Source organism: Humulus lupulus, chromosome 4, assembly GCF_963169125.1.
Source record: "Humulus lupulus chromosome 4, drHumLupu1.1, whole genome shotgun sequence".
In the NCBI taxonomy this organism is placed as follows: domain Eukaryota; kingdom Viridiplantae; phylum Streptophyta; class Magnoliopsida; order Rosales; family Cannabaceae; genus Humulus; species Humulus lupulus.
In genome coordinates, this window is record NC_084796.1 from 10670552 (window position 1) to 10742640 (window position 72089).

Genomic DNA, 72089 nt, shown 5'->3' on the forward strand with positions numbered 1-72089 from the left:
TTTAGGCAAGCTGACTTTGGACCAAGAAGCTCTATGTAAGTGACTTCGGGTTCCATTTTAATAAATTAATTAAAATTAATATTAAATATATTTTTTGTTAATGAAATTAAATATTAATTAGCTATTTTCTAATTATGACATGGACTAGTTAAACTTAAATGTGTTAATATGGTAATTAAAACTAATTAAACTTATTTTTAAATTTAATTAAATTAATTTTTATAATTTAGAACATATTATTAATTATTTTTTCTGATTTTAAATAATATTAAAATTATTTTTAAAAAAATTAATATGAAATGGACTAATAAGATCATGACATCTGACATTCTAATTAGTCAAATTATAACATCTGATGTTTAATTCATGTATAAAAAAATATGATATATAAATGTATAAAACAAAAAATATTATGTATTTATATCATAAATACTCCTTATTAATAATAGTTGCTATTAAATTTATACTTTGCAAAAACATAATTTAACAAAGGAGTACCTTCCCAATTTTGAACCATAAACCAATAAGTGCTACATTTCCCTATTTTCTTTCCCATTGACCGAAGTCAACAAGGAGCATCAACTCCTTTTATCTTTTCTTTCTTTGTTCCCGCCTCCTCTCTTTAATGTAATATATAAAAAAGTAGGCTTCTTTTCTTTTCCAGTCTCCACTAGCTCCACTTCTCTTCTTTTATCATATATTAAGCATTCTCCACTAGAAGGGTGGCTGGCTGGCTTTTTAGTAATGAGTTTTTCTCTGCGCCTGCCTCCTAGCTGATGTTGTGCTAGCGCGTTCGATGAGGCGCTAAGCACATGATTAAAACTTTGAGATGCTTTAATCCCTATCAATTTATCTCAAAATTTACCATTTAAGCCACTACAAAAATACACATAATTTAAGTAAATTACTTAAGAATATTTGGGCCAAATGTTTTTTGATGCTTTCATGTTGTTACACTTGTATCCTCAATCATCTTTCTTGATAACACTAGTTCTTAATATTTTCACTTTGTTGCGCTTGTATATTTGACGAATTTTTTCAATATTTTCACCTTGATGCATTTATATACTCAATCTTAATTTTTTTTTTAAAAGTCATTAATATTATGTTTCAAGTGTGATCTTAATTATTAATGGATAAATAAACAAAACTTACAAAATAAAAATCAGTATGTTGATTTAGTAATTTATAATTTAAGGGATATTTGCTTCAAAATCCAAAACTTTTTAGGATGGGTGACACTTGTGAATAAATAAATAAAATTGGTGGAAAATACCCAACCCTCAATATTTTATTAAGACATATGTTATTGGACCAAACCTTAATCCACACTATACAAGGCAATGATCAAATGACTGAAGTGAAACTTGACAGGGTGCCTTTTGTTGAAAAAGAAGGCACAGACATTAAAACGAAAAAAAAAAAAAAGCAGAGGAAAAAGAAAGCAAACAAAAAAGGCAGAACTCATTCTCATTTGTATTTGAGATTTTTCTATAAGCATATCTTCTTGTCCATCGAAGAATCTCCTAACTCAATTCTTTTCTGATTTATATGTGTAAAATTATTATAGATCATGTCAGGAGGAGCCTCATCATTACTACCAATCTTTAGTATTTTCACTATCTATGTTCTGTGGTTCGTTGTTATTAATGCTTCTTCAATAAGAGCCAAGAATAGAACTCAGCCCGTTACAGCTCCCTCTGAAGGTCTCCTTCTCTATCTCTGTCTCTCAATTTATGCTAATTGAGAGCTCAAAACTTTGACTAATTTTTCACTGAAAAAACAAAAAGTTGTGGAGATCAAGTATAGTATTGCAACTTTTTTAGCAACGAAGAAAAAGGGAAGCAAGAAAGTTGTATACATAAGAAGAGTATTTTGAAGCTGTTTTTTTCCCTCTAATTCTACTATGTGATTTCTCATATATGTAAACTGTGATCACAAAACTCACAGCAAAACGTTTCTTTTTTTATAATAATTTTGGTTTGGTTGAGATGCATGCAGTGAGAGCTTTGAACTCTATCTTTGAGCAATGGATGATAAAGGCCAACACTCAGCAATGGAACATAAGTGGGGAACCATGCAGTGGTGCCGCCGTAGACAACTCCATCAGCATCAAAGCCGGCTCATTCAACCCCTTTATCAAATGCGACTGCACTTTCAACCATGGGTCTCTCTGCCACATTACTAAACTGTACGTACATATTTCTGTATGATCAGATTATTTTTCTTCTGCCAACCCACTCTCCTTCCCCATTTTGTGATTTGTGAATATGATTGTTCTTCCTTCTTGCACTAGCTTGGGCATGGAAATATTTGCTATTTTGATCTCCTCCCTTCAACCATAATTGTTTGGAACGCTGTCTCCAAAAGGCCTCTCTTTGTGCCAACACTTCAAGTAACTTCTTTTGGGCGTCTCCTTCCTTTACTTCGTCTCATTCCTTTAAAATTTCTTGTAATCTTTTTTCCCCAATCGGTCAGCACCCCACTACAATACTCAATCTTCTGACTTGTGCTTAACCCACTACATATCTCCCAACTCTCTCTGAAAATTTGCCTCCACATAGGTTCATTCACTCAAGCATTCTCAAATCTAACCCTTTAACAAAACCCAAAAACTTGATCATAGATGGGCTCTAAAAGAAGAGGACAATGATCCGAGGAAGATACCTCCAAATTGTAGAGTTTAGCTGATTTGAATGCTTCCAACCACTGATGTGTAGCCAGCACTCTATCAATCCTTTCTTCCACCCATCTATATGTGCCTCTTCTTCTTTCTTCCATGCCTACAAATGTCAATCATTCAATGCCTCTTGAAATCCCTGAATCAACCAATTCGGATAGGGCTGTCCTCCCTTCTTATCTTCCTAACTCACCACATTATTCAAGTCACCAACCATACACCAGATCGTAGAAGAATTGTCCACTAAGCTCCTCATCAAGTTCCATGTATTCCTCCTCAACTCTCTATTTGGTTTCTCCATGTATGCTCGTCTGTCTCCATTCTCTCATCCCATTCACACTTACCATTACATCAATGTGATTGTTAGAGAAACTGAGTAGTCTTGCTTCATTTTGGTGTCGCCATAGCATTGCTAAGCCTCCACTTCTCCCCTACGCATCAACATAATATTAATAGCCTCCTTCAAAACCCAATTGTATTCGAATTCTCTCAACTTTAGCTCTGTCACATAAAGTTTCACAAAGAAACACTAAACTAGGCTTCTTTTGGACTACAATTTCCTTAAGGATATGCACGTTTGTTTTGGTAGTTTATTGCTATCATGGCCCATATACACATCCTCCTCCTCCTCGGCCAGCTCAATCACTTCTTCGTAGTCCTCCTTTTTGTCTCCAATATTACCAACTCATCATTTTGAAAGGCATCATCTGTTCCCACCAGAATAGCAACTGATGACTTTTCATTCAAAATGCTATTAACTCCCCCAGTCGGCTACACTAACGATACCATTCTCCACAAATTTCTCGCTCCCATTACTGCTAGTTAAATTCAAGGGAATTTATTTTTTGGTACCTATGTTTTTGCAAATATCATTTTAGTGCTTGTAAATTTTAAAATCATACATATCTGTTACCTTAAATTTTAATTTGATAAATATAAGTTTGTCAATATGACAAAATTGTCGTCAGTTATATGTAATTAAATAATTAAATATAAATTTGAAACTCATATAATTGAGAGTATTTTGATTAAATTTGTAAAATTTTATTAATTAAATTTAAATTTAGAGATTAAATATGTACGATTTTATACTACAGATACTAAATATGTACAATTTTAAAATACAAAATAACAAATAAATATTATTATAAACATAAGTTAACAAAATGATACTAGATAAAAACAGGTATAGTTACCTACCCTAAATTCAATCCCACTCCTTGCACGTCTCTGTTGGTTTTCATATTGGGCATGGGATCCTCCTATCTTTCGATCATACCTCCATCATTAGTCGAAGCTTCGACTGTCGATCCACTTCTCAACCACTTTCAGCTGATAAGTAGATGTTTCCTTCTTGGTGTTGCTCTCATCCATACTCCATACTAGGGCTGTGCAAAATTTTTTACAACCCACCCAATCCGAATAAACCGCCCAAACTAACCCGAAAAAACCGCCAAAAAACGCAACCCGAATAAATCGACCAAAATTTAAACCGCCCAATTGTAACATTGGGCGGGTTAAAAATAATTATCAACCCGCCCAATATAACCCAACCCGTCCAATTAAGAATTTATTATTTTTAATATATTCAAATAAATATATAAATTAATTAAGTTTTGTTTTAATTTTTTCATTATAAATTTAAAATATTGTTTTAAGCTTAAAAATATAAACTTCACACTATTAGTACTAGTATTTAAAAGAAAAAAATTACAAAAATGTTAAAAAAAAAAAATACCACTTTTGTTTTGGCGGGTTGACCCGCCCAACCCGACCAACCCACTGAAAAAAAATACAATTTCGGTTACCCGCCCAAATTATTGGACGGGTTAAAAATTTTTTTTTCTTAATTGGGCAAGTTACGGGTCACTTTTGTTAACCCGATTATGACATTGGACGGGTAAAAATGTCTTGTAACCCGACCAATCCACCCAATGCTCAGCCCTACTCCATACGGATTCTCAATCAATTCCATTAGTTTGTCAAACAGTTTCTCACAATACCTCTCAGAGTGGCCGATAATACCACAGATGAAGCAAAAAGTAGGACACCTTTCATATTTGAAATTCACCCAGAACCAATCCAATCCCTTGCTTTCTTAATCTTCATTTTTCTTTTCAAAGGATTATCAATGTTAATAGACACCCTCACCCTTAAGTAATCTGATTCAAACTCCAATAAAATTATTTTTATCTGATTCAAGAAATGTACCATGGTTCCTTATATCCATTTTTTTTTAAATAAATAAGATCTTCGAATGGTTAAAAACTACTCCTAAATTATGTACATTACTGATACGTGAAAAAAAATATGACATGTATAATTTAAATTAAAATATTAATTTAAAAATAAAAAACATAAAAGAATATATTTAAAATCAAATAAAAATATAAATTTTAGAAAAGCTTACATTAATCCAAACTTTTTTTCTTTTTTCTCCTTCCTTCTTAGTGTCTCTTATTATCCTTCTGTTCGACCTTGCCCAGATCTCAACCATACCCTACCAAATTCTAACACTATTTCACCTAAAAAAAACCCTCAGACCTTAGTTCTGCTTCCCCAACCGCATCTCCAATAAGTCACTTATAATATTTATTACACATATGTACTTTTATTAAAGAAAAATATGCTATAATAATTAATGATATATCGAATATTTTAGATAAATCAATAATAATGAATTAATTTATCTAAATATTTAATAAAATAAAGAAATTATACTATAAAATGATAAAACATTATAAAAAATATATTTATATAATTAAAATTAAAATTATTTATAAAACACAAATGTACATAAAATAGGAATGTGGCGAAAATTATTAAGTAGTTATATTTGTAGTAGTAATTTTTGTTATCTAATCTGGTGTAAACTTGTGGCACCATTAATTGTGTATTAACAACAAGAACCAATTGCGCACCAAGAACCAACTACTCATTTAAGTGCTACAAACATGATTATAACACTGTCCCTTTATTTTAACCAAAACACAAGCCCCTTCAGAATTTTGTAATAGAAGATTTAAAGTGGCATTTACCTGTTATATATTATATCCCACTTTGATTTTGTGATTTAATTTTGGTTTTCAAAATGCAGCAAAGTTTATGCAATGAATGTTGTTGGTCCAATTCCAGAAGAGCTATGGACTCTGACCTTCCTCTCCTTTCTGTATGTGTTTATTGGACCTTTCATGGTTATCATCACCTCTTCACAGCTTTATACTTGGTTTATTCTGTCTGTTGCAGGAGTTTGAGCCACAATTTCTTGACAGGTTCTCTTTCTCCATCAATTAGAAATCTCACTAACCTGCAACACTTGTAAGCATACTAATAATATATGAGCTTGGAATTTAAAAGATTTAGTATTATATGTTAAAAATATTTCACTCTACTTGTTCATTTACGCCTAAATAGGCACTTAGGCATAAATGCATTGTCAGGAGAGCTCCCAAAGGAATTGGGACTACTTACTGAGCTATCATCATTGTAAGTTGTAGGCATTCTTTTATTAATTTTTTTCTTTATGAAATTTTCATTGGCCAATTCAATCATATTATTGTCTTCTCTTTTATAGTTTATGATATTATATTAATATTAATCCTTGGAAATAATTTTGTATATAGGTTTTTTCTAGAAAACAATTTCTCTGGTCCGCTGCCGCCGGAGCTAGGGAATTTAAACAAATTAAAAATACTGTACGCTTGTATTATTATGTCTTGTTTCGTTTCATTTTCTGATAGTAATTCCTGAATCCTTTGCTCTTCACTGTTTTTTATTTGATATAGTAGTTTTCCCAGTTCTGGAGTGAGTGGCAAAATTCCTTCAACATTTGAAAATCTCCGAAGCTTGAAACTATTGTAAACTATTTCTTTTTCTTCTATCTCTCATGATATAAGAAGCAAAAAAGTTTAGTTCTTTGCTAATGACATCTCTGTTTAACAGATATGCATCAGATAATGAACTCACAGGCAAGATACCTGACTTTATAGGAAGTTGGTCAAATCTTAATGTCTTGTAAGACAAGTTGAACAGATTTGTGTATTTTGATAACATTGCAACATATCTATATCTATATATTAACAATAGTTAGCTACTACTTGTTTATGTTAATGCAGGGTATTTCAAGGAAACTCTTTTCAAGGGCCTATACCATCAACATTTGCGAATCTAACTTCTTTAGTAGAATTGTGAGTAACAGGGCTCAATACAAATCTATCTACACATTTTTAAAGCTAATAATCTTAAGTGTGAACTATACATATGTAGGCGGTTGAGTGATATCTCTAATACAAGTTCTTCTCTCGCATTTATCATCAATATGAAGTCTCTATCAACCTTGTAAGTAACAAGTGTTTCAGCACATAATCATATGTAATCTTTTGGATTATAATCAAACATTTCATAACATAACCTGCAGAGAACTGAGGAATAACGATGTTATTGGCTCAATTCCATCGAATATTGGCGAACTCACAGAGTTGAAATATCTGTAAGTTCATATTAAGGTACTCAATACTACCCAAACTGCACTATTTTCTAAACTATAAAATTGTACTTTTTTCTTTATAGGGATTTAAGCTTCAACAAGTTAAATGGGCAGATCCCAGACTCTCTTTTTAACATGAATTCACTTCGAACTTTGTAATATATCCTTGTCTCTCTTTGATTTTATCATATGATATGGTTCATGATAGTATAGTATTAAAGCAAGTAATTTTGTTTCGTTACTCAGGTTTCTTGGAAACAATAGCCTAAATGGTACCTTGACTAGGACGAAAAGTGCACCTCTTCTCACTATGTAAGTTAATATATTTGATATTTTAGCAAGATCTTAAATTAACACTCATACTTTTATGCTTGCAGAGATCTATCATACAATAATTTAGTGGGGATCATTCCTTCTTGGGTCTACAATCAACAAAATTTACACATGTATTAATTTCTTTGATATATCTCAACCTTCACATCAATTTTTGTGTTATGTTTTGTAATAGTTATTCATGCTTGTTTTACCACAAACTACAACTAGCCTTAATTTTATACTTTCCTTTTTTGATGCAGTAACTTGGCTGGCAACAATTTTGTGATAGATAATTCAAACAATAGGTATTTTTTCGCAATTATTTTTATAGAATAATTCACACATTGTTGCTCTTGGTTATTGCAGAGCAATATGGATAAGTGAATACTGAACACTAGCTAGTTGAAATTTATTATTTGTTTGTTATCAGTACTCTTCTTTCAGGGTTGAACTGCCTTCAGAAAAGTTTCCCATGTAATCGAGACCATCCTCTCTGTAAGTATAATTGAGACAATTTGTTTATTTTCTTTGCTTTGATTCAAATGACTTATTTTTCTTTCTTCTGCAGATTATAACTTTGGGATAAACTCTGGTGGTAAACAAATGACATCTTCTAATGGGCTTGTGTATGAGGAGGATGATCAACCTCTTGGTCCAGCTACTCATTTCGTCACCAGCTCCAGAAGATGGGCAGTGAGCAATGTTGGAATTTTCGCATGGACTAATAATCTTAGCACTTCATCATCTCAATTCACAAGTACTTTTGACACGGAGCTTTTCCTGACTGCAAGGATTTCTGCTTCATCGTTGAGATACTATGGTCTGGGGCTTGAGAATGGTAACTACACTGTCAAACTCCAATTTGCAGAAATTGCTTTGGAAAATTCTCTCACGTGGAAAAGTACTGGCAGACGTGTATTTGATATTTATATCCAAGTAATGAGCACCTAATTGTCCTAAGATTTCTCTCTCATAATTCTCTTTTGTAACTTAAACTAATGTTCCATCAATTGAGTTTTTCTTGTTTTTTTGTATACCTTTTCATGACTATTTGTGGTGTGAATTTATGACAGGGAAATCGCGTAATACAGAATTTTGACATAAAAAAAGAGGCAGGTGGGATTTCTTTTAGGGCAGTCCAGAAGGAATTTAAGGCTCGGGTTTCACAGAACTACCTTGAAATCCATCTTTTTTGGGCTGGAAAAGGAACTTGTTGCATACCAATAGTTGGTAATTATGGACCTTCCATTTCAGCAATCAGTGCTACTCCAGGTAACAACATGGTCTGATAATTTCTAGAAGCAAATGCATGGTGGCCTAACACTTGCAAGTGATAATTATCTAGTTTATTGCAAATTTGGACTATTACAAAGATATTGTATTATTAGATTTGTAAAAAAGAAAGAATTGAACTGAAAGAATGTATTGTATTGACTTAGCTGATTAAAGAAGGACCAGCTCCTTATATACAAAGAGTAGAGTTAGTTAGTAACAATCGAATCAATAGAAGTTGTTAAGCTACTGAAATAATAGACTTAACAACTTAACAAACTAATACTACCACTAATAACTAACACTGTAGCTACTCCTTAACAGCCCCCTCAAACTCAGTGTGGATAAGGAAACCACAATGAGTTTGTCCTTCAAGTTTGAGAATCGAGTGCTTGATATGGGCTTGGTTAGGCAGTCGGCTACTTGATCAAGGGCGGGAACATGCTTGACCAAAAGCTGATGCTGTAGCACTTTGTCCCGAACAAAGTAGAGACCAATTTCTATGTGCTTGGTGAGGGCATGGAGGATTAGATTCGCAGCAAGCATAGCCAAGCTAAGATTGTCACACCAAACTGTTGGTAGCTCTTGAAGAAGCATACGAAGCTCATTGAGTAAGGATTGGATCCAAGTCAACTCAATCACAACATTGGCTAAACACATTGGCTAATCTTTTAAACTCAGCTTATGTTAATGACTGAGAAATGATACTTTGTGTCTTAGATTGCCAAGCTATAAGATTGCCACCAAAATAGACACAAAAACCAATTGTGGATCTGCAGTCATCCGCATCGGAAGCCCAATCAGCATCACTAACGGCTTCAAGTTTTAGACTCAAAGACCATTGCATATGAATTCTGTGGTCTAATGTTCCAGCAAGATATCTCAGTATCTTTTTTACAACAATCCAGTGAGAAGAAAGAGGATTGTGCATAAATTGAGCTACCTTGACACAGTATGCAATCTCAGGCCGTGTGACCATGACATATTGCAGAGCACCAACAATAGACCTATACAATGTGGCATCTTTGACAGGATCAGTGCCATAGTTGGACAGCTTCAAACCATCATTCATAGGAGTACCAATAGGTTTAGCATTCTGCATTCGAGCTCTACAAAGAAGATCTTGAATATACTTCCTCTGTGACAGATGAAAACCAGTAGAGGTTGCAGTCACATGGATGCCCAAAAAATAGTTGACATGGCCCAAATCTTTTAGAGCAAACGAGGAATTCAGATCAGAAACAAGTTGAGAGATAAACATGTTAGAGTTGCCCATTATCAAAATATCATCAACATAGACAAGAATATAAGTGCAATGGGTGGATGTAGCACAAACAACAAGAGACAAATGAGCCTTAGTGGATACAAAACCATAGCTGGACAAGGCAGTGGAGAGCTTCTCAAACCAAGCGCATGGAGCTTGTTTGAGACCATATAGTGCTTTGTGTAATTGAAAAACTTTAGTTTGATGTAGCTTATCTTCAAACCCCAGCGGTTGAGCCATATAGACTTCCTCTTGCAAATCACCATTGAGGAACACATTATTCACATATATTTTTCGAATACACCAACCTTTAGATAGTGCAATTATCAGAATAGCCCAAATTGTAATAGGCTTTACAACTAGACTAAAGGTTTCATTGTAGTCAAAACCTTGTTGTTGTTGTTGGAACCCTTTAGCAACATGTCGGGCATTGTGCTTTTGGATGGTCCCATCGGGATGCTCCTTGACTTTATAGACTCATTTGTAACCAATAGGAGTTCTCCCAAAAGGTAAATCCACCAAAGACCAAGTAGAATTCTTGTGTAAGGCATTAAACTCAGCAGTCATTGATAGTAGATAAGAAATTGGAAATTAATGGATGTTGGGCAACATCATTATCATGTTGAGACAAAGGTGTAGTAATTGGTGATGTATAGGAATTTTGGGTCGTGCGAGGTAGAGAGGATATAGAGGCTACGGGAGACTGAGGAGAGGTTGGAGTTGGTGATGTAGAAAAGAAAGTGGTGGCTGTAGGGTGAGGTTGGAGAGATGGGTGGATAGAGGACAGTATTGGGGGCTTGGTTGAAGGTAATTTGGGTGGTGAAGGCTATGGAGGTGAGGAAGGTGGGACAGTTAGTGAGGCAAAAGGAAAGGAATCTTCCTGAAATAGGACATCTCGGGAGAGATATAGGCGTCCTTCCTTTGAGAGACAAATGGTGAACCTTAGTCACAACCATAATAACGAATAAAGGCTTCCAGACCGAGTCCCAGCCTCCAGGACCTCAAATTCTACTAAAGCAGGTAGTAGATGTTAGAGTTATTATTTAAGGGCTTTTTAGTTTTTTCTTAATTATTGTTATTTTATATCTTTTGCCTTATATAAAAGGCTTGGCTTATTAGTTTTGTAACCTAGAATACTTTCTCTCTATTTTGTAATACACTATAGCCTCCATTTTCTCTCTTCATCTTTTTGCTATCTCTATTTGAGTTTTATGGATTATGTCTTTGCATAATTATCAGTAGAATCCTTCCCGAGCCCTTAGGTTTGAGTCCCCGCAATTCAAAACCTCATTTGATCACTTTCCCTAATTAGAGTCGAGACCCACCCTTGAAGAGCCACGACACGCCTCTAGGCAGAGAGCCCTGAACCAGCAAGGCACAGGACACGCGCCGCAGCGCCAACGCCTCTGAGTTCATGCGGGCTGCAGCGCTCCAAGAACTGCGCCACTGCGCAACCGCGCAAACCCAAAATTACAGTGTTTTCCAGTGATTTTCTCTGAACCAAAACCCCTAAAATCAGTCCCCAAACTTCAACCAAGCCTTGAATTAAGTTCTAAACTCAAAATAACACATTATAAGTAGCATATAAACGTTAAGAACCAAGCTAAAATTTCACCACAACTCAAAATACAAACCTTGAGTTCAAAACTGAAGAGCACTATAACTACACTAGGAATTCACCAAAACAGAGTTTAAATCCTGACCTGAATTGAGTAATTACGACCCTAAGCAACACCTCCAAGCTTCTAATCAAGTAATCTCCTCCAAATCAATCAAAGAACTTCACCACAAAGAAAGGGAGAAAGAGGGAAACGAGAGAGAGAAAAGGAGTTGTTATGTTTAGTGTTATCTAATTTCTGAAGCTTCTAATGGACTAAGTCAATTCCATGGGCATGAAATGACCAAAACGTCCCTTGCCTAAACCTTAGCTCTTTAATGCCCTCAAGGGCAAATGGTCTTTTGCCACCATTCCCCACTAATCCTCAATTAACACCAAATAACTTCCCATTACCTAATAAATTCCAGTAATGTGCTAAATTACCAAAATACCCCTAGGTTCACCCCGAGTAGTATATTTAAACTCATTGTGATTTTTTCACTAATTTGCTCACTAGGATTGTCTCATGCCGAATAACTCAAATATATCCACATAATAATGTGGTCTAAATCACAAAGCACATATATTTACAAATACACCATCAAAGGGTCAAAATTACGAAAATACACTTCTATTAAGAAACTGACTCACATGCATACTTAATATACCTAAACATGCTACAATAGTCATATGATAATATAACTCACATCATTCATTTAATTATAAAAATGCACATAATATACATTTATGCCCCCATTAGCACACTAATCAAGGTGCTAAGCTTGATTACAAATTAATTTTAAGTCGTGAATCATGCTAATAATTATAATAAGATCTCATAAATAAATTCAACGGAAAAATGCAAAAAAAAAAAAAAAAGGATTGTAATTATTGATAAGGCACACTAAGTGCATGATTGGAAGATAAGGCGATTTTCAATTATTGAATGTTCATCAACATAGTTGTTTATCCAAGTTATCATTTTTGAATTATCTACTTCTCAATTTTCTACTAGTGTTACATAATCAGTTTTGTCATTTACAAGTTTATTCACAATTCTAGAAACATAACTCCACATCAACATTTTGATTTTCCGAAAACTTTTCATTACATAACTAGTTCAATACAAATAATACTTATTTTCATCTATTACATTGATGGATTGAACGTTAATCATCCCTATCACTAGCTATTTCAAAAAACAAACATGCTTCCAAATGCCAAATCGACAAACTGGAAACTCAAATTGCCAAATATGATAAAACCCAATTCAAACACAATACCAAAAGGCTTGTTTAGAGAAAAATTATATCTATTTGATGATCTTGTAGCTATGATTAAACTAACCATTGTAATATCATGATAATTATTCAACAATTTGAAGAGAAAGCAAAAAGAGATGAAGAGAAAAAAAGAAGAAGAAGCTAATTTGTTGCAAATTTAGGTTAATACAAACAAAACATCCTATATATATATACCAAAGTTATATCATAAAAAATAGCCTATAATGGGAAAAACTAAATCAACATTCCAAAGAGCTAGTATTTATTCTAACAATAAGAACTGATTTTTGATCTCGTGTAAGTATATAATGTAGTTGAATATTGTTGTTTTGATACAGATTTCACACCCACTGTCAGTAACATTCCTCCAACATTAATCAATAAGAAGAATCCTCCAACTTTAAGTAATAAGAAGAATCATACGAGTTTGATTGTGGAGATCACTGTTGGGGCTGTCATCTTAAGCTTTTTGTCTATTTTAGTGGCCTTCTATGTTATCCAGAGAAGAAATAAATTGCAAATGAGTGATGATGACGGTAAGCATTTTTCTATATGCTGCAAATTAGTTGTTGCATGAAAGATAAATGCAATAGGAAAGCTTATATGATTGTTATATTTTCAGAGTTCTTAGGTATGGATGTTAAACCATTCACTTTTGGTTATGATGAACTAAAGATGGCCACAAATGATTTCGATTCTTCTAATAAGTTGGGAGAGGGAGGATTCGGAGCTGTCTACAAGGTATGTAGTTGCATTATCTATCGACTTCGTAACAACTTGCAGGCCAAACGATTATCATTTTTGAATATGCAATAATATTCCTTTGACTTTACATTTTACATTTGACACAACTAATAGGGAACACTTGAAGATGGAAGAGTTATTGCAGTGAAGCAATTGTCTCTGACTTCTAACCAAGGAAAGAACCAGTTTGTGGCTGAAATTGCCACAATATCGGTTGTGCAACATCGTAACCTAGTCAAATTATATGGATGTTGTATTGAGGGAGAGAAACGGCTTCTTGTTTACGAGTATATGGAGAACAAGAGTCTTGATCAAGCATTATTTGGTATAAGAAAATTCCATTGTTGCTTATTATAAGACCATAGCTAACTAAACATAGCTAATAAATGGTTGATTAAATTATCAGGTAACCAAAGCTTGATTCTGAATTGGTCAACACGGTTTGACATTTGCTTGGGCATAGCAAGAGGTCTAGCTTACCTCCATGAAGATTCACGACTTCGAATTGTGCATAGAGATGTCAAATCTAGTAACATTCTTCTTGACTCTGATCTCATTCCCAAAATATCAGACTTTGGTTTGGCCAAATTGTATGATGATAAAAAGACTCATATAATTACAAGAGTAGCAGGAACTATGTAAGATTTTCTGTGATGATCGGACTTTAATTTTTATTTATACTTCTCATCATGTATATCAATAAAAAATTCTTCACTAATATTTCATTGTTATTGTAGTGGTTATCTTGCACCTGAATACGCCATGTTTGGTCACCTTACTGAGAAAACAGATGTCTTCGCTTTTGGAGTAGTGGCATTAGAAATCGTTACTGGCAGACCAAATTATTATGACTCAAGCTTAGATGAAGGAAAGACCTATCTTCTTGACTTGGTGGGTACTAAAATTAGATTTTTTTTCTATAAAAGACTCAAGTATCTTCTAATGTCTCATGTCATGCTAAATGGATTCTAATCTTAGCTTTCAAAAGTTTCGTAGCATAAACTTTTATTACCAACTACATTTTCCCCTAACAAACACAATGTCATTATTATTTATGCTCACCAGGCTTGGAATCTACATGAAGAAGACCGTGAAATCGAACTGGTTGATTCAAAACTATCAGAATTCATTGAGGAAGAAGTGAGAAGAATCATACGAGTAGCTTTTTTATGCACTCGAACATCACCTTCAGCTCGACCATCGATGTCCAAAGTGGTGGCAATTCTTTCAGGAGATATTGATATGGACACTGAGGTTTCAAGGCCTGGTTACTTGGTTGAGTGGAAATTCAACGATGTCAACAGCTTAATGAGTCGGATTGCACAAGGGACTGATCCTACCTTATATTCATCCCATACAAGTATAAGCATGGAGGCAGATGCAATGCTATCACCAGGCGATAGGGAAACTCATCCAATGCTTCAAAACAGAAATAGTGATTGAAGTTGATAAAAGATGGTTAGTGTTTGTCTAATATGATAAGAAAATTAGGACCCCCTTGTTATGTATCCATGCTTGTAGTGTGTGAGATGTTCTATATTTTTTAGCAGTATATATAATTTAGGTTCTTGAAGAGAATTGTATAACATTTATACTTTTTGTTTACAAAACATTTTTTTTTGTTTCTCCATAAATATATACATATTTATATTTACAAAAACACCATAGATAAAAGAAATATATTCTTTAAATTAAAAAATCGTAATACTGGAAAATTTCTCTTTATTAATTGATATTGCATTAATGAAAAATAAATATCGTAAATTTAAAGAATGTAAATGGAAGAGCCTTTTCATTCTTGTTTTGTTGTTCAGTTTTTTTTTTTCAAAAAAACTTCCAATGTTGCGATGGTGTTTTAGCCTTAATTTTGTAGTTTTATTTTTAAATTCCAACAAATTTTTTTTTTGAGTAATATGGACATATATTGTACGCCCAACGTCACTATAGTTGCTTCCTGGAATGACGACTGGTCCTACAAACCAACACGAGTCTTTCCAGCTTGCTTTGTCCTCACTCGCACGCTTTCTAAGAAAACTTCTCAAGAGGCCACCTGTAATATCCAACATTTTCATAATACAAATTTTTATTATAAATCAGAGTTTTAATACGTAAAATGTACAAAGTTTACAAATTTAAGAAATACTAATGGAAAAATAGTATTTAAAATATGATTTTATATTGTTAATGAGATTAAAGAGAGAGAAACTTGAGTAGTCAAGTATTGGACTCAAATGTCATATAATTTTAATTGGGGATTTTTATAAAATTAAGAAAGTTTTGCTAAATGGCTTATTTGAAAAGAATTTTAGTATTTTGGATCCAAGTGTAATAAAAAAAAAAGGCTCCAGCCTTTTAACCAAGCCTCTGTCTCCTCAGAAATTTTTTTCTTCTCTCTCTCGCGTGCGTGCGTCTGCTCGACCAACGAACATCCACCGGGAATCACCACTTATAGCCATGCGCCGGACCGTTAGATTCAGAGGCCTCCGAACTATCGACCACGCGAGAATCTAGAGCTCACTCACCGATTAAACACCTCAACTGGTCGATTTAAGTTCGGCCACGCCGCGACTTCAAAGTTGCGATTCAGCCACCTCGGGCATCCGTTTGTCAATCCGTCACCACCATCATGTTCCTCGTGTTGTGGGCTTCAAAACCCAATAACTTGTTCCTACATCTACCATAGTTGAGTGGTGGGCCCACCACGAGCCACCGCGATCCACCATAGACCAACGGTCGAAACTTAGTGTTCGAGGTTTCGAAGTACGTTTTGAGTCTCAGAAAATCATTGTTTGACTTGTTGTGGAACCCGATCATTGTGGTATAAATTATTTGACCTATATTGTTATTGATTAGAGTAATTGTTATTATGTGTATTGATAGTATATAATTATATATTCTTGATATATTGAATATTTTTCTGTAATTATAGTGGCTGTCTGGGATTATATGTATTTCTGATACAGGTTTTGATTTTGGGTTTGTCCATTTTATAGCCGTTGTGCTGTCCAATTTTCTAGAAAATATTAGATATTAAATAAATTATAAAAAAAATACATATTTAATTTATTTTCTATTAATATGGAAATTATTATGATTAAGTAATTTTAATTATTATTGTTATTATTTTGTTAAGTAAATCAAGAGTATAGTTTCATATATATATATATATATGAAAAGTGTGATTTATAGTAAACTTATTATTTAACAATTATTATTATATATTAATATTTTTGTTAATATTTGAATATTAAAATAATATCAAATATTAGTTTCTTACAGTTATTGATATTTGTAAGACCAGTAAATTTTGGAGAAAGTATATTTATTATATTACTGGAATTGATATTATGACTAATTAATAATAATATAAATATTTATATTTATATTATTATCATTATATTGATTATTACAATTTTATGTTAAAAATATGATTTCTTTTATAAAATGACTATTTGAATATATACATTCTGTTATCCCCATTTCCTGCATGGGCTAGGGGCCTTCGTCTTGGCCCACTGTCAGGGGGCCAGCTCAGCACGTGGGCCCGGCCCAAGGTCTCTTGGTATGGAGAGTGCCCAAGGGGAAGGGTATGGACTGGGGACTCAAGACTGGGCCCATTGGAGGGGTCCAGGACGTCCCTCCGGGTCCGCCCTCAGCGAGGATAGTCCGGGCGGCGTGCAGAGCATTCCAACCACTGCGGGCCACGCGTCCCTGTCCCGGACCACTGACGCTGTCCGGGCCGATGGTAAACGAAGCGGGACAAAGGTAAATGGACCCGGATCATCTCAACCCTAATTGAAGGGGCCAGGCGTCCAGGGCCTTGACGCCGCCTCGCTCCATGTGGGAGTTGTCCCCCACTTTTCACCTACAGAAGAGGTCATCTCGGGATTGTACGCCAATGTGTCAGGTCTGCGCAGCTAAGTACTCTGACTGGTCTTGTCTCCTGAATCTGCCTCGTGACTCGAAGTGGCCAGGCCAAAAGCGTCGTTTTGTCGGGCGAGATATAGCTCTAAGGTCAACCTGTTGGGCCTTAGCTGGTTTTGGATTTATGTATTTTGTACCTTTTTGTATTGGACCTCCACTAGAAAGGCCCCTTGTATCTATTTCTCCGATGGGCCCGGATCGGACCCGGTCCAGACCCGATATTCCCATCAACTTATAAATATAAGCTACAGAACACTGTAAACGAGGTCTCTCCTTTTCAGAAAAAAGAGAGGAACTCTGTAAAAATATAAAGAAAAAACTCCATTGTAAAAGCTTCTTCAAGCTCTAATAACATGGACTCGTGGACTAAGGCTAGTTAACGCCCCAACCATGTAAAAATCCCGTGTTGATTTTCTGCTTTCATTATTATCATCAATAAACATTATTTATCGATAGAGTTGCCGAAAATCTCGGTTAACAGTTTGGTGCTTTCATTGAGAGCTGAAGGAAGCTAGTGCCAACGTCAGGCCCTTACTACGATGGTGAACACACGACACACCACCTTCGACCCTACCAATCCAGAGCAAGGCAACGGAGACCCGCTGCCTTCTCAACATATTCCTCAGGACCCGCCCGAGGACGTGCCTCCTCAGACATCTCACCAAGATGAGTCGCAAGACTACGAGGGTGAGACAAAGTACGAGGTGGAAAACGAAGAAGAGTATTATGAGGAGGAGAATGAGGAAGAGTACCACGACAAAGCAGCAGATCCCAGGACCCCCCGCGCCGATCAGCAGGATTCGGAGGTGACTAGACTGAGGCAACAAGTCCTGGATCATGAAACCAGGATCGCTGAGCAGGCGGAGGCGCATCGCCGGATGCAAGAGTCTCTCCAAGCCCTGCAGGCTCTCATGGTCGCGCAGGGTCCGGCAGCCAACCCCACAGTTGGCCCACTTCCAGAAACGCAGTAACCCGCTCTCCAAGAGCAAGCCGAGGTCCCCAGAGGTGCCAGCCTGGTCCGTCCCCCGGAGCCTTTTGCCGAATCGGACAAGGAGCGACGAAAGACCCGGGAGAAGACCACCCCCGTCGAGAAAACCGGGGCACGTTCACAGCCGTTACCTAGGAAAGAGAAGGTGCGCCCCGTCCCAGGACGAGGCCACCCGATCGATCCGCAGGGGACGCGGCCACGGAATGGACATCCCCAGCACGCCTCAGGGCCAAACGGGCGGGAAAGGTCTTTGCACCCAAGTGCCTCGGTCAACAAGAACCGTCGAGAACGGCCTCGCCGCGAGGATCGTCACGCTCTCAGTTCAGGGGATGACACTTCCCGGATAGATTTACGCGATGGACTGAACGCTCGGAAAGAGCGAGCCCGCAAGGAAAAAATCCTCCCTCGAGACGGCGACCTCAGGAACGACATCAACGACAGGAGGAGCGAGAGAATCCCCCTGGAGGATAGCACGGCCAAGCTGCTCATGGAGCAGATGGCCGCATTAAAAAAGGTCACTGATCGCCTGGTCCGCAAGCAAGAAGGCGCGGACACTGACTCCGACGAAGAGGATAAAGAGCGGTGCGCGAGGCACATTCTGGACGCCGTATTGTCCAAGGGGTTCAAGATGCCGAGCCTCACTGCCTATACTGGAAATACCGATCCCAGGGACCATTTGTCCCAGTACAACTGACTCATGACAGTAGCTCATGTCAGCGACGACGGCAAGTGCCTCTGCTTCTCGATCACTTTGGGCGGTCCCGCCGAAGAGTGGTGGAAGAGGCTTAAACCGGGGTCCATCCAATCCTGGTCTAGGCTGCAGTCAGCGTTTCGAAAGCAGTTCGTGGCCGCAATGAGGATGGATATGCAAATTAGCGCTCTCGCCAATATTAAGCAACTACCCACGGAGACATTGAGAGCCTACATCCAGCGCTTTACCGAAGAAGCCTCCAAGACGAAAGTCGACGATGGACAGCGCCTGGTGGCACTGTAGTCCAGGATCCGGGCCGGGTCCTCCCTTTGGGACGACATGCAGCGCAGCAAGGCCGCCACCTTGGAAGAATTCATCAAGAGGGCCCAAGGATTCATCAACTGGGAGGAAGCTCAGATCCAGGCCTTCGGGTGGCCCCCAGCTCCTCACCCCGCCTCTCAGATGATGCCGGGATGTGCTAGACAGTTCCCGGCCCAGTCCTATGCCGCGCCCCTCATTGCCTAGGGATCGACCATCACGCCCGGAGTCAGCTACACCCCTACGGTATACGGCCCTGCCACTTCGGGATACGCCCCGGCCCAGTCAACCCACTTCTCCGGTTATGGCGTCGCGCCGGCAGGACACAGCATGGCCCCCGTCGTGGCCCAGCAGTCACAAACGGGAGTGACTGAGGCAAGCGTGAATCCCTCCCGGGGGAAGCGATCAGGCAAGGGCCAGAACTGGCCCAAGCTGGCCAAAAAGGGGAAGAGGGGCTACGAGCCCTAGTATTTGGAATACACCAACTTGGTGGACACCCGGGAAAACAACTATCTGGCGACAGAAAGGGCGGTCCACTACCGGAAGCCTGGCCCCATGTTTAAAGGGGGAAGAAATCCGAGAGACACCAGCAAAAGGTGCGCCTATCACAAAGACGTGGGCCACACCACCGACGAGTACCGGCAGCTCAAAGACGAGATTGAAAATCTCATCAAGCTGGGGCACCTCCACCAGTGGGTAAGAATGCCCGTGGGAGTTCCGGGCATGTCAACAAGCCCCGGGCAATCCACAGCCCCGGTAACGACTCGGGCATACCCCCCCAGGGAGGGTATGCACAGGGACCTCCAGCGCAGGCCCCTCAGGGGGCCCTCGCCACGCAAGTTCCCAACCCCGGAATGCCCTATCCCTCCGGGGCAGCACCCCCTCGAGTGGACGGGCATGTGGCGACCATCTCGGGCGGACCTCACCTAGGAGGACCCTCGAGAAATGACCAAAAACGCTATCTGAGCGAGCTGGACCACGACCAGGAAGTTTGCGCCCTTGTCCAGGCTCCGGCCCAGCGCCCTAAACTGATGAACCTCCCCATCACCTTTACGGAGGACGACGCCCGCAACGTCCATTTTCCGAACCACGACCCGCTGGTCATAGATGAGCAAATCGCCAACAAATTGGTGTCCCGCGTGTTGGGGATGACGGAAGCTCCGTTAACCTGTTGTTCAAACCTGCCTTCGCCGGCATTGGCCTGACGGAAGCAGATATGGCGTCCTGCCCGACCCAAATCTACGGCTTCAACGGTGATGCGCTTCTCCCCATGGGAAAGATCCAGCTGCCGGTGACATTGGGGGGTGAATTGCAGCACTCGTTCAAGTTCTGCACCTTTTTTGTGGTGGATTTCCCCACCGCTTACAACGTCATCTTTGGCCGGCCCGCACTGGTCGAGTTCGGGGCCATCACCTCCATCTGCCATCTTTGCATGAAGTTCCCATGCGACAACGAAGGGGTAGGGACTGTCTGGGGAGACCAAAAAAGCGCCCGAAAGTGTTACCATATCTCCGCCCGGCCCATATACATGGTCCGGGAGGAGCTCGTCGAACCAGCCCTCCTCCTTCCCGCTGAGCAAATGGTCCAGGAAGAGGATGATCTAGACTCGCGGATAGGAGACGATCGTGTCCTGGAGCCAATGGACGAAATAGAAGAGGTATGCATCAGCGAAACCAACCCGGCTAGGATCATCCAAGTAGGAAAGAGCCTGACGGCAGACATTCGGGCCGCCATCATCGCCCAAGTCCAGGAAAACCAAGACCTTCTGGCCTGGTCCCACTCCGACATGACCGAGATCGACCGCAATATCATCTGCCACGTGTTAAGTATCGACCCAAACGTGACCCCGGTCCGCCAGAAGCACAGGCCTTTGGGGACGGAGAGGGCCGAGGCCCTCAAGCTGGAGGTGGAGAAGTTGTCTTCCATCAACTTCATATGCGAGGCTGTATATCCCGTGTGGCTGGCCAATCCCATCTTGGTGCCGAAACCTAACGGGACCTGGAGGACATGCATTGACTTCACGAACCTCAACAAAGTGTGTCCGAAGGACTGTTTCCTGCTCCCCCGAATCGACCAAATGGTAGATGCTACGTCTGGATACGAGATCTTGAGTTTCATGGATGCTTACTCCGGCTACAACCAGATCTCCATGCACGTGGCGGATCAGGAGCATACCAACTTCCAAACCGACAAGGGCATCTATTGCTACATAGTCATGCCTTTCGGACTCAAGAATTCCGGAGCGACGTACCAAAGGCTCGTCAATCGAATGTTTCGGGCCCAGTTAGGGCGAAACATGGAGGTATACATCGATGATATGCTGGTCAAGTCCAAGACATCCCGGAACCATTCGGACGACTTGGCGGAGGCTTTCGCAGTTGTCTGGAAGTAGGGGAAGAAGTTGAACCCTAAGAAGTGCACTTTCGGCGAGGCTTCCGGGAAATTCCTGGGCTTCATAGTGAGCTTCCGGGGAATAGAAGCCAACCCGGACAAAATCAAGGCATTGATCAACATGGCCTCTCCCCGGAAGCATAAGGACGTGCAAAGCCTGACGGGGCGGGTGGCCGCCCTGAGCCGTTTCGTTTCTAAAGCCACGGATAAGTGCGTCCCTTTATTCAACGTCCTTCGAGGAAACCAGCGTTTCGAGTGGTCACCCGAGTGCGAAGAGGCCTTCCGGAAGCTGAAAGAACACCTGGCCAAAGCCCCTATCCTGGCGAAACCAGTAGAAGGAGAGCCACTGCATCTATACCTGGTCGTGACTGAGCACGCGATCAGCGCCGCGTTGGTGCGAGAGGAAGAAAGGACGCAACTCCCGGTATACTATGTGAGCAAGTGGTTACTAGACGCCGAGTCTCGATACCCCTTGATCGAGAAGCTGACATTCTGCCTGCTGATGGCATCCCGGAAGCTTCGATCTTATTTCCAGGCTCACGCCATAAAGGTCTTAACCAACCATCCCTTGCGATAGGTGTTGCAGAAACCCGAGTCGTCGGGAAGACTCCTGAAGTGGGCAATGAAGCTGAGCCAGTTCGATATATCTTACGTTCCCCGGGTGTCCAGGCCCTGGCTGATTTCATCGTCGAATGTTCCGGGATTTCTTCTGAAGACAGTATTCCTGCAGCCCCCGCGGCCCCCTTGTGGAAAATCTTCGTAGACGGAGCCTCGAACGAGAATGGTGCTAGGGTCGGGATCATCTTGGTGTCACCACAGGGGCACCAGCTACAAAATGCCCTCCGATTCCATTTCAAAGCATCGAACAACGAGGTAGAGCATGAAGCTATCCTAGCCGGTTTGCGCCTGGCCCGGGAAGTAGGGGCAGCGAACCTGGAAATTTACAGCGATTCCCAGCTAGTCGTCAGACAAATCTCAGGGGAGTATCAGACCAAGGGAGAAAAAATGGCGGTGTACGTGACTCAGACGAGGGAAATGCTCCAAACGTTCGCAGCACATTCCATTCGCCAGATCCCCCGTGAGAAAAATGTCTTCGCGGATACACTAGCGAAGCTGGCGACCGACGCAGAGGCTGAGCTGGCCGGACTGGTTCCCGTCAACCATCTCCCCGTCCCGAGCATCAGGGCCCCCACCATCCACACCGTCAACCACTCCGCTTCCTGGATGGGACCGCTGATCCGATACCTATCCACCGGGGAAGTTCCAAACGAACGGACCGCAACCAGGAAACTCCTGTATCAGGCGCACCGGTACGTCATGATGGACGAAAAACTCTACCGCCGGGGGCTATCCATGCCTTACCTCAGGTGCGTGTCCGGGACTGAGCTGAGTGCCATCATGAATGAGGTGCATGAGGGTTTTTGCGGAGATCACACGGCCGGACCCAGTCTGTCCAAAAAGATCCTGCGCCAAGGATACTTCTGGCCCACCATGAAGAAAGACTGTATAGACTACGTCCGCAAGTGCGAACAGTGCCAGAGGTACGCGAAGGTCCCACGGGCCCCCCCCGACAAAGATAACCTTGATGAATAGTCCCTGGCCCTTCGTAGTGTGGGGGATCGATCTTGTGGGATCCCTCCCGACCGGGAAGGGAGGGGTTAAGTATGCCATTGTGGCTGTGGACTATTACACAAAATGGGTTGAGGCAGAGCCCATGAACACGATCACTTCCAAAAAGGCCTTAGATTTCGTCATCAACAGCATAGTGTGTCGGTATGGCCTCCCCTACAAAATCGTGTCCGACAACGGGAAGCAGTTCGACAGCGCCCACTTCACGGATTTTTGCGAGAAGCACGGTATAGTGAAGAGCTTCTCCGCGATTGCCAGGCCTCAGGCAAACGGGCAGGCAGAACCCGTGAACAAAATCCTAAAAGGGACACTGAAGAAAAAGCTCCAGGCCTGTAAGAGCAAATGGCCCGAGGAACTCCCCCGCGTACTATGGGCCTACCGGATGACCGAGAGAACGTCAACAGGACACACCCCCTACTCCATGGTCTATGGATGTGAAGTCGTCATCCCAATCGAAACAACCGTTCCGTCCCACCGACGCGACACGTATGATCCCACCCAGAACCACGCCTTACTCCAGGAATCGCTGGATCTCATCGAAGAGATCCGGGAGGAGTCGCAAGTGCAGCTGAAGATGTACCAGGGCAAGATCGCGAGGCATTTCAACTCCAGAGTCAAGAGACGTAAGTTTGGAACCGGCGATCTAGTCCTGCGAAGAGTCTTCCCTGCTACCCAAGATCCGGGAGTGGGGGTTTTAGGCCCTAATTGGGAGGGGCCATATGAGATCCAACACGAGGTATGCCCCGGAATGTACCACTTGAAGCGGCTCGACGGTTCAGAAGTCCCGCGAGCCTGGAACGCGGAGCATCTCCGCAAATACTATCAATAGTCCTAGAACTTTTCCCTGTTTAATATTTTCATTGTAAACAATGTACGCCTCAGGGCGAATTTCTTTCGAACAATGAAAATGACGTGTGCAAAACGTCATAAAGGGCTATTGTCACAACCATGCCAATCTTTCTCAAGTGACCCCAGACCCGTCTCCGCTCATTTGCGGGGGGTATCATCCCAGGTATAAACAAAATACCTGGCGGGGCGCAAGCTTAGGCTAGTCCCGGCTCGGACCACAGTCCGGGAGACGCAAACCCCAAGGCCGGTCCCACCCCGGACGAACGATGTCCGGGGAAATAAAAAAGAGGACCTCCCCAAGGCTGGTCCCACCCCGGACTAACGACGTCTAGGGGTATAAAAGAAAGGACCGAGCCCAAGGCCGGTCCCACCCCGGGCGAACGATGTCCGGGGAAATAAAAAAGAGGACCTGCCCAAGGCTGGTCCCACCCCGGACGAACGACATCCGGGGGTATAAAAGAAAGGATCGAGCCCAAGACCGGTCCCACCCCAGACGAACGATGTCCGGGGAGATAAAAAAGAGGACCTGCCCAAGGCTGGTCCCACCCCGGATGAACGACGTCCGGGGGTATAAAAGAAAGGACAGAGCCCAAGGCCGGTCCCACCCCGAACGAACGATGTCCAGGGAGATAAAAAAGAGGACCTGCCCAAGGCTGGTCCCACCCCGAACGAACGACGTCCGGGGGTATAAAAGAAAGGACCGAGCCCAAGGCCGGTCCCACCCCGGACGAACGACGTCTGGGGAAATAAAAAAGAGGACCTGCCCAAGGCTGGTCCCACCCCGGACGAACGACGTCCGGGGGTATAAAAGAAAGGACCGAGCCCAAGGCCGGTCCCGCCCCGGACGAACGACGTCCGGGGAAATAAAAAAGAGGACCTGCCCAAGGCTGGTCCCACCCCGGACGAACGACGTCCGGGGGTATAAAAGAAAGGATCGAGCCCAAGACCGGTCCCACCCCAGACGAATGATGTCCAGGGAGATAAAAAAGAGGACCTGCCCAAGGCTGGTCCCACCCCGGACGAACGACGTCCGGGGGTATAAAAGAAAGGACCGAGCCCAAGGCCGGTCCCACCCCGGACGAACGACGTCCGGGGAAATAAAAAAGAGGACTTGCCCAAGGCTGGTCCCACCTTGGACGAACGACGTCCGGGGGTATAAAAGAAAGGACCGAGCCCAAGGCTGGTCCCACCCCGGATGAACGACGTCCGGGGAGATAAAAAAGAGGACCTGCCCAAGGCTGATCCCACCCTGGACGAACGACGTCCGGGGGTATAAAAGAGAGGACCTGCCCAAGGCTGGTCCCACCCCGGACGAACGACGTCCGGGGGTATAAAAGAAAGGACCGAGCCCGAGGGCGGTCCCACCCCGGACGAACGACGTCCGGGGAAATGAAAAAGAGGACCGAGCCCAAGGTCGGTCCCACCCCGGACGAACGACGTCCGGGGAGATAAAAAAAGGACCTGCCCAAGGCCGGTCCCACCCCGGACGAACGACGTCCGAGGGCATAAAAAGAGGACCCGCCCAAGGTTGTTCCCCCCCCGGAAGAACGACGTCCGGGGGTATAATAAAAACATCCGGTTTCGTCTCAGGGCAAAGCCAGGGCCTAAAAACTGGTAAAAGGAGAACAAAACTCCCGGTTAAGCCAAGCCCCGAGGGCCCTGGACTGAGTGCCAAGACTAGAGACTTGGAAAATCAAGTCGTTGGGTCTAGTCCCGGCCGCTGGAACCCGAACTAAACCCCTGCAATCAGTTAATCGCGGCGACTAAACGAAATTTCTACTGAGCAATGGAAAGAAGCTTTCGTAAAAACCAAAGAAAGTAGCAGTGTTTTAAATTTAATTACAAGCCAAAAACACTAACAAAAGTACAAGGCCGGGGTTCGGGCCTACAGCGCATCCGCCCGGAGGTCCGCATCCTCCCTCTCCTTGGCCTCATACTCGGCCCGCTTTGATTCAGGATCAGGGAAGACAAGGAGATTCATATTCTTTTCCTTGCACCAGGCCATGTAGATGGCCTCATCAAAGGTGACATCCAGTAGGCCCTCGGCCTCCTCCTTTTCGTGAAGGGTCGTTTCATGCGCCGCCTTCTCCTGAAGCAGAGAGTCGCCCAGTTCACAGACTCGGGCTTTCAGGGCCAGGATCTCCTCCTTATCCAAGGCGGCTTGAGCCGTGGCCGTCTCCAAGAGCGTCGCCCGTTCATCGGCCTCCTTTGTCTTACGGGACAGCTCCTCTTCCAACCCGACCTTGGTGCGGCCGAGCTCCTCGCGCTCTGCCTGCACTCGGGGCACCTCTGCCTGGAGGCGGGCCGTCTCCTGGCCAAGGGTCTCCTTGGTGGCCTCCCTCTGATTCACGGCCGCCTCCAACTCCAGCTTGGCCATCTCCATCTTTATGGTGAGCTCGGCCACCAGGTCGGCACTCCGTTGAGACAACAGATCAACCTGGAGCAAAGAGAAGTTAGAAAATAAAACCATCATCAACAAATGAAGGAAGGAATATAAGAGAAGTAAAAGTTATCGCGGTAGCCTGGTGGCGGAGAGCCTGAGAGATGAACAGCACGTCCGGATTGGCTATCGTGGCATACCTCTTCAGCTGAAGGTTGGACATAGTGCTCCCAACCTGATCCAGCAGATCAGCCGCCATGGGGGTTGTGTCCTGGCCGAGCTTAGGGCAGAAGCCCGCCTCGGCAACTAGTCGGTCCACGATCGGCTGGGGAGTGCTGAACTCAGCAAGATGATCCGAGAACTCGACCAGGCGACGGATTGTCAGGGCCTTATAAGTATCGTCCCTCCAGCACCGGCCGTTTTCCAATGTCCGGTTGACCAGTCGGGGCTGTTCATCCCGCAAGGCGGACTCCCCCTCCTCGAGAAGAGTTGGGCGAAGGGGAAGAACTGGCGGCGCGGGGATTTCCTTCGTGGTCAGCCGACTCTCCCCGTGTGACTCTTCTGTTGAGCCTGCCCGCGTCGTCCGGGGCCTCTTCCCAAGGTTGCCTTCCCCAGCGTCGAATTCCGGGCCCCTCTTCCCAGAGCTCCGGTTGACAGCCTCGTCCGCCTCCAAATCAATCATGGGGGGCTGGTCAGACACGAAGTGTGCAGCAGGCTCCACGGCCTGGAAGGGAACCACGGCCAGAGCTTCACCTGGACAGAGCTCAGTCTCGGGTGTTTCCCTGGTAAGGTGGGGCTCCGTGCCCGTCACCTCATTTGCCTTCCTAGCCGCCTTCTTGGCCGCCCGGTCCTTGATGAGTCTCCTCATTTTGCTGGCCGGGTTTGACATGTCGGAGTCCTCTGCAAAAGTACAGAAAAAGGAGTCAGGACAGTAAACCAAACAGATGAAAACACACAAGGAAGTTAAAAACAACCTGGGACGAACCCTCATCAAGGCTCCGGGCGAGACTCAACTCCCTTAAAACAAATGAATGGACCCGATCCCCTATATCGTCCGGGTTCAGAAAGCCCCCGTACTGGAGGAACCCGGGTAAGAACATTAGGACCTCTAAGCCTACGGGGACGGGAACTGAAGGCCTCTTCTCCCCATCGGCCCCAAACGCGGGGCCCGGGGGTATTAGCCTATCCTTAGCTAAGTCCCCGACTCGGGGAGCATAAGTTAAGATTAAAGGGGAGTTACCTCGCCCCGATACGCTAGCCCCGGGAGTCCCGACGTTTGGTAGGGCATCTTCGAAGAGCTCCTCCAGCTCCTTTGAGGTGGCCGCTTCCGCCGGGAGATGGTTCTTCTTACGCTGGGCCGCGTCGGCCGGCGCCGCTCTCACCACCGTGGCAATGTGGTCGAGGGGATGCCCCGAAGGTTCGGGATAACAATGTTCTGGGTGGCCGTGAGCATCCCAACCAGCCGGAGGTTGTCTTCCCTGACGTAGCCCCCTACGTCCAGCTCCTCCGTGGTCAACTTAGCATAAAACCTCCTCATTTCCAGGATGAACTCGATAAGGGGGGTTTGAGCGAAGGGCCCTGCCACCCGGAAGACATGATAAGAGACGAGTAGAAAAGATGAATAAAAGAGAGAGGTCCGGAGGAATACTTACCCACTCGCTGGAAGTCCAGCAACAGTGTGGGGTTCTTGTCCACGAGGAACCCGGACGTCATGAACCAATAATGCCTGACGTCCGGGGGGTGCCTCCAGGAGCTGGTAGGAGCAGGATAGCTGCTCCGCAGCTGTAGCCTGTAAAAGCCGTCCAGGGTCTTGTTTTTGACGTTGACCTGCGGCACCGGCTTGTAGAAGTACAAGACTTCCGCAGGGGTAGGCTCCGCGATCTCCTTCGCGACGCAAAATACCCTCCACCCAGCAAGCAGGCGGTACGCTTGCGGCAACAGCTGGAACGGTGCGATCCCCACGTACGCCAGGAACCGCACGAAATAGTCATGAAGCGGGAGCGTAGCTCCCGCGCTGATATGACTAGCGCTCCAGGCTTCGAATCCTTCCACGGACGTATGCGCCCGCTCCTCGAGCTTGGCCAGGCGATTGTGAAAGAGGCCCGAAGTTGATTCGATGCCCAGTTGCTTCTCCAGGAGCAGCATCATCCGGTAGTTCCAGAACGAGTTGGCTATTACGTCCATTTCCCACTTGTTGCCCTTGGGCGTCCGGGATCCGGGAACGACGACAGGGGCCCTATTGACCTCTTCTTCAGAATGGAGTGTAACGCCCGTTGCCATAACTGACGATCTGGGAACAAAGAAAGAAAGACCAAGCAGTTAGTACCTAAACCCAAGAAAGTCGGTCAAGGTACAGGGAATCTCCTTAGGACTGCTTGGAGTCCCGTCGGATCAGGTCCGAGACCCCAAAAGCCCCAGAACCCTGATCGGGAGAGGAGACTACTAAGGCCCGCCCTTTGTCCGGGAGGCATCCGGATATAGAGCAACCCGAACCAGGCAGCCTTCCTAGCAATTTCTAAAGTGCAGAGCCTAAACGCACGCATCAAAAGAACCTAAGTTCATAAAGTTGTCAAGAGAGTTAAAGACTTACCGGGTGGTGTCGACCGTAGAAGATGGTGGTTGTCCAACTGTAAGGACGGCAGAACCTTGTTCTTGAAATGGTGCAGTCGACGTAGTAGTTCGTCGGCAGGGCAGACTCGAGATACGTCTTCAGGTAGAAGAGCGGGAACTGGGGTTCTGGGGAACAAGCAACGGCACAGAGCTAGCAGGTGGCGATCTATGTCGTCGGCGATGTCGGACATGCAAGGCTCAAGTAGTGCTTATCGGTTTATACGCTGGCTCGAAGAAGTAAAAGTGCCAAATGTGGTTTTCTTGGGGTATTTATACTGGCCCCAATTTCTGGCCCACGATCCAACGGACAAGTGTCTCTTCATCAGACGGTTAGGAGTCGCACAGGGGCATTTATGAGTCCTTTCAGGTAGGATCCTCGCCGTCTCGGATCCCGCGGCCCAGGAATGGCGGATGCCGAAGGTCGCCCCATCCTACGGTCCACCTCGTTCCAGGGACATTAATGATGACCCCCCCCCCCCCCCCGTGCGGATGGGACGCCTCGAGACGTGCACTGACACCCTAGTCTAGGCCTAGCGGCCCTTGGGAGGTCTAGGCGACCCTTCAAGACCCGTGCAGCAATCACCCGGTGACACGTGTATCCTTGCCATAAAGCGGGTCGAAGGTAAACGTCCCCAGATCGTGGTAAACGATCCGGGCTAAGCACCCAACCAATGCCACGGCCTTCTACCCAGAACCACGAACTCGGGCAAGAACTGGGGAGGCAACCTGGCAAGCGTGGTGGGGACGATGCAACCCTCCTCCCGGTGAGCCCGAGCGAAGGCTTGGGGGGTAAATGTTATCCCCATTTCCTGCATGGGCTTGGGGCCTTTGTCTTGGCCCACTGTCAGGGGGCCAGCTCAGCACGTGGGCCCGACCCAAGGTCTCTTGGTATGGAGAGTGCCCAAGGGGAAGGGTATGGACTGGGGACTCAAGACTAGGCCCATTGGAGGGGTCCGGGACGTCCCTCCAGGTCTGCCCTCAGCGAGGATAGTCCGAGCGGTGTGCAGAGCATTCCAACCACTGCGGGCCACGCGTCCCTGTCCCGGACCACTGACGCTGTCCGGGCCGATGGTAAACGAAGCTGGACAAAGGTAAATGGACCCGGATCATCTCAACCCTGGTTGAAGGGGCCAGCCGTCCAGGGCCCTGACGCGCCTCACTCCACGTGGGCGTTGTCCCCCACTTTTCACCTGCAGAAGAGGTCATCTCGGGATTGCACGCCAATGTGTCAGGTATGCGCAGCCAAGTACTCTGACTAGTCTTGTCTCCTGAATCTGCCTCGTGACTCGAAGTGGCCAGGCCAAAAGCGCCATTTTGTCGGGCGAGATATAGCTCTAAGGTCAACCTGTTGGGCCTTAGCTGGTTTTGGATTTATGTATTTTGTACCTTTTTGTATTGGGCCTCCACTAGAAAGGCCCCTTGTATCCATTTCTCCGATGGGCCCAGATCGGACCCGGTCCAGACCCGATATTCCCATCAGCTTATAAATATAAGCTACAGAACACTGTAAACGAGGTCTCTCCTTTTCAGAAAAAAGAGAGGAACTCTGTCAAAATATAAAGAAAAAACTCTGTTGTAAAAGCTTCTTCAAGCTCTAATAACATGGACTCGTGGACTAAGGCTAGTTAATGCCCCAACCACGTAAAAATCCCGTGCTAATTTTCTGCTTTCATTATTATCATCAATAAACATTATTTATCGATAGAGTTGCCGAAAATCTCGGTTAACACATTCATATACGTATTGTTATTGAAGTATTTTGTTATTAATATTGAAATAAGTTTATTTATAGATGATAATTATTATTGTTGTTGGGATTATTATTATTATTATTATTATTATTATTATTATTATTATAAGAGTACATTATCTTATGAGCAAGGTTTAAAGCATGGTTTTATATGAAGAGTTATTTGCATTACGTTGATAATAATTATTATTATCATTTATATAGTTTCTGGTATTGTTAATATACACTATCAATAGTGTATATTTACGATTTTGATAGAATTTAATATATGATGTGCCTTGAATAGGATTTTTATGGATTTGATTGATTGACTCTTGGTGAGCAGTTTTAAAATAAGCTAAGGACCTAAGGTAAGTAAATCTCACCTTTTGTGCTTAAGTGTAAGATGCATGACTACATTGATTGTATACATCTGATGAGTTAAGTATGGTATGATGATGATGCATATGATAAGTATGTGAAGAATGGTTATATGAATATCATAAGGGTATTGTGTGATATGTAATTGATGAATTTCGTGATATGTGAAATATGTCTTACTTGGTTAAGATTGATATGAATTATGTGCAAGTATGTGTTCTTATGTTGATGAATATGTGGATTACTTTTATGTTCATGATTTTTGTTATGTGTTATGATATATGAAGCATTTAAGTTTTTAGGCTGGAAACCTTAGACCTGAGCCATAGCTCTACGTTAAGGTATAACAACGCCACCAACCCAAAGCTTCATGTATTATGACTAAAGATGTTTTGAGTTATATGAGATGTGATACAATGCCTTGATTGAATACCATCAAACATGAATTATGAACATGAACATTGGCATGTCAGCATCTACATATATGCATGGCATGTATAGTTATGTGATATAAGACCATGCATATGAATATGAGAAAAGTTATGAAATGCCTTGAAAAGTCTTATGTAAAGTTAAACATTTTAATGACACAAGGCTTAAGCAAAGTGATAATAAGATGTTAAAAAGGGTGCCACTGTTTTGATGAAGCAATTAAGTAAGTTCAGTAAAGAAGACGGAGGTCTATAAGGCTTATAGTGGCTGCCCACTAGTGTGGGCTAGGTCAGAGTTGACCATTCAGATGTATTTTCCATGTTCCCGTCTTTCTCCTCCATATGTGTAATAAGTATGGCAGCTATGACAACGATGAAATGAGTGTTATGATGAGCCTAGCTGCGATGATGGCTAGCCGGAGGAGAACCCATGGGATTCTATATGATATGTGTAACAAGCCCTGCAGACATTGGCTGAATCAAACAGTGTGCACAAGTGTTATTGGGCCCATAAAAAAATGTGAAAGTAAAAGAAATAGCATAAAAGTAAAGTTTGAAAATGTACGAGCAATAAATGAAATGCATAAGTATATAAATCAACATATTAGTATACGTGCACTTCAAACTCACGACATTCATGTGTATGTGTATGCATGAGATTTACTTACTGAGCGTTAGCTCATTATGTTATATTCCAACATTTTTCCAGGTGTAGCTTTGGCTGTTGAGCAACTTGTGGAGCACGGACTCAGTAGCAATGCAATAGTGGTTTAGAGTTTTCATATGGCTACATTAAATTTAAAGTATTCATACGTGTAATAATTTCTATTAATAAGTTTATATAAAAGTTTTGAATTTTTCTGTATTTCTTCGTATTATTTTATTTAATTATTTTGGTCAAGTGCCTAACATACTCGTAAACCCTAGAATTACGAGTATGTGGCGGACGTACCATACCTTAGGGTCGTCACACCACCCATCTTGAGATTACTCCAGGTCAAGCACGCTTAACTTTGGAGTTCTCAAGTGATGGGCTACCGAAAAGAAGATGCATCTTGTTGGGATAGGTAGTTCCCATCATTTCATTTAAGTCTTCTTCAACTGTGTAGTCTCATACCTACATAATATTAGAATCATCACACTTGACCTTCTCCAGGCGATGTGGGATTGCACAGCTTTACCCAGTATTTCCCCCTACGGATCACGGGATACTAACTGTCACAATCACCCACCCTTAGGTGTTCAATGTCCTCGTCGGCCACACTTCCGGCTGGTTCAAGGCTCTAATACCATTTGCAACACCCACGTCACTATGGCTGCTTCCTAGAATGGCGACTGGCTCTACAAACCAACACGAGTCTTTCCAGCGTGCTTTGTCCTCACTTGCACGCTTCCTGGGTAAACTTCCCAGGAGGTCACCCATCTTGAGATTACTCCAGGTCAAGCACGCTTAACTTTGGAGTTCTCAAGTGATGGGCTACCGAAAAGAAGATGCATCTTGTTGGCATAGGTAGTACCCATCAATCCATTTAAGCCCTCTTCAACTGTGTAGTCCCATACCTACACAGTATTATAATCATCACACTTGACCTTCCCCAGGCGATGTGGGATCCCTACGGATCACGGGATACTGATTGTCACATATATGATTTCAAACATATTGTCCCTGAAAAATACGAGCTGACGTGTCTTGTTCGTGGTATAGTCTGTAGCATTTAATGAAGGTTGTCTTGCTCCAGGTCCATCATCTTAAGTTCCAGAGATGTTTTAGGTCGGTCCAAATAGAGATTGTTAAGGAAATGGAGAGATCATTTAGGTAGATCTTGAGATCGCCTAAACTTAGCTCATGTACCTGATTAACCAATCGAGCTGTCCATGAATGTTTGAGTTTGCGCAGTAAGGATTCAGATCGTGGCTGATATGCTGGAGGCGCAGATACGAATCCCTGAAGATTCGGGATTTATATCCATAGAGGGATTGTTGCGATTTTGCATAATAAATGTAATCAATCAAGCAATTGATATAATTTATGTAATAAAGTTACCCATTTTGTAAGTTACATAAACCTGTCCATTTTTTTCCTATAAATAGAGAGGGAATGAACAAGAAAAATGATGAAACTTTTGTATGCCGAAACTTTGAAGAAATTGTATTGGATGATTTCCTTGAGAAAATACAACAATAATATTGACTTTTTGACTAGGTGGATTTAACCACTAAACTACATAAAATTGTGTTTTCTTATTTTATCTAATTATTTATGGTTTATACCAGGCCTAAACTCTCTTGTTAATTCATAATTCTAAGTTGACGAAAAATTGTGTCAACAGCTTAGTGCTTTCATCGAGAGCATATTAGGCTTGCAATTTTTATCCAAGTTTTGTTTGCAATAATGGTGATGGTAACTAGAAGATCGGCACGTGAGAATGAGTCAGTTCTGCCTGCTGACCAAAGGGATTATAAACTGTCTATCCTGGCTATTGAAGGGACTTCTTGGCGTGCGGGAAAACATCCCCAAAGTAATGCTGGGAACAACCAGGACACATGGAGCTCGTCAACGCATCCTATAAGGGAGCCTTGTGTTTCCTCGTCTTATGTGGGAATGGTCAAACAGGAAAATGTCGAGCTTAAAACTTAGCTAGCCCACGCCAATTGGCGAATTTATGAGATTATGCCCAATTACCCTCTGTAGTCAATCCAAATGTTAGGAGAGCTAGCAGCTCTCAAAGGACCAGATTGAGTGGACTCAACCGTGCGAATATTAGTCACTCTATTAGAATCACTACTCCCAGCTCAATACCTTTGGGACTAGCACCTAAGAATGATAAGCTAGCTCTTCGAGGGGCTCCCGCCCAATAGGTCGCGTGGACATAATTTTGATATTTATATTATTATAATTATTAAATATCTAGTATGTATTTATATTATTATAATAATGATATTTTATAACATTTAAATTTATATTAATATAATTATTAAATATCTAGTATTGTATTAAATATTATTATAATTATGATATTTTATAATATTTGAATTTATATTTATATAATTAAAAAACTTATTCTACTGAAATTTTTATAACATTTGAATTTATATTAATATAATTATTAAATATCTAGTTTTGTATTAAATATTGTATTAATAATGATATTTTATATTATTTGAATTTATACTAATATAATTACTAAATATTTATTCTCCTATATTTTTAAATTGATCTTAAAGGTATATTATGTTAAAGTTAACAAAAAAAAACTATTAAAATCAAGAAACTCCGTTAAACACACATTTTTATACTAGATACAAGCAACATGTATTTTATTTATAGAATTTATTAAATTTGTATCACTATCATATAAATTTTAAATAAATAAAAAACATTATATATAAAAGAATGACGTAAACATATTAAATGAAAAATTAACCAAAATCATATTTATGATTTTTTAAATATATATATATATAATATGATAACCTTTTAAAATATAATGATATTTTTTTAATAAAAATTAAGATTATGTATTATATATTATTATTATAATGATATTTTATAATATTTAAATTTATATTGTTATAAGTATCAAATATCTAGTCTTGTTTTAAATATTATTATAGTAATAATATTTTATAATATTTGAATTTATATTAATATAATTAGTAAAAAATTATTATTATATATTAGTATCACAATAATATTTCATAACATTTAAATTTATATTAATATATGTTATATTATTTTAAATAATAAAATGTTAGATTAAATAATGTGAAAAAATGTGATTTGTCACACCTAGTAACATATTATTGAGAGTCACAAAATTGGACACGTGTGTGTGCCCAAATGTGTCATATTTTGGAGTTACAAAATTAGTTACAAATGTGTAACTCTCAAATGTTACCCAATAATGTGTAGATTGTATGTTACACATTTGAGTTTGGATTTCACAAAGCCATTATGAAATATGGTTGTTGGAGACATGTTTTTAACTCTTATTAGGTGTATGGAGGTTACAAAAGCATGTGGGAAAGGGTTTGAGACGTTTTGGAAAAACTGAAAATTTGGATGCTGAAAATTGCATGTGGTCACGACCACTGTTTATCCCTGGCCGCGGCTAGTGGGGCTGATAGCCAAAACCACTTTTCATTTTTTTCTAATTTGGACTGTTCTAACATCCTAAGTAACTCTCAAAATCTCCATTTTAATTCCATAAACATTCAATTAAATATTGGTAAGAACCATGGGGGTTGGTGGAATTTAAAATTCAAAGGGTATCTCAAAACTCTATAAATAGGAGTCTAATGCTCACTTGTAAGACACACTATTTTCAATCCAAAATGCACTTGGCTTGAAAATACACCATAGAGGCTTGATAATTCCATAGAGCTATTTCCTTGAGAGATCTCTTAGTGCTTGGAGAATAGGGGGAAATAAGCTTTTGGACAAAGGTCTTGAATCTTGTTCAAGTTGGTGAGTCTCACTACTCTACACTTTGGTTGTGTGAGTGTGAAATTTTATCTATTGTTCTTCTTATTATTTTGTTCTTCTACCTCTTTTACTTTTTCCTTCTATCTTATATATTTATTTGTATTGTTATGCTTTGAGTTGTATTATCAATATATCTATCATCCTCTATTTCAATTTACTTGTATTTTTGCAATAAAAGTTGTAACACTTTTTATCTATCATCTTGTCTATTGTAACCTTTTGCTTAGAGTTGTATTTTCGTTTCTCTATTCCCATTGAATATAATATATTCTCTAACAATCAAAAGCTTAGCCTACCCCTTGTTTGTTTCAATGGAAGGAGAGACAATAAAAATCATGAACCAAGATCCAGTGAGGTTGGATAGATTTAATGGGTCCAATTTCACTAGGTGGCAAGATAAGGTGAATTTTTTTTTGACAACACTCAAGATAGCCTACATCCTTGAGTCTTCCTTGACACTTCTAGTCGAGCCATCCAACAAAGACACTCTCGGTGTGGTGGAGAAAAGAAGGAAGAGAGAAGAGGACAACCTTCTTTGTAGGGTTCATATCCTTAATGCCATATCTGATAGGCTATATGACCTCTATACAAATACCAAATCCGCGAAGGAGATTTGGGATGCCTTGGAGAGTAAGTACAAGGTCGAGGAAGAAGGTACAAGAAAGTTCTTAATTTCTCAATATTTTGAATTTTCTTTCATTGATGGAGAAACTCTCTTACTTCAAATTCATGAATTGCAAGTGATTGTGAAAAAGTTGAAAGTTCTCAAGAATGAGATTCCCGAGGCCTTTCAAGTTGGTGCAATAGTGGAAAAATTACCACCAATTTGGAGGAGCTAAAAGAAAAGAATGAGGATTACACTTTGGAAGAAATCCAAAAATACATTATAATTGAAGAGGAATCGAGAATTTGAGACAAGGATGTGAATGAGTGTAAAGATGAGACTTCCAAGGCCAATGCAGTTTCACACAAGTATCCCAAGGGAAACAACAACAACAACAAAAAGGGTAGTGTGAACCCTTTAGGTCCAAAGAAAGATCACGGACAATTCAAAGACATGAGAGGTCATTGTTTTGTTTGTGGAAAATTCGAGCACTATGCTAGAGTGTGTAGGTATTGAAAGGACCCACATGAAAATTAAGTAAATTCTATTGAAAAGGAAGAAGAGATCCTAGCATGATTACCATGTTTATGTGCCTTGTTGGGAAATGGTTATTTTCATGTAATGACCTATAATAAAGCTTGTACTCTTGAAAGCTATAGATAAATTAAAGTATTATTCTATGGTAATTTTTTTTATTTTGCTATGAGACATTTGTGTGAGATATTAACAAAGTTTCAAAATGAACTTGTTAAAATAATAGGTAAGAGTGTAGACCTATTAATCAATAATGTGATTATTTGTTTGAGAAATTCTAACATTACATTTGTGTTCACATTTTTTATTTTGTGAAATATATAAAAGAAAGAAACTAAGTGAAAGTTACTTTCAAAGAAGTGTGTCTTGCTTTAGCAAGTAAATAAATCAAGATAAACGTTGATGTTTTTTATCATGATCTATTGAGAGTTTATCATGTGACTTAAATGACTCATGGTGAACTTTGTGAATTATAAATGTAGATTTATCTTGGAAGATAGAAGACTTAATAGAAATAAAGAGATTTCTATTTAAAAATGGTATTTTCACTTTATGTGAAAAATGTGGGGGTGATGCATGCTCCAAAGTTAATCAATTTATTTTCATAATGGTTGAATAATTTGGTCATCCTATCAAATAGGTGATTTGGAATTCCACATTATAAATTACTTTGGCTATATGTGTATAGAATGGATAATTCTAGACATATTTGGTGTCTAAAGTTATTGTTTTAACATTTTGATTCAAGAAGAATCAATTTAAAGCATAAAGGAGAATTTTAGAAACAAAGAGGTTTCTAGAATTAATATTTAAGAAAATTTTTATCTTGGATATTGAAATATAAAGTAATGGGGGTGTTGACTATGGTTGTAATGCCCTGGTTAGCCAAGATTGTTACACTGTGTATTTTAAATAGTGCTAAACTCGCTAAATGAGTCATTTGGTCATAAACGTGAAACTAAATGTGATTAATGGTTTATGGTTAAAAATTTCGGTCAAAAGGAATATTTATTTCGTTGAAATTTTAAGTTGTGCATGGGAACCCATAATAAATGTGTACAAATTTTTTTACACTTTTAAAAAGGGTAATTACAACCAGCCGACCTAAGCATAAAAAATAGGGTCTAACACTAATTCCTCTGAGAAACCTTGGTCGTGGCGATCAAGCAGCTTCATATGTACACATTGCCACCATAACTCTCCAACTCATGGTTAGTCCAACTTCCTTTCCCCCTAACCTGCACCACATAGCACCCATGAGCCAAGGCTCAGCAAGAAAACTTAAACATGCTCATATGCAGTTAATAACACGTTACCAAATGATATTAAGCATGTCTAGCCGTAATAACCCTACTCATGCATGCATACCATTCATATAAATGACTACAGCGTCATATGGGGCCAAATGCCATAATTAAATGATGAACTGAATCATATTGGAGCTCGTTGCCCAAAATACATGAATAATGAATCATGTTAAGGCCCAACCCTAGGATATGGGACTAATAAGTCAGCACGGGGCCCATTTCCCTATCCTCTATATAACCAGCTTTGGAGTTGGCCCAACGTACCTGGCGGTAAATTTTCCACGACCATTGGGTCGAACAAGAATAAGATGCACTATTGATTAGGCCTAACCAAAACGACCAGCGCTCAGTGCGCTATTGCTGCCCTTGACTTATAAGTCAATGATTTTTCACCAGCACTCAGCGCTATTGCCGTCATTGACTCATAAGTCAAGCCTTTCTCAATCAGATAATGCGAACAGACATTCATTATATAACAAATATCCAGATACAGAGCATTCAACATGCTTAATCAATAAATTACAAGCATAATCATAAACATGCACATTTACAGGGGCTCAAGCCCTAATCAAGTCTATATTCAACATTCAGGCTAAGCCCTAATCACGTACATAACATATTGGGTACAGTTTTCTTACCTCAAGTCTGAGTGTAATGAAAAATAAGAACGTCCCTCGAGCAAGATCCTGATTCTGAGCCACTATCGATAACCTAGTCACAACCACGTATAGAATCCTACCAATAATTAGTAAATAAAGGCTTTTGGACTGAGTCCTAGCCTCTGGAACGTTGAATCCTACTAAACTGAGTAGTGGAATCGATCCCGAGCCCTTAGGCTTGAGTTAACGCACTCAAAACCTCCCCAGGGCCCAAAATTCCCTTAAGCGCCGCGACCCAAACATTTGAGTCGCAGCCCACCCCAAGTCAGAGAGCCCAAGGCTCACCCTTGATTGCACCCGTGCAGCGGCTCAAATAGCCAGAGGCACCTACTTCTCCCTTGTCCAATTTGAGTCGTAGCGCCCCAAGAACAGGGTTGCAGCTCGACATGAAAACTCATTTTTTCTCCATTTTCTCAAGCCAAATCCCTTCATAAACCTATCCAAACATAGCCAAATCCCAAAAACAAAGTTCCCAATTAACTCGGGAACCCAAAACCATCAAAACCCATGTTTCAAACAAATCAAAAACTCATAAAAACCATAAAATCCAATCAAAGCTTAAGAACTCAAAACTCAGAACCTAAAGCTTGAATTATCTCTGATTAAGTCGTTTTCCAGCTAAATCCTCTGGCTATCAAGCTTCTAATCATCCCTAGAATCGTTATGACTCTAACCTCGCTTAAATTTGAGCCCTAAAACTCGAGTTTCCTTCAAAAATGCTAACAAGCGTCAAGTGAGGGAACGAGAGAGAGAACAAGAATCTTTGAACGTGATTTCTATTTCTGTCAGGTAACTTAAATCTCAAGTAACCTTAAGCAAATCCCAAGGCTTGGGGTACCAAAAACGTCCCTAAGGGTGAAATGGTCAAAATCCCCAGAATTCCCTCCTGACCTCACTAACTTCAATTATATCCTCAAATATTCATTCACATTACCCAATATCCTAGTAATGTAATAAATACCCAAAATACCCTGCGACTTTCTTCCTAACTCGCTCCCTAGGATCGCCTCGTGTCGAGTAACCCAAATATATCCACATAATAATGTGGTCCCACACATATATCACATATATGCCAAATATACCATACCGAGCCAAATTACAAAAATGTCTTTTCTGATAAGAAACAGGCCCACATGCATATTTAATGCACATAAACATGCATATTAAGTCATATTATAATATAACTCACATAATCATATAATGATACACATATATATTACATAAACACATAATTTTCATAATTTTCCATCCTGACCCCCTAATCAAGGCCCTAAGCCTTATTAGGTAATTTAGGACGTTCCAATGGTCAAAATCACTAATTTAATGGTGAAACTATTTTGATCAAACTTTAGCTAGCAACAAAGTTTGAATAAAATAATGTTAGTGTTTAAGTATGCATACATGAGAAAAGAAATTACTCAAATGGAATCATTTCTACATCTCAAGGGGTGGGACTTAGGCTCCCTAAAGAGATTCACGGTTGATGGTAACTTATCTTAATACTAGTAACCAAACTAGTATTAGGTTCAATAGGTAATAACAAGTCAATCAAGTGAATAGTAGTGTTATCCCTAAAAAATCCAGGGATGATGTGGCAAATGAGAAAGCGACACGTGGCATCACATATCCGGGAAAAACGATGAAGTATTGAAAAAAAAAGACCGATGAGAAAAAAAGATAGATCCAGGACCTATAGAGAAGTCGACCAGGACAAAACCCCTTAGGGGTGGTCGGCCTGACCCCAACCCCTTGGGGTGGTCAACCCAAGCATGCCCAAGAACCTGTCGGGGTGACCACCTTATTCTCCATAGGGTGGTCGGCCTACACTCCTGAAAATGGATAAAACTCACGCTCGTTCAGAGCCTAGCACCTAGAAGATCCACAGGCCTAGCACCAAGAGGACCAACGGGCCTAGCACCCAAGCTCTAAAGGGTCTTCGAGCCTAGCACCTAAGTCTCATAGACCAATCTAGACTTAGCATTTCCCAGAGGTTTCAATTGTGCATTGTCTACCACGATCCAGAGAAACAACGAGAAGACCCACGATCTCATAATCATGTGGAGGTGTACACATATTTCCACTACCTAATAATTGTGTACCAAACCACGATCCCAGTATTACTGATCATGTAACAGCCCTGGGTACTGTAAATAAAGGACCCAGGGCTACATTGGGGGGGATCTGACGAATATTTTAGGAGAAACTCTGGGAAAATTAGTAACGAGTGAATACTTCTGTTCATCAGTGTAATTGTCTATCAAGTAATTCAATACTAAAATCTAAGTGGATTAGGTTATTACTATTCATCAGAACAGGGCTGAACTATTATAAACTCTTGTGTGTTTGTTTAAGATATTTGTACTCTGTCATATTTTATATTCTTTCTGTTTAAAAGGTGTCGTATATTGTACATACGATCGTTGGCAAATTTCACAGGTCAACATTTTGGTGCTTTCATTAAGAGTACGAAATCAAGAAGCACACTTTCATCAGTTTTACGATGCCTACAAAATCTAGTAAGACAAAGAAGACGGCTCCGAGGGATTCCACCACTCAGGATCCCATCAATCCCGTTAACGAACCTCAAGTGGAGGTTAAAGACCAACCTGATGTAGAAGATCAATAGGATGCTCACTAGGATGAGATGGCGCAATTTCTGGCGAGGCAGGAGGCCTTTACTGTAGAAATTGCCCTCTAGAAGGCAACTATGGAACGACAATGATGGGAGATAGATGAGCAGGTCCAGAGGATGATCCAGAGGGAGGAGGAAGCTGATCGGAGACACTAGGAGGCTGTTGTTGTAACGCCCTGGTTACCCCAGAATAGTTACGGTGAACGGTGGACCAAAAATTTGACCCGCTACCCGAGTCCTTTGGTCAAAAACGTGCTCTAAGTGTAATTAACAGGTTAAGGTAGAAAACTAATAAAAAGGAAATGGATATTTTCATTACAAACTGCTCTGCAGAGCTAATCAAAACGTTTATAAGTTGTTCTCAGTACAAAACGGTCATTACTGTTTCACATTTACAATCCTGCCGACCTAAGCGGCAAAAATAGGGTAAACCCCCTAGTTCCTCTGAGAACGCCTTGGCCGTGGTGGTCAAGCGGCCGCATATGTACACATCACCACCTAAGCTCTCCACTCAAGGTAGGGTGAGCTTTTCTTTTCCTTTACCTGCACCACATAGCACCCATGAGCCAAGGCCTAGCAAGAAAAGCGTAATAAAACATGATATAATATCAACAATGATCATAATAACCATTCAGGACCAACGGTCCAAACATATAGGTGACAGTCGCAAAAGTCACAATATGGGGACAACACCCTTTTAGCCATGTGACGTTAGGATCACTAGGCTTAACTGATAAGAGAACCTTTCATAAGTTTGAGTAGGATAGGTGTATGGTGAATAGACACCAGCATAACCTTCCTCATGACCATAGAGTCATAACCTTGGAACAGCGTTCCCTAGCCATGTGACAAACAGTCACCGGGGCCATATGCATTGGCTTTGAATAACTGGTCTTAGACTAGACAAGCGCTTATAAGTTCATCGACCTTAGGGTCGGTCCAGCGTTAATATCCTATATGAGTCATTCTTGTTGATATCGATTAGATCTAATCTTCATTTGGCTCGGCATTCTTGACACTATGCCATTTCTGACTCTTTAAGTCAGTGTCCCTGACTAATCAGTACATATACAAGTATTCAACATTTGCTAGCATTTAATAGGTAATCCATGTCCACATTTATCAACCAACATGCCTCAATAATAATCACGCATGTCACATATACACAGGGTGCAGTTTTCTTACCTCTGGTTCAAGTGAGAAATAATATAAGAATGACCCCTGAGAACGATCAACCTTTAGTCCTTTAGCGGTCACCTAATCATAACCAAACATGGGACATCATCAATAATAATGATCAACATAGGTTCCCACACCAAAATCTAACCTCCATAAGATCAATCCCTACTAATCCCAGTAGTAGGAACACTCTCGAGGCCTATAGCTAAGTTCCCGGGGTCAAAACAGGCAAATGGGGTGAAAACAGGGCAAGGGCTGCGGCCCTGGCACCATGGGCCGCGGCCCCCAGAAAATCCAGAGGCAAGCGTCGCAGCGCCCAACCCAAGGGCCGCGGCGCCCAGCACAAACAGAACCTCTCCCCCAACCTCGAGCTAGGGCCGCGGCGCCCAAGAACAGAGCCGCGTCCCCCAACCCTGGGCCATTCCCAAACGTGTTTTCAACTTCCCCAAGCTTCCAAAATCATACCAAACCATCCCCAATCATCAAAAAAAGGTTCCCAAGCTACCCAAAACACCAAAACCCTCAAAACCCAAGGTTCAAACCCACCAAACTCAACAATTCACAAAGTCCAATTCAAAGCTTAGAAACTCAGAAAACTCAAAACTTTAAACTTAGATTACCTTTGATTGGGTTGTTTTCTGTCAAATCCTTCAGTTAAGAAGCTTCTAATCTCTCCTAGGATTGCTATGCCTCAATCCTCGCTTGATTCTGACTCCTAGAACTCGAGATATCTTCAAAAATGCTCAAACGGTAAAACGGTCTATCGAAAGGGAGAACGAGAAGTTTTCTATTCGTACGTTCTATCTGACAGCTACTTCAAGCTTAAGTAACCTCAAATAAAACCTAGTGCTCGGGGTCCCGAAAACATCCCCGGGGACATTATAGTCAAAACCTCCGAAATTTCACCCTGATCTCAAATATTCCCAATTTATCATCAAATAAACATTTCTACTACCCCAAAATTGACCCTGTTATGACAAAACCGCCATTCCACTATATATGACCGTCTCATGCCGAATAGCTCAAATATATCTCCATAATAATGGAATCTCATTCACAAATCAAGTTATGCACCGAAATACACATATTCACCCTTAATGGGCCAAATTATCATAATAGCATAATTAATCAAATGTGGACCCACATGCACGCATATAACATCATATTATAGTATAACTCACATATACATGCATAATATCATTTAATAGCATAATTAAACAAGTATGGCCCTCCCGGCCTACTAATCCCGCCATTAAACCATATCGGAGAATTCGGGGCATTACAGTTGTGGCCTTAGAGGTGGCTACTCAGTTAGCCCGAGCTAATGCTGAAGCTGTTGCTCAGGCAACGAGGGAGGCTCAGGCCAAAGTAGTAGGAATGCAAGACAACAGTAACAAAGAGTCCCAGGGGAGAAGTTGAACCTCAAGGACGCTCTCAGAGCCACTTTCCCAAAGACAGGATGAAAAGGCATAGTCAAAGACTGCCTCCTCCATGACTAAGAAGAATAATGCTTCACCTCGAAGTAAAAGTGTTACCAACCCAAAGGCCCCCTCCCAGGGGGAAAGACGAAACAACACAAAAGATGAGGGTCAAACATCCGAGAGGCGTGACAAGAATGGAAATGTCCGCTCAAAGTCTCAAAGTCATGTAGGAGGAGAGGGTCGGGGGCAGGGTCACACCGACAAGGGCAAGGCAGACCTACTACCCCTACACCCTCAGTCTCGCAAAGGAAAGGAACCGATGAACAACACCAATACTGTGTTAAATAGGCTCGGGAAAGTGCACAACCTCAAGATCTAAGGGAGGTCATCAACAAGAGGACCAACGCTCAAGAGGGGGTACCAGGGACGTCTACCCCACCTGGAGCAGCGATCCCACCAACAGTGCAGGCTCAAATAGAGGCACTCGTCATGGCTGTCCAGGGTTTGACAAAGAAACCTTCAGATATCAAGCTAGCTCATAGAAGTGGGAGTCCCTTCAGTTCTAATATCCAAGCTGCTCAACCACCACTGAAATACAAGACCCTGAAACTCCCAACATACACTGGGAAAGAGGAATCAATACGACACATTGGAAAGTTCGAGGATCAGATGGAGTTACTCGGTGTGGAGCATGATTATAGGTGCAGAGTATTCCCTACCACTCTCTCTGACTCAGCTCAGGAATGGTATTGGAAATTCAAACCTGGATCCATCATTTCTCTGGAGCAGTTTAGGAAGAAATTTTGCAAGGTCTTCAATGTCGGACGGATTCAACCAGTTTATGCCAATCAGCTAGCTGACATCAAGCAAGGGAAGGATGAATCCCTGAAGGACTACATCCCGAGATTCATGAGAAAGGAAAATCGAGCGTCCACAGTCAGAGATGAAGGGAAGTTCGTTGTCATCTCGGCAGGAATAATTTATCATACTCCCTTGTGGGATAGCATACACAGAAACCCCATCAATACCTTTCAGGAGTTCCTGGACCGAGTAGACAAATACATGAAGCTAGATGACGCTATCAAGAAGGAAGAAAAAGTCATAAACCATTCGACCAATGTCAAGGTAGATAAGAACAGCGCAAACCCTTAGGGCGGCAATGGGGGCAACGGTATGAAGAGGAATACCTCAAGGGTCGAGCAGGGTGGAGAAAAGAAAGCTAAGTCAGCACCAACCGACAAACAACCTAAGCATCATCCCTACCAGCCCAGGTTCACAAATTATACCATCCTGACTACATCAAGGGGTGAGATTTACTTGGCAACATATCGGGAGGTACCATACTGAAAGCCACCACCCTTGCGCTTAGAAGGAAAGAGAGACAAGAATAATTTTTGTCGTTTCCATAATGATTATGGCACGACACAAATGAGTGCAAACAATTATAGGATGAGATAGAGTTTCTCCTCTGATCAGGAAAACTCTCGAGGTACCGAGTCAAGACCAAAACCCGAGCGAGAATCCAGAATACCGAAGGCAGAGGAGTCCTCTGATCAGGAAAACTCTCGAGGTACCGAGTCAAGACCAAAACCCCAAGCGAGAATCCAGAATACCGAAGGCAGAGGAGTCCACTGCTGGAGCCAGTGGCCGTAGACTTCACACTAGATACCATATGTGGGGGGCCCATATAGCAGGCAACAGTAACAATGCTCATGAGCGATATGCAAGGACCCTAAGACATGAGGTAGGGGAGTCTTCCCAGTGCATGGCAGTCGAGGAGCGGTCTCCAAAGAATCCAAAGTGTGAAAGTGAAACTCTCACTTTTACGGAGGATGATGCCAGGCACATGAGGTACCACCACAATGACCCTCTGGTCCTTACCATTCAAATTGCCAATCCCTAAGTGAAGAGATGCTTGGTGGATTTGGGAAGCTCGGTAGATATTATCTACAAAACATCCCTCGAGAAGATAAAGCTCATGGTCAAGGACCTGACACCGTGTTCCCAAGTGATATATGGGTTCACAGGAGAATGCCTAGCAACAGCAAGAACTATCAGACTATCGATCACAGTGGGGGATGCCCCCAGGCATGAGACTGTGATGACAGAGTTCCTAATGGTAGATTGTTCAGCGACTTACAATGTAGTGCTCGGGAGACCTCTCCTGAAGTCATTACACGCAGTAGTATCTATCTGGCATCTATCTTTGAAGTTCCCCACAAGCACAGGGCAAGGATGCATACATGGTAACCAAAAGAAGGCCCGAGAATGCTATAATGCGTCAGTGGTCAAGGAAAAAAAAGGACCATGTGTAAACAACATGGTAGTAGCCTGCTGCGAAGAGAAGAAAGGAACCAATGAGGTTGTCAACATGGAAGTTGACATTGAAAGAAACACTCTACTAGAGCAGAGGGCTCCTTTTAATGAAGATTTGTTATTATAGAAAGTTTTCCGAAGCGAGGGAAATGACATTGATCCTCGCTTTGTGGATGACGTCATGGGGGTAGTGTTAGATTAGCTTATACATGATCTTTATTTATTTTCATGTATATCAAATATTAAACAAATTAATACAAGATAGCCTAACACATGTTTCTAAAATTGAATTCAAAGAGAAATAAATAATAGAATACTTACAGTATATGCAGCGGAATTAAAGAGTCCTTCCTTCAGTTTCTCTAACTCTTGTATCCTTTCTGTCGTAGAGTATTATCAAGAAACTGAACCGATCTTCTATTTTCTTCACAATCTTCCAATGTATCCTTAGAACCACCTAGACTAGTGTGGGCAATTCTCAACACATGAGATAGATATAGAGAGAAGAAGAGAAAATAACAAAGAGGCTTAGAAAAGGACTTGTGTTTAGAGAGAATATAAAACTATCAGAAAATCTGACTTGTGACTTATCAAACTTATGTTTTGACTTCTCTCTAAGCACTCCTTTTATAGACTCAATTAGGACATTTAATTTAATTAAAAAATCAATAAAATAATAGCCGTTTTGAAGCCCTAGGTCGAAATTATCATGGGCTATAGGCCCATGAAATTTCCCATTTGATTATAAGCCCATTAGACTTAAAATCAAGGCCTGTATTATTTTCTATTGATTTAATTAATTAAATAATTATTTAAATCCTTTATAAAATTAATTATTTATAATTTGAACCTTGATTTAAATTTATTTATTAATTTAGATACCAATTTATCTTAATAAATAAATCTGCCATAATTTATCTTTTCTTCTCAAAATTACACAACTCTGTGAAACTATCCAAAATTGACCTGGTCAACTTTGATAATTCTAATTGATAATTAAATCAATTAATTGAGACTATCTAGATGATTTTATCCAAGGTACAGTGGGGACCATGGGCCTATGAAATCAAGCTCCAATAAGCTATTGTAAATCTAACAAATAAATTTACTAACTTATTAATTCCTCATGACTCCACTAAAGACTCGGAATTGCACTCTTGAATTCATAGAACGCTCTATAACAAATATAGATACGCTATTAATTATCCATTGTTACAACCATAATTGTCACTAAATCCTCTATAGACGGTCTACAATGAGATAGGACTAAAATACCGTTTTACCCCTCATTGTATTTTATCCTTAAAACACTTAGTTCCTTGTAAATGATATTTCAGTAAACTAATTTAATTACTGAAATGAGATCTCTATCATTTAACACCTTGAACCAAACTAAAAGGAAACCATCGTTTCACTTCTTCATCAGAAGCTATAGATGTTCATATCTATGATTAACACTCCCACTCAATTATACTACCGAGTTCCCAAGATGTAAGTATGGGCTAGTCCGTAGGGTAAGCTGGTAACGAACAAGTTAAAGAACTCAAATGATACAATCAGTTAAAATACTAACCACTCAGAATTGAGATTGAATTGACCTATGGTCAACTATATGATATGACTAGAATAGATAATAACAGTATGTTTACTTATCTTATCAACTGTCAATACCGGTCCAGTCCGATGTAACAAATACATCCGATCTTATCTACTTTGCTAATGTTCTGGAAAGAACATAACACTATAATGTGTAAGTAGATCATATCGTAGATTGGCAAGTCAGTGTAAATCTGGTGCACTGACTAATCTTAGGATTAACTTATTTTGAACATATAATCATATTTATATTCCACTGTGATTACGTCACTATAAATAAGATTAGCTATATGCTCGGGATTTAATAGAAGTTTATATTAAACAAATAATCATGAAAATAAAACATGTGAGCAAGGGGTGTGTGATATCTCTCTCTCTCTCTTCCCATGGCTCGGAAGAAGAAAGGTATATCGAAGCCGGTATTGATTCCCGATGATGTGGTGGATGACCTCCCTTCGATCCAAGTTGAGGCATCTGATCTGTTACCTGATGATGAATTTCATGATCCATGTGACGAACTAGAGCTGGAACGTGGTGTTGAGGTGAAGCGGGTTGGCCATGAGAACCGGTCCTCTCCTTCCCCAATTAATTGGGCTGAGGATGCGGAGGGTTCTGAATTCCAGAGATCAGCTAAGGAAGTGTGGAGTAAATTTAAATCGAACCAGGTACCCACACCTTCTACTCGTCTGAATTTTACTGAACCAATGAAATTGGGTGACCAAGTTGTGGCCCGATTAGATATGGAAGAGGTTGAGACTGAAGCTTCATTTTGGAAGAATGCGATTGTGTGCATAGTTCTGGGAGCTAACCCTCCTTTCCGAGTTTTTGAAGGATTTGTTAAGAGAATTTGGGGTAGTTTGGGCATTGATAAGATAGTGAGAATGCATTCAGGTTTTACCCTTGTCAATTTCAGGGATGAAGCTACTCGGGATCTTATTTTGGAAACAGGAGTTATTCATTTCGATAAAAAAACCGGTGGTTCTTCGTCCTTGGACACCAGATATGGACTCTATGATAATGGTCAAGTCGGTTCCGGTTTGGATTAGGCTGAATGGTTTGGGGTACCAATTGTCTCCGTGCTATGGTGAGCACAATTGGAAGGCCGGTTATGGTGGATAAAGTGACGCAAAGTAGATCGATGGTGAAATATGCAAGAATATTGGTAGATATGGAGATTACGGATCATCCTCCGAACTCTATCTCTTTCATTAATGAAAGGGATCAGTTAACGGAACAATTGGTGGAGTATGAATGGCTTCCCTCTAAGTGTGCTGCCTGCTCGAATTTAGGTCATGTTTTGGCTAATTGTAACAAGAATTCTGGTTTGAGTTGGAGGAAGAAAACCACTGCTGAGACTGGTGCGAGTTCAGACAAGGAGTTAGTCAATGCAGAGGAGGAGATTCAACAACCTTCTGAACAAGTTAGTCCTGTTCCCAGAGCGTGTAATGCTTCTAATATTGGAGAGGAAGAGAGGGTCAATAGTTCTCTAGAGCAAACTGTTTTGAAAGGTAGCAGAATTGTTCAGGAGAACTCAATTGTTACTAAGCAAGCTGGAAAAGGGAACTCTGAGGTTGCAGGGAACTAGATTACCCCTAAAAGAAGAGGTGCTAGACAAGGAGTGGCAAATACTCACAAGTCTGATTTAGCTCAAGGCAAGGCTATTTCGGGCAATGGTTATGCTGTGTTGCAAGATGCAGGGATTGGTCATTTAGTTACTAATTCTATCCCAACTAAGTGATGGAAGTTTGCAACATGATAGGATGGAATGTGAGGGGTATGAATAAAAAAGATAAGCAAAATGCTATTCTTAGTATTTGTAAGTAGAATAAGGTTGGTTTTGGAGCTTTCTTTGAGACTAAGGTGAAACATGAGAAAATTAAAGAAGTTTTTGAGAATAATTTTCCTAATTGGGATTACTTTTCTAGTCCTATTGTTTCTGGTAGGATTTTAGTTATTTGGCAATCTAAATTTGTGAAGGTTGATATTCTTCTTGAGGATCCCCAACTTGTTCACTGTCGGATCAAAGTGAGTGGCCAGCAGGATTTTTTCTTTGCTACAGTAGTTTATGGTAGCAATTCTATGGGGGAGAGGAAACGTCTCTGGGATAAATTAGCTAGTATTGGCCATTTAAAGGTTCCTTGGATTATCTTTGGAGACTTTAACGCTATGTTTGGTTACCAAGATAGGATTGGTGGGAGACAAGTCCTTGCTAAGGACATAGCTGATGCTCAAGATTGGTTGGCTTTAGGCCAAGTTGAGGAACTTCAATGTGAGGGAGCTCTCTATTCTTGGTCGAACAAACAAGAGGCAGGAGACTGTATTTTCTCTAAATTAGATAGAGTGTTCATTAACGATTTGTGGCTGGAAGTTTTTCTGAAAACTATTGCTCGCTTCAAATGGGACTGCATTTCTGATCATAGTTACTATGTGATTCGTAATCAGGAAGTTAACAAGGTGGGATTTGTGCCTTTTCGCTTTGGTAATCACTGGATGCAATATAGAGGTTACAAAGAAACTGTTCTCTGCTGCTGGAATGAGCCAGTAACTTCTGGTGGAGGTCTGTGCAGGATAGTCCATAAATTACATCGGGTGAAGCATGTTTTGAAGAGGTTTAACAGAGAGGAGGTTGGTGATATTGTGTTGAGTTATAGGAAGGCCAAGGAGGATTATAGTAGAGCTCAGGAGGCTTTGGCTTACAACACTTTAGATCTATCTCTGCAACATTCTGTTACTCAAGCTCATCTCTCTGTTTCAGTTATGCAGAGTCGTTATGCCTGTTTTCTCAAACAGCAGAGTAAACTTAATTGGATTAAGTTTAGTGATGATAATTCGAGGTTTTTTCATGCTTTTATGCGAAAAAGAAGAGTTGAAAATAGAATTTCTTCATTTACTATAGGAGGCAAAACAGAAGAGGACTACTCTAAAGTTGTTGAGCATTTTTTCTCTCATTTCAAGAATTTTATGGGGAGGAGAAATTTGGCTTCCTTGAAGATTGATAAAAGTTGTTTTATTCAGGGAAACAGATTATCTCTGGAGCTCCAAGTCAAACTTCTGAGACCTTTTACCAAGAGTGATGTGAAGAAGGCTCTTTTTAGCATTCACTCTTTTAAGAGTCCTGGTTTGGATGGCTTTGGCTCGGGATTCTTTAAGGGGTTATGGTCTGAAATTGGTGCCGAAATTACTTCTGCTGTGTTGGATTTCTTTCAGGATGGTTTCTTGCCGAAGGACCTGAATGAAACGGTGATTTCTCTTATTCCTAAGACTGCGGATCTGAGTTCAGATAATGACTATCGTCCTATTGGATGTTGTAACACCCTCTACAAGTGCATATCAAAGATGATTTGCTCTAGACTCTCGGAAGTGCTGCCTTTTCTTGTTCATAGTAATCAAGGAGCTTTCATTAAAAATAGTGTTCTTGCCCATAACATTATGATATTCCAAGACCTTCTCAAAGGGTACACTAGAAAGAATATTTCAGCTAGATGTTTAATGAAGATTGATCTGAGTAAGGCGTACGACACTGTTGATTGGTATTTTGTGGAGGAGTTACTTAAACATCTTTGTTTTCCCTCTCGTTTTATTGGCTGGATTCTTGTTTGCTTAAAAGGCACCAATTACAATCTGTTATTGAATGGGAGAATTCAGGGCTCTTTCAAAGGGGAAAAAGTCCTTCGGCAAGGGGACCCCATGTCTCCTCTCTTGTTTGTGCTCATTATGGAGTACCTCACTCGCTTATTAGCTCATTACTCTGACAAAAAAGGCTTTGGTTATCATCCTTTGTGTAAATATCTTAGGTTGACTAACCTTTGCTTTGCAGATGATTTGATTATCTTTTGTAAAGGTAACATCAGTTCTGTGAGTAAGATTCATGAAGCTTTTTCTGCTTTCTGTGCCTCTTCTGGTCTTTCAGCGAATAAATCTAAATCCCATGTCTATTTTGGAGGGGTGAAGGATTCCATCAAAACTCAGATTCTTGAGTTGTTGCAAATGGAAGAAGGCTCCTTTCCTCTGAAGTACTTGGGGGTTCCTCTTCGGCCTACCAAGTGGAATGCTTCTGACTGTGGGTTGATTCGAGATAAGTTGAATAAGAAGCTTAATTGTTGGGCGAGTAGAAACTTATCTTTTGCTGGTCGTGCTCAACTCATACACTCAGTTTTGCTTGGTATAAGGAACTTTTGGATGAGTATATTCATTCTTCCTTCCAAGATTACTGCTGCCATTGATAAGAGCTGTAGGGATTTTCTTTGGGGAACTTATGGGAATAGAAGTAAGATGCATCTCCCTTCGTGGGAAAAGGTGTGTCTCCCGAAAAAGATGGGTGGCATTGGTTTCTGAGAGGGCAAGAAATGGAACTTGGCCTTGATGGCTAACTTTATTTGGGCAATCTCTTCCAAACAGGACTGCCTGTGGGTTAAGTGGATTAGTTCCATTTATTTGAAGAAGTTTAACATATGGAATGTGCCTATTAGTCAAGATATGAGCTGGTATTTCAAGAAATTATTGAGACTGAGACATAGTATAGATGAGGGAAGCTTGATGCTAGCTGTTAAGGGAGGTAAATTTCACAGTAAACACTTCTACTCCTCTCTTATTTCTGTGCATTCTGTAGGCTATGCTAGGACAGTTTGGAACAAGCTTATTTTGCCAAAACACAGGTTTATTTACTGGCAGATTTTTAATAACCAGCTGCTTACTAGAGACCACTTGTGCCGATTCATGAATATTTCTTCTGCTTGCTGTCCTGTGTGTGATTCTGGCTTGGAATCCCATATCCACCTGTTCATGGAGTGTGTTTTCTCCAGGAAAGTGTTTGATGAAGTAGGTAGATGGTTGGGTTTCTTCCATTGGCCTGAATCTTATGAGGAGCTTTCCCGTTGGTGCTTATTGGCTAAGCATAACTTGAAGAACCAGATTATTAATGCAGTCATTTCAGCCGCATGGTATTTCATTTGGTGCAATAGAAATAGATGTATTTTTGAGTCAGTTTGTAAAATGGCCAGCTGCATTAGTTTGGAAATTAAAGATGTTGTTAAGTATAGAGTTTTGAGTTTGGGTTCTGTTTCTCTTAGAAAAAGGGATGTTTATTTACGCAAGGTTGTAGATAGCTGGTAGTTGGCTCTTTGTAGCTTTTTCTTTTTGTTTGGTTGAGTTTGCTGCCTGCTGTTCTGTAGCAACTGCTCTCTTGGTTTTGTAAGTTTGGCTTGTTTTTTAATAAAGTTTTTCTTTTGTTCAAAAAAAAAAAAAAACATGTGAGCAAAGTGATTGACCAAGTCAAAAAATGATTTCTAAAATGAGATTACAAAGAATTTGGGTTTTAATTAGGGCATAAAACCCTAACAAACTCCCACTTGCACTAATTGAAACTAATGCATTAATTCTACTAATCCCATTTCCTTGAGGTAGGACTAGTCGAAGATCTTGACGAAGTCCTACTAGATGAGGAGGACTTGACTAAAGTAATTAAAGTCAGGAATGAGCTAAAGGTGGAAATTAAGGCACAGTTGGTAGAATTTTTGAAGAAGAACCAGGACATCTTTGCCTGGTCACATAAGGACATGGTTGGAATTTCTCCATCCGTGATAAGCCATGTCCTCAATGTGGACAAAATCTACCCACCAGTGCAACAAAAGAGGAGATTGCTTTACCAAGACCGATCTCAAGCCCTGAAGGAGGAGGTCAAGCGGCTCAAGGAACAAAATTTTATAAGGGAGGCCTACTACCTAGATTGGGTATCGAACCCCGTGTTGGTCCCAAAGCCAAACAGGAAGTGGAGAACATGCATGGACTTCACTGATCTGAACAAGGCCTACCCCAAAGATTGTTTTCCACTACCCAGAATAGACCAACTAGTCGATGCAACTACAGGACATGTATAATCAAATAAGTATACACCCTCCCGATGAGGAACATACCAGCTTCCAGACAGAAAAAGGATTGTACTGTTATAAGGTGATGACATTCGGCTTGAAGAACGCAAGAGCCACCTACCAGCATTTAGTGAATGGAATGTTCCAAGACTTGATCGGAAAAAATATGGAGGTATACGTCGATGACATGTTGGTCAATTCCAAAGAAGCTGGTGGGCATGTTCGAGACTTGGAGGAATGCTTTGCAATACTTAGAAAGTATAGCATGAAGTTAAACCCTCTCAAGGGCTCATTTGGAGTTAGTTCTGGTAAGTTTCTCAAATACATAGTCAATTCACGTGGAATCGAGGCTAACCCCGAGATGATCAAAGCATTGATCGACATGAAGTCACCTACCACAATCAAAGAAGTGCAAAGCTTAACAGGGAGAGTAGCTGCACTAAGTAGGTTCATATCGAAGTCAACGGACAAGTGTGTCCCCTTCTTTAACCTACTGAGGGGCAGCAAGAAGATCCAATAGACTGAGGAGTGCGAGAAAGCTTTCCAAGCCTTGGAAGATCATCTCGCTCAACCTCCCATCCTAGCGAAGCCAATATATGGTGAAGTTGTTAGGAAAACTTATACAGGATATTTATTTATTTTCATGTAGATCTAATATTAAAAAAGTTAATACGAGAAAACCTAGAACATATTTCTAAAATTGAATTCAAAGAGAAATAATGATAAGAATACTTACATTATACGCAGCGGAATGAATGAGTCATTCCTTCAGTTTTTCTAACCCTTGTATCCTTTCTGTCGCAGGGTATTACCAAGAAAATGAACCGATCTTCAATTTTCTTCACAACCTTCCAAAGTATCCTTAGGATCACCTAGACTAGAGTAGGAAATTCTCAACACATGAGATAGATACAAAGAGAAGAAGATAAAATAACAGTAAGGCTTAGAAAAGACTTACGTTTAGAGAGAATCTAAAACCTATCAGAAAATCAGTGTCTATCATCTCATTTCAACTCTCACTTAACATTATTTTTATAGACTCATTTAGGTCATTTATTTAATTAAATAATCAATAAAATAATAGTCATTTAACAGCCCTAGGTCAAAATTATCATGAGCTTTAGGCCCGTGAAATTGCTCATTTGATTATAAGCTCGTTGGGCTTAAAATCAAGGCCTGTATTATTTTCTATTGATTTAATTAATTAAATAATTATTTAAATCCTTTATCAAATTAATTATTTATAATTTGAACCTTGATTTAAACTTATTTATTAATTTAGATACCAGTTTATCTTAATTAATAGATTTTCCCTAATTTCTCTTTTATTCTTTAAATTACACAACTCTGTGAAACTGTCCAAAATTGACCTAGTCAACTTTGATAATTCTAATTGTTAATTAAATCAATTAATTGAGACTATCTAGATGATTTTATCCAAGGTACAGTGGGGACCATGGGCCTATGAAATCAAGCTCCAATAAGCTATTGTAAATCTAACAAATAAATTTACTAACTTATTAATTCCCGTGACTCCACTAAAGACTCGGAATTGCACTCTTGAATTCATAGAACACTCTATAACAAATATAGATACGCTACTAATTATCCATTGTTACAACCATAATTGACACTCAATCCTCTATAGACGGTTTATAATGAGATGGGACTAAAATACTGTTTTACCCCTCATTGTATTTTATCCTTAAAACACTTAGTTCCTTGTAAATGATATTTCAGTAAACTAATATTAATTACTGAAATGAGATCTCTATCATTTAACACCTTGAAACAAACTAAAATAAAACCATCATTTCACTTCCTCATTAGAGGTTATAGATGTTCATATCTATGATTAACACTCCCACTTAATTATACTGCCGAGTTCCCAAGATGTAAGTATGGGCTAGTTCGTAGGGTAAGCTGGTAACGAACAAGTCAAAGAACTCAAATAATACAATTAGTTAGCATACTAACCACTCAGAATTGAGATTGAATTGACCTATGGTCAACTATAGGACATGACTAGAATAGATAATAACGGTATGTTTACTTATCCTATGTATTGTCAATATCGGTCCAGTCCGATGCAACAAATACATCTGATCTTATCTACTTTGCTAATGTTCTGGAAAGAACATAACACTACAATGTGTAAGTAGATCATATCGCAGATTGGCAAGTCAGTATAAATCTTGTGCACTGACTAATCTTAGGACTAACTTATTTTGAACATATAATCATATTTATATTCCACTATGATTACGTCACTGTAAATATAATTAGCTATATGATTGGGATTTAATAGAAGTTTATATTAAACAAATAATCATGAAAATAAAAACATGTGAGCAAAGTGATTGACCAAGTCAAAAAATGATTTCTATTCTTTTATTGATAATAAATGAGATTACAAAGAAATTGGGTTTTAATTAGGGCATAAAACCCCAATAAACTCCCACTTGCACTAATTGAAACTAATGTCTTCATTCTACTAATCTCATTTCCTTATATGCTTGTCAAATGTAGCTTCTGGTATTGTCTTTGTAAACGGATCTGCAAGATTGTCTTCAGATGCAATCTTCATAATCTTCACATCTCCCCTAGCCACATATTCTCGAATAATGTGATACTTCCTTTCTATATGCTTACTCCTCTTGTGGCTACGAGGTTCTTTCGAGTTGGATATTGCTCATGTATTGTCACAAAACAACACAAGCGGTTTATCCATTTCTGGGATAACACCAAGATCTGAATAGAACTTCTTTAGCCAGACTATTTCCTTAGCTGCTTCTGACACGGCTATGTGCTCAACCTCCATAGTGGAAATTGAGATTGCAGACTGCTTTACGCTTCTCCATATCATAGATCCACCCCCAAGAGTAAACACAATTCCAGAAGTAGACTTCCTGTTATCGACATGTAGAGTCCAAGAACTTTACTTAGCTAATTGTTTAGTAGTATTATAGTATGTATAGTATTATCTTTGTTACTGTGGATTTTTGGTTCAGACTGGGAATTATTTGGACACTCATAGTAGTACTTATAGATTTTCTAAGTTTAACCTATAGTTTAAGAATATTAAGTATAACCTAAGGTTTGATTATATGACTGATAATTAAGGATTATATTTATTATACTATAAGGTTTAGATATCAACCAATAGGATTTTAAGCACATGTTATGAATGGGTAATTAAGGATTAAGTATTTTTTAGGATTAAATTAAATTAGGGTAAAGTTTGAATGTTATAGGGTCAGTCAGCAGCTTTGAATACGTTGAAGGCTTAGTCAAGGCTATTTACTCCATTCAAACTTAGCTAAAAATGTGTAATTTCGTGTTTAAATATTCAGCGTGTGCCGATATATCGCAGCACGTAGATACGGAAAACACGAGACGATGCACGGTCGCCTCGGGCATACTGGCCCAGGCGATATATCGCCTACAGGGGGCGATATATCGCCTCCTCCAGCATAGATTCAAACATTTTTGAATTCTTTTCCTTTCAGCCATTCAAACTTCTTCAAAAGTCCAGCATCTTTTGAACGAGTCTTCAGCCTCTGCTGAACGATTATTCAAATGATTTTCACCTAAAAAGTCATTATTTTTATTCAAGTAAAATCAAGATACTTTCATTCCCAAACTCTATAAATAGGACCTAGTACCCAGCCATTATTCACCTTTTGCTCTAAGTTCAGAAGCTGCTAGTGCTAAGTGAGTGTGAGAGTGTAAACACCTGGTTTGGGAAATCATAAGCTTAAACATCATAAGCTTATCAAACACTTTGGGAAGTGAGGTTCTATAGTATTTCGGTTGTGTTATAATTTGATCTTACAAGTCTTTGAGGTAACCAAAACTCTAGTTCATTTGTTTTAAGTTATTTTCCCTTCTCTTAATCTTCTACTCAGTCTCCTAACCCCATTTTATTTTGGTTAGGAAATCTAAGCTCTTGAGCACATAAGTTTTGGTAAGTGTAACTTTCAATGGTTTAGTCTTTCCATCCCTTTCATTTCATCTCTTTTCTTCTTTAGACTCACTCTTTTTAATGGTTATTAGGAGTGTTCCAAAAAGTCCCAACTCAGTCCACATATCCCGATAACTTTGGTAAGGAAAATAGGCTAGAATCAATATGTTATATGCTTATGTTATCTTATGTTTTATGTTATTAAATGTGTTATGAATATGTATGTTTGTAGGCTTGGGCTTATGCCCTATTTGACTAACAAGACCCCAAAAAGATTATGGGCATATGCCTACTTAGCTAGTAGGACCCCACTAATCTCATGGGCATAAGCTTGTTTAGTCTATGGGACCCCAAGTAATAATGACCATTATAATAAGTGTATGTATTAAGTGTTATGATATGTCTTTACGTTTGTTATGAAATTTATGTTTATGACTATGTGTTAGATTTTCCTTACTGGGCATTAGGCTTATTCCTTTTTGTTTTATGTGCAGGAAAATAGCTTTAGAGGCGGTAAGATTCGTGACGCTTAGAGGATGTGTATCGATGATGAATGGAGTCAAGGGGCCGAGCGTTATTCGATTCGAGGATGTAGTCTTGTTTTACTTTTTATGGTTTTACATGTATTTTCCGCATTTTCTATGTAACTCTTTTCACTTTAAGTTATTTTTGTTTTAAAGACAATGGGTACCCATATCCTACTTATTTTTATGAAAGTAACCCTTGTTTCTACAAGTTTATAATAAATTATGGTATTTTCGCAAATGTATGTTTTAGTAAGAATTTGTATGTATAGTTCGATAATGGTCCAAGAGTCTAGATTAGTGGGTCATTACAGTTGGTATCAGAGCAACGGTTCCTTCGCATGAAGTTCTCCTCGATACACACTCTCAAAGCTCAGAATCTGACCGCCAAGTAAGTATTTAAGTTACAAGTCACTTTGCCTATGTGTATAGCTAACAAATTTAGTGTTTATGTTTCAGTTAAGAATGAACGAAGCTTTAACCTACCAAGATATCTGAGCCATTAAGGCCTTAAAAAGAATAAGGGAGCCAAGAAACACCGTAGGAGCCCTAGAAAGGATCACTCGAAGGTTGCTTTTGTTTCACCAAGAGATAGGTGGCCTTCAAGAGGCTAAACAAATAATGTTAAGATCAACGGAACAATATGTATTAGTAATTAGGTTGTTTAAAGATTTCCATCCTGTAATAGCAGCTTTAGAAGAAATATGGGAAGAAATGCATGAGGAGGATGAATTACCATTAGCGATGAGATACTATTTCCTCTTAGTTAGGTTTACCGCAAAATTTGAGTTTCAGTTCACAAATGAGCAAAAACATAGGATTCTCACCAACCTTCCTATAGGACGTTTCGATGCTCATGACAATGATGATTATGAACAAATAGATGATGATATGCTAGATGACGGATCAGATGTAGAAGATCCCGATTTTTAGATTAGTAGTTTTTTTTATTTGTTTTATTTACTTTTGATTGTAATAAGTGAAATTGTTTTTTTCCAAATGAATAACATGTTATTTGAATATCATGTGTGAGTTTGATTTTATTTTCGCAATCATAATAAATACTAAATAAAATAAATAATGACTAAGTTCGGTGAGGGTGGATACAAATCAATGAACCTGGTTTCCTTATTGAGAGTTAGGGGGCCATAGTAGTGGGAACGATTTTACTGATCCCAGCCCTCCCTCAATATGGTTAACTTTGGAACAAAGATAAGTTTCGAGCTTGAGAATTAAGTCATATAGGATGATTAGAAACACACTTAGAAAATAAAGATGACTTGTTTTTTTAAGTATAGAAACCCACTCTGAATATAAATAAAGACTTATATAACTTTTCATAAAAAGTCATAATAAATAGGTCTGAGGTATGTTTGTTTTAGAATAAGTTTTTGCCTTAGAGCCTATTAGGTCAAGTTCTAACATGTTTCTTTCAACTGTTAGAACTCTGCTACAATGTCTCTCTGAAGATCTGCACGCACCAACGGAAACGCCTCCAACGATGTTCCAGCGACCAATGCGGTCCCTACAGTTCGCCGAAGGGGAGTGCGTGCTACTGCTCGCCGCAACGCGCCGGCACAGCCAGCTGACAACACTACAGAGATTGCCAGACTGCGACAGCAAGTCGAGGAACTTCTACAGCAACAACGCTAACAGGCTCAATCTCAGCCTCAGCCTCCGCCACAGCCGCATCCACAGCAAATGGCCCCAGCACCCCAACAAGTTGGTCCGTATGGGAGATGGCCAATAACGAACTACGCTCCATATCCAGTACAGTACATGGAGCCAGTGTATGAGAGGTTCCGCAAGCAGCACGCTCCGAACTTCGAAGGGACTACGGACCCATTTGAAGCAGAAGAATGGCTAAGGAATGTGGAGCCGATCCTAGCCCACATGAATCTCAGTAATGCGGATCGCATATCCTGCGTCTCGTCCTTGCTCAAGAAGGATGCCAGGATATGGTGGGACTTGGTCCAGCAATCCCACGATGCTGCCACCATGACATGGACCCGATTTGTGGAGCTGTTCCACAAGAAGTAATACAATTCGGCGGTACTCGCTACAAGAGTTGAGGAGTTCACCAACCTGAAGCAGGGTACTTTAATAGTGGCGAAATATGCTCGTCAGTTCGACCGCCTAGCAAAGTTCGCAGCAGAGATGGTTCCAACCGATTATCTGAGGGTGAACAAATTCGTGAGAGGACTCCGACCAAAGATCGAGATGGGGGTGAAGCTAGCAAACCCGGGAAACACTTCATATGCCGATGTTCTTGAGATGGCAATTGAAGTAGAAAGGTTACAGGCCAACGTAAGCAAAGAAGAAGCCAGTAAGCCGGAACCCAGACAGCAGAGCCAACATCAGGCTAGTCGGAACAACAATCAGTCTAGCAATAGCGGCAACAATCAGTCCAAAAACAACAGTAACGGACAGAAGAGAAGGCATCCTGACAACAAGCAAACTGACAATAATAAAAGGGCACGACCAAATAATGGGGGAAATAGGTCGGGCTATGTGGAATACCCGCCATGTGCCAAATGTCAGAAGAAGCACCCCGGAGAATGCCGCGCCAACACCAAGGAGTGTTTCAATTGTGGTCAAGAGGGGCATCGCAAGAAAGAATGTCCTCAGCAAAAGCCAGAAGGAAAGAAGGACGAAAAGATGGTTCCTGCTCGGGTTTTTGCTTTAACCCAAGGAGATGCGGATGCTAGTAACAAAGTGGTCACAGGTCAGGTTTCCATCCTCAATAATTTATGTCATGTATTATTTGATTCGGGAGCCCCTCATTCGTATATTTCGTTAGGAATGATAGATAAACTAGACAAACCTAGTGAAAGATTTAGAACTAGGTTTGTAACCGAGTTGCCTTCGGGCAAAGTAGTTCTATCATCACGAATTGTACGAGGTGTACCAATCAAGATTGAGGACAAGGAACTAGAAGGAGACCTGATAGAACTGGTAATCAAAGACTTCGACATCATACTAGGCATGGATTGGCTAGCACGACATGGCACAACAATCGACTGCAGACGCAAGAAGGTGATGTTCGAGACTCCTGACGGCCAGAAACTGTGCTTCATGGGACAAGCTTCAGGACTGCGCACCCCATTAGTGTCATCTCTCAAAGCTCAGAGAATGATGGAGAAAGGATGCCAAGCATTCTTAGCCAGCATCACGAATGTGGAGAATGAGACGCCGCTTAAGGTTGGAGATGTTCGGGTTATTCAAGAATTTCCAGAAATTTTCCCCGATGACTTGCCAGGATTGCCGCCAACTCGAGAAATAGACTTCACGATAGAATTAGTACCAGGCACCGAGCCTATCTCTAAGGCACCATATCGGATGGCACCTACAGAACTCAAGGAGTTAAAGATGCAGCTACAAGAACTCCTAGACTTGGGTTTCATTAGGCCAAGCCATTCACCATGGGGAGCTCCGGTACTATTCATGAAAAAGAAGGATGGAAGTATGTGAATGTGCATAGACTACCGTGAGCTGAATAAAGTAACAATTAAGAACAAATACCCGTTACCTCAGATTGATGATTTGTTTGATCAACTCCGAGGCGCAACTGTATTTTCTAAGATCGATTTACGGTTCGGGTATCATCAGCTCAAGGTAAAGGGAGAAGAAATTCCTAAGACAACCTTTAGGACTCGTTATGGACATTACGAGTTCTTGGTTATGTCTTTTGGTCTTACTAACGCACCAACCGCGTTTATGGACTTAATGAATAGGGTCTTCAAAGACTACTTGGATAAATTCGTCGTTGTGTTTATCGACGACATTTTAATTTACTCCAAGGATGAAGTAGAGCACGAAGAACACTTGAGGTTGATTTTGACACGATTGAAGGAGCATAAACTCTACGCCATGTTCAAGAAATGCGAATTTTGGCTTTCGCAAGTTGCGTTCCTCGGGCACATCATATCAAAAGATGGAGTCGCAGTAGATCCATCAAAGGTTGAGGCCGTGAAGGATTGGCCTAGACCAAAGAACGCGTCAGAGGTAAGAAGCTTCTTAGGGCTAGCAGGTTATTATAGGAAGTTTGTAGAGGGCTTTTCTAAGATAGCCACTCCACTCACCAACCTGACCCGGAAGCAACAAAAGTTCAACTGGAATGATAGGTGTGAGGAAAGCTTCCAGTTGCTTAAGGATAAGCTTTGCTCAACACCAGTACTTAGTGTCCCAACACCCAACGATAAGTTCATTGTCTACTGCGATGCATCAAAGCTAGGATTGGGATGCGTGCTAATGCAAAACGACAAGGTGATAGCCTATGCCTCACGTCAGTTAAAGGAGTATGAGCAACGCTATCCAACTCACGATATGGAGTTGGCAGTGGTGGTCTTTGCGTTAAAAATCTGGCGCCATTATCTTTACGGGGAACGGTGCGAGATTTATACGGACCACAAGAGTTTAAAATACTTCTTTACTCAAAAGGAGCTTAACATGAGGCAGCACCGGTGGCTGGAGTTAGTCAAGGATTACGACTGTGAAATCCTATACCACCCAGGGAAGGCGAACGTAGTTGCCGATGCGCTTAGTAGGAAAAGCTATGGGAATTTGGTAGCCTTATCCGGAATAGAAAAGCCGCTACAGCAGGAGCTTATCAGTGCCGGAATAGAAGTGGTTGTAGGCAAGCTGGCTAACTTGTCTATCCAATCAAATCTGCTAGAGGACATACGAATTGGTCAGGGACATGACGACACACTAGCAGCACACGTGGATACAGTCAGAGAAGGCAAGACTACAGATTTCTCAATATCCAGTCAAGGTTTGTTGAGATACAAGGATCGGGTATGCGTGCCAGACGATCAAAGTATTAAGAAGACGATCCTAGAAGAAGCACACAACACCCCATACTCAGTTCATCCAGGGTCTACCAAGATGACTCATGACATCAAGGTAATCTATTGGTGGCCAGGGATGAAGAAGGACATAGTAGAGTATGTATCTAAGTGTCTGGTATGCCAGCAAGTAAAAGCGGAGCATCAGCGCCCTGCAGGCTTATTGCAACCACTTAGCGTGCCAGAATGGAAGTGGAACGATATAGCCATGGACTTCGTGACGGGTCTGCCAAAGACGAATAAGCAGCATGATTCCGCTTGGATAATAATAGATAGACTAACCAAGTCGGCTCATTTCGTGCCTGTTAAAACTTCATATACGGCAGACCAATATGCAGACATCTACATCCAAGAGATTGTACGATTGCATGGAATCCCCAAAACGATAGTGTCAGATAGAGGATCAGTGTTTACGTCAAGATTTTGGAGAAGCTTACAGCAAGCCATGGGTACTAAGTTAAGTCTTAGTACGGCTTTCCATCCTCAGACAGATGGGCAGTCCGAGCGTACAATTCAGATCTTAGAGGATATGCTACGAGCGTGTATACTTGATTTCGGAGGATCGTGGAACAAGTACTTACCGCTGATCAAATTCTCATACAACAACAGCTACCAGTCGACGATCGGGATGGCACCTTATGAGTTGCTATATGGAAGAAGGTGCCAGTCACCATTGCACTGGGACGAGGTAGGAGAAAGGCAGCTTCTAGGGCCTGAAGCTGTTAGACAAGCTCAAGAAGCAGTAATGCTTATTAGACAGCGCATGCTTGCTGCTCATAGCCGATAGAAAAGCTATGCGGATACCAAGCGACGTGATGTGGAGTTCCAAGTTGGAGATCAAGTCTTCCTGAAGATATCTCCTATGAAGGGTGTCAAGCGGTTCGGGAAGAAAGGCAAACTTAGTCCCCGATTTATAGGTCCTTTTGAGATATTGGACAAAGTGGGACCAGTAGCTTATAGACTAGCCCTACCGCCAGCACTAGCCGATAGTCACAACGTCTTCCACATCTCGATGTTACGCAAGTATGTATAAGACCCATCTCACGTCCTCAAGTACGATACGATAGCGCTCCAGAAGGACTTGAGTTACGAGGAACGACCGATTAGCATCCTAGATAGAGGGATGAAGCAGTTACGATCCAAGATCTTTCCTATAGTCAAAGTCCTATGGAGCAATAGTTCTGAACGCGAGGCAACGTGGGAGTTGGAGGAGGATATGCAAGGACGGTATCCGGAATTATTTGGTAAGTAAATTTCGAGGACGAAATTCTTTTTAGTAGGGGAGAATTGTAGAGTCCAAGAACTTTACTTAGCTAATTGTTTAGTAGTATTATAGTATGTATAGTATTATCTTTGTTACTGTGGATTTTTGGTTCAGACCGGGAATTATTTGGACACTCATAGTAGTACTTATAGATTTTCTAAGTTTAACCTATAGTTTAAGAATATTAAGTATAACCTAAGGTTTGATTATATGACTGATAATTAAGGATTATATTTATTATACTATAAGGTTTAGATATCAACCAATAGGATTTTAAGCACATGTTATGAATGGGTAATTAAGGATTAAGTATTTTTGAGGATTAAATTAAATAAGGGTAAAGTTTGAATGTTATAGGGTCAGTCAGCAGCTTTGAATACGTTGAAGGCTTAGTCAAGGCTATTTACTCCATTCAAACTTAGCTAAAACTGTGTAATTTCGTGTTTAAATATTCAGCGTGTGCCGATATATCGCAGCACGTAGATACGGAAAACACGAGACGATGCACGGTCGCCTCGGGCATACTGGCCCAGGCGATATATCGCCTACAGGGGGGATATATCGCCTCCTCCAGCATAAATTCAAACATTTTTTAATTCTTTTCCTTTCAGCCATTTAAACTTCTTCAAAAGTCCAGCATCTTTTGAACGAGTCTTCAGCCTCTGCTGAACGATTATTCAAATGATTTTCACCTAAAAAGTCATTATTTTTATTCAAGTAAAATTAAGATACTTTCATTCCCAAACTCTATAAATAGGACCTAGTACCCAGCCATTATTCACCTTTTGCTCTAAGTTCAGAAGCTGCTAGTGCTAAGTGAGTGTGAGAGTGTAAACACCTGGTTTGGGAAATCATAAGCTTAAACATCATAAGCTTATCAAACACTTTGGGAAGTGAGGTTCTATAGTATTTCGGTTGTGGTGTAATTTGATCTTACAAGTCTTTGAGGTAACCAAAACTCTTGTTCATTTGTTTTAAGTTATTTTCCCTTCTCTTAATCTTCTACTCAGTCTCCTAACCCCATTTTATTTTGGTTAGGAAATCTAAGCTCTTGAGCACATAAGTTTTGGTAAGTGTAACTTTCAATGGTTTAGTCTTTCCATCCCTTTCATTTCATCTCTTTTCTTCTTTAGACTCACTCTTTTTAATGGTTATTAGGAGTGTTCCAAGAAGTCCCAACTCAGTCCACATATCCCGGTAGCTTTGGTAAGGAAAATAGGCTAGAATCAATATGTTATATGCTTATGTTATCTTATGTTTTATGTTATTAAATGTGTTATGAATATGTATGTTTGCAGGCTTGGGCTTATGCCCTATTTGACTAACAAGACCCCAAAAAGATTATGGGCATATGCCTACTTAGCTAGTAGGACCCCACTAATCTCATGGGCATAAGCTTGTTTAGTCTATGGGACCCCAAGTAATAATGGCCATTATAATAAGTGTATGTATTAAGTGTTATGATATGTCTTTACGTTTGTTATGAAATTTATGTTTATGACTATGTGTTAGATTTTCCTTACTGGGCATTAGGCTCATTCCTTTCTGTTTTATGTGCAGGAAAATAGCTTTAGAGGCGGTAAGATTCGTGACGCTTAGAGGATGTGTATCGATGATGATTGGAGTCAAGGGGCCGAGCGTTATTCGATTCGAGGATGTAGTCTTGTTTTACTTTTTATGGTTTTACATGTATTTTCCGCATTTTCTATGTAACTCTTTTCACTTTAAGTTATTTTTGTTTTAAAGACAATGGGTACCCATATCCTACTTATTTTTATGAAAGTAACCTTTGTTTCTACAAGTTTATAATAAATTATGGTATTTTCGCAAATGTATGTTTTAGTAAGAATTTGTATGTATAGTTCGATAATGGTCCAAGAGTCTAGATTAGTGGGTCATTACACGACATCAGTCTGAAAATCTGAATTGGTGTAGCCTACAGGGTTCAGAACTGTAATGACCCAACTACTCTAGACTTTGGACCATTAACGGAAACTATACATAGACACTAATTTTTAATAAACTTACAAGTGAAATAATCATTACTTCATTAAAGCTTGTAAAACAAATGTTAAACTTACATAAAATTTAAAGTAGGATATGGGATCCCATTATTTTAAAAGAAAAACAGAGCGTAATTATGAATAAATGAATTACAGAATAAAGTGCGGAAAATACATATAAAACCATAATTAAAGAGACTTCATCCTTGAATTGAACACTCCTTCCTTTGACTCCATTCCATCTCAATACACATCCCCAAGCTTCCAAGAACCTTTCTCGCCATCAAAACTATTTTCCTGCACATAAAACATAAAGAAGTGAGCCTAATGCCCAGCAAGGAAAATCTAACACATAAATCATATACATAAAATTCATAATGCAACATAAAACATATCATAAACATATCATACACGTACTATAATGGCCATTATTACTTGGGGTCCTATAAACTAAACAAGTCATATGCCCATTAAATTTGTGGGGCTTGCTAGCTAAGCAAGTCATATGCCCATAAATTTATTGGGGCTTGTTAGTTGTACAGGTCATATGCCCAAGTCTACAAACATACATAACATCATAAATCATAGGTTAACATAGCACATAAATCATAAGATAACACATAACATAACATATAGAATCCTATCCTATTTTCCTTACCAAAAGTACCGGGATATGAGAACAGGTTTGTGACTTTGGAACACTCCTAAAAACCATAAATGAAAGGGTGAGTATACTAAAGAAAAGGGATGAAAGTGATGAAAGAACTATACCATTAAAATACACTTACCAAAAATCTTATGTTCAAGATCTTAGATTTCCTATTCAAGAATAAAGAATAAAGTTAGGATGTTGAGTAGAAACTATAAGAACTTAAGGAAAATAATACCAAATGAACTAGAGTTTGGAATACCTTGAATGCTTCTATGACCAATCTAAACCTTGAACTGAAATGTGCTATATACCTTACTTTCCAAGTGTTTGGTAAGCTTGTAATGATTAAGCTTATAATCCCCAACCCAAGTGTTTACACTCTCAAAAATAACCTAGCAGCTTGCAGCCTCTGAACTTAGCTTGATGAATGAATAGATGGCTGGGTACTAGGTCCTATTTATAGAGTTCAATAATGAAAAGATCTTCATTTAACTTGAATAAAATAATGGCTTTTTAAGTGAAAAATATTTGAATTATCGTTCAGCAGAGGCTGAAGACTCGGTCAGAAAGATGCTGGACTTATCAAGAGGTTAAAGATTAAAATGGGAACGTTTTCAAAAACATTCAAAATTATGCTAAGGGAGCCGATATATCACCCCTTGTAGGCGATATATCGCCTGGGCCAGCATGCCCGAGGCTCATCGAGGTGCTCGTGCGAAGTTACGTGTTTTTCGTATCCTCGTACTGTGATATATCGCCCTCTATAGCTGCGATATATCGGCATACGCTGAATATTTAAACATGAAATTGCACATTTTCAGCTTAATTTGAATTGAGTAAACAACTTTGACTAAGTCCTCTAACATTTTCAAGGCTGCTGGCAGACCCTAGGATATTCAAATATTACTCTTAATAAGTTTATTCCTCAAAAATACTTAATTATCATTAAACCTACACACGACAAGTGTTACTATCTTATTGGGTCTATCTAAACCTTATAATATAATAAATATCACCATCAATATCAGTCATATTAATCAAACCTTAGGTTAAAATTAATATTCTTAAACTATATGTTAAACTTAGAAAGTCTACAAGTATTACTACGAGTGTCCAATTAAATCCCGGTCTGAACCAAAATCCACAATCATAAAAATACTACTACTATTACTATTATACTACTATCTAACTAGCTAAGTAAATTTCTTGGACTCTACAAGAACACCACCCTTGTAGACTAACATATAATACCTAGTCCGCCTTAAATACTTCAGGATATGCTTAATTGTTATCCAATGTTTTCTTCCTGGGTTTGACTGATACCTGCTCGTTACTCCCACTGCATAGCAGATATCTGGTCTAGTACACAACATGGCATACATCAGACTTCCAACTGCAGATGCGTAAGGAACTTTTCTCATTGCATCTTCCTCTTTGGGAGTCTGGGGAGACTGCTTCTTTGAAAGATGAATTCCATGCCGAGGAGTATCATCTGAAAGACCACCATGAGCCTTGGCAAAATCACGAGCTAGACACTTCCTAAGCTCCTTCACTCGCATTTTCTCAGGAAGGAAATCCAAGTTCAGATCTTTGTTGGACTTCCAGATCAAGTAGAACAAAGAGAAGGTTTTCCATAACCAAGACTTCCAGATCAAGTAGAAGCAAGAGCTAGACTTCCAGATCTTTGTTGGAATTCCATAACATCATAGCACAAAGAATATCGATAATTAAATAATTCACAAAGCATAATCAGATATTCAGCAATCCACAACATTCACATATTCAGCGATAGTAATTGACAAATCAACAGTCTCTTGACCAAGTATTTAACATGTCATAATCATCATATTAACACAATAAACATACCATTCAATAACTAGGGTCGACGCCCTTAGGTCGCACCCTTTGTTTACGTCACTGTCTTCGGCTCACTTAGGTCGAGCTTAGTGTTCAACCCACTGACTCTAGCTTGCTTAGGCCAAGCTCAGTGATTATTTAATTAACCTAAACTACCAGTGGCCGAGCTGTGTCCTTGTGCGCCAATATTAATTCCGACACTCTCAGGTCATTTATTTCATACTCACATGGCATAATACCATCATACAACATTGCATACAAGTATAGGGAACTCTTAGTCCCAACTTATCCACATAAAAGGTTGCAGTTTTCTTACCTTTAATTCCGAGTGATTTAGTTACTGTGAACGATCCTCGAGCACGATCCCACTCCGAGCCTTGGCGTACACCTAGCCACAATCCATAAATGATACTTCAATGAGTTTGAATTCCAAAGGACAATCCCAGGGACAAACTCGCGATCTCGGGATCCCAAGTTCCACCAAATGAGGTGGTGAACCTGTCCCCCGAGCCCCCAAGCGGAAACCCTAAGAAAATACCCAAAAACCAATTTCAGGAGGCTGAGGAGCACTACAACGCTACAAGGTGGGTGCTACAGCACTATAGGCAAAAACCCAAAACCCCCCAGAAAAAAAACATACACAAGTAAGTAATGCAACTAGGCATATATCATATGTCAAATATCCAAATGTAGGGCGTTCAACATGCTTACTTAACAATCACTAAGATAATTATGATCATGCACATTTACAAAGACTCAAACTCTGATCAATCTCATATTCAATATTCATATCATGCCCTAATCACATGTTTCTCATGCATCACATACTGGGTACAGTTCTCTTACCTCTGGTTCGAGCGAGAAATAACAAATGAACGACCCTTGAGAACGATCAATCCTTTGATCCCTTAGCAGTCACCTAGTCATAACCAAATATGGAATCCAATTAATGAAATCAACAATAAAAGGTTCTTGACCTAAACCTCACTCTCGAGACCTTGAATCATACTCAAACGGTTAATAGATTTGATCCCGAGCCTTAGGAATTGAAACCCCGAGCCAAAAACCCTCAAAAGTGCCCAAAATATGAATCAGGAAAAGCAGGGTAGCATTATAGTGCTGCCCCCTAGCACCCCAACGCTACAACCAGAGTTGTCTGGCTCTGGACAATGCTGTAGCGCCCTCCCTTGGGCTCTATAGCACTAGGACCAGGCTGAAACAGCCCTATTTCTTTCTCCTTCGAGTTTTCCAATTCCAAGCTTCACAAAATGATCCCAAATTTCATTCAAACTCCCCAATGAACCCAAATACCCAACATACAAGTCCTAGGCATCATAACCCAATCAATCTTTGCCAAAAACTCCCATCAATTCTCAATTATCCAACTCAAAATCCCAACTGAAAACTAAATGAAAATAGAGCAGAAAAACAGAGTTCTAATGGCTAGAAACTTACCTCAAGCTCAGAATCTCACCTTCTTCAATGGTAGAACATAACCCTAGACCATCAAGGCTCAACTCCCTAGCTTGGTTCCTCAAATGGAGCTTCAAAATTCAAAGAGAAATGGAGAGAAGAAGATGATCGGGAGAAGAAGGAAACTATGCTCCGTTTTTGCAAGGTTTCTACAGCCTTCAATGGTTCATATCTATCCTTAGGTGAAAAGACTAAAATACCCCTAGGCATAAGTAAAACCCTTAACAACCACTAAGGGCAAAACCGTCCTCTAATCCCATTAATCACAATTAACGTCCTCCAATTCCCGTTATTCCCAATATCCTCAAATGCTAATAAATCATATCCCATTACCCTTTAATTCCCGGTAATGTACTAATCCTCAAATTAGCCCGAGACTCACCCCGAGCCTCGACATTAACCCCGTTATGACCAAACCGATAACTTGCATTCAAAGATCGTCTCATGCTAAATGGCTTGAACAAATCCACATTTTGATGTGGCCTTATTCAAAATTCACCAACATGCATGAAAATATACAAATATGCCATCAATAGGCCAAATTACCAAAATGCCCTTATAATGAAAAGTGGACCCATATGCATGCATTTATCTTCATATAATAATATAATTCACATAAACATGCATATAATCATTTAATGGCATAATAAATCAATTATGGCCCTCTCGGCCTCCTAATCAAGGTCCTAAACCTTATTAGGAAATTTGGGTCTTTACAGCAAAGGTGTGTGTATTATTACCAGTTTGTTATCAAAGGAATAATGGTTCAATGCTTCGACAACCAAAATTTTAACAAACTTTGTGATAATTACACTAAGTTAAAATTCAAGTCAAAAGACATTTTATTTTATGCACCAATGCAAATGTTTCTATAGAGAGTGATTATTTAATCAAGTGGGGGAATATTACATTTTAATATAATGTTTGATTGATTAAATAAGT

The 72089-nt window shown here is 40.5% G+C and overlaps 1 protein-coding gene across 1 annotated transcript; it reads left to right on the top strand.

The window, feature by feature from the left end:
- Positions 1–1443: 1443 nt before the first annotated feature.
- LOC133829946 (probable LRR receptor-like serine/threonine-protein kinase At1g56140) lies at positions 1444–15272 on the top strand. Its single transcript, XM_062259791.1, has 24 exons — positions 1444–1706; positions 2002–2191; positions 5778–5849; positions 5927–5998; positions 6095–6166; positions 6304–6375; positions 6466–6537; positions 6623–6694; positions 6796–6867; positions 6947–7018; positions 7098–7169; positions 7250–7321; positions 7413–7478; positions 7544–7612; positions 7742–7786; positions 7912–7976; positions 8050–8417; positions 8555–8753; positions 13236–13433; positions 13520–13638; positions 13756–13966; positions 14048–14279; positions 14379–14532; positions 14707–15272. The coding sequence occupies exons 1-24, from the start codon at positions 1574–1576 to the stop codon at positions 15082–15084; spliced, it is 3147 nt and encodes a 1048-aa protein (XP_062115775.1). The 5' UTR covers positions 1444–1573; the 3' UTR covers positions 15085–15272.
- The last annotated feature ends 56817 nt before the right edge of the window (positions 15273–72089 follow it).

Coding starts and splice junctions, on each gene's coding strand:
- LOC133829946 (XM_062259791.1), top strand. CDS start 1,574: ATGTCAGGAGGAGCCTCATCATTACTACCAATCTTTAGTATTTTCACT. Junction 7,019..7,097: donor ATGAAGTCTCTATCAACCTT/GTAAGTAACAAG, acceptor CATAACCTGCAG/AGAACTGAGGAATAACGATG. Junction 8,754..13,235: donor AGCAATCAGTGCTACTCCAG/GTAACAACATGG, acceptor GTTTTGATACAG/ATTTCACACCCACTGTCAGT.